This window comes from Pseudochaenichthys georgianus, chromosome 22, assembly GCF_902827115.2.
Source record: "Pseudochaenichthys georgianus chromosome 22, fPseGeo1.2, whole genome shotgun sequence".
Lineage (NCBI taxonomy): Eukaryota > Metazoa > Chordata > Actinopteri > Perciformes > Channichthyidae > Pseudochaenichthys > Pseudochaenichthys georgianus.
In genome coordinates this window covers 12,255,724-12,321,138 of record NC_047524.1, presented here as the reverse complement: position 1 = coordinate 12,321,138, position 65,415 = coordinate 12,255,724, and the positions used below count along the sequence as shown (strand labels likewise).

The following is a 65,415-nucleotide window of genomic DNA, read 5'->3' as shown; positions in this document are numbered from 1 at the left end:
CATTCATGCTTGACATCAAGTTTAGCTCTTGAGGGTTTTCTGTGAAAGAATCAATGCTTTGAGCTTCACTTGGGAATTGTTGTTAATAAGTCATAGTATAAATTACACAACAGTCTCCAACTAATCCACAGTTGAATGTTTCCCTACAGGGAAAGGGCAACTCCTGATGAAAAGGCTGTATTCATCATAGAACTGCCCTCCGATATCTGGCACCCCCTACTGTTATTCTCTTTGAACAAGGGAAGGGAGAGAGGAAGGGAAAAAGTCAAACATATATGACAGTTGACGAAATGGCTCAGTGTTACCATGCATTTATTCTTTATGACAATTTTTAATTATTAAGACGATATCTGTCGGCCTGGAATATGTCAGGCCTTGCAGAAGAGTGGTTTGTGTGAGAACGTTTCCTAATTTATAGCTGCTTAACATATAGGTGCTTTGACTTTGAATATGATAGAAACGCAGTTTTAAACAGTATGTGCCTAATCATTTTACCATCAGTCATGCATAAGTGAAAATGGGTTTGGGTCTTTGTGAATTCTCCCTGAATAGCTTTTGATTTTCTGTTGCGTCAAGATGTTCTCTGCTGAAAGTAATTGAATGTATCAGATCGCTTCACTGGTCTGGCAAAATTGAGCCTATAGTGGAAAATCAATGGATTGCAAAATCGTGCCCATTTTTTGCTCATGTCTCCAGCACTTCACTGCACTTGGGTCTACAGTTGTTTTTTCTCGGTGATAATATTGTTACAAGTTTTTCTACTCTATTTTTTCCCCTTATTTTCCCACCTTTCCCAAAACCAAAACTTTTGCTCATGTGCATATTGACTTTTAATGTTAGAAACTCTTTACAATGGCCCGGTCCATTCTTCAGTGAAATGCAGTAATACAGTGATGTGTTACTGTTGCTTGTTGGTGCTGAAATCCTCAGAGATTCACAGACGAGGAATCAGTGGTGTAAAGTAACTGAGTAGATTTACTCAAGTACTGTATTTAAGTTCTTGTACTTTACTTGAGTAATTCCATTTTATGCTACTTTGTACTTCTACCCCACTACAATTCAGAGGTTAATATTGTTCTTTTACTCCACGACATTAACAAAGTACCTTTAGTTACTTTGCAGATATATTAATGATAAACAATTGAATCAACCCTTAAATAAGACTTTAGTTTAACTTGCCTTAAACTAAGAAGCTACCCTGCAGTATACAAAGTTATTCAAACTAGCTGCACCTTTAGCAGCTTTGACAACACTTTAATGCATCAATAATTATATCTAAACATACGATATTATTATTCTGAAATGGGCCGATCTGCATGATTATTACTTTAACTGTTGGTACTTTATGTATATTTTGATGCTGATACTTTCTCTACTTTCACTTGAGTAACATTTTGAATAAAGGACTTTTACTGGTAACAGAGTATTCTCTGGTACTTCTACTTCTACTAAGTACAAGATCTGAGTACATATTCCACCTCTGCCAGGAATAAAGAAACGAAGATGGATAATAAACATAGATTAAAAGAACACGTGTTTATGCCGGTGTGAAAATGCTTAATAAAGTAAGATAAAAGGAAGAAATCAGAGAAAGCATCAGCAATAAAAGGACAGATTAATGTCAAGATGCGGTTTCAACAGGCTGCCATCTGGAGTATGCATCCATTTCCATTTTAATAGCACTGTTTACGGCTGTATGTCTCTAGAGAGAAGAGGACGACTACCTATGGTATGAATCATTGTTTGTCCCTCTGCGTTCTTAACATCACTCTGTCTCCTCCACTTTTGTGGTTTCAACAGAAACTGAAAACTGTGTTTATCAGTAGTGTCATCTTTTCAAGTGTTTCCGATTTGCATTTTTATAGCCACACCTTTGTGGCACAATATTGGATAAAGTTTTTTGCTGCTCTCATTTTTTTCCAGATAATGAATAACACAAAATAAACAGTCTGCTTATGTGTGTAGACCTTTTTCATTCTTTACAATAGCTATCTATTCCTCAGTGAAAGACACAGTGCTGCCTTGCTGTAGCTTGTTTTTGCTAAACCTGGCCTCAGATGTGGTTCTCTGTTAGGACCGTGTGCCCTGCCCAAATACCAGAGCTACAAATTCAAGCCTCAACATGCTGTTCCTGTACACCACACCTATCACTACAGTCGTAAGATCATGCAGTCAGTAGACTCTGTTATGCATCTGGAGCTGAAACAAGATCGCACTCCACCACTAAGCAGAGAAAGAGTCAAACTAAAGTGCTTCTCCATTCTTCTTTACCAGTAGGAATGATATTAAAATCCCCCTTCCAGTCCGTTTCTCTGACGAGTGATAATTCTACTAACATTTGAACGCTATTTCTTCATCATCTCTGTACAGCACAGAGACAGTTTTGAATAGCCAGTCAGCAGGGATTGGATAATTACCCCTGCCCCACCGTTGAGCAGCTAATTAATTTGTTCTGTGCTGCACCCCCACGGATGGCGTTGATCCCTGCACTGCAGACATGAGCTCATCAAGCTCAGCTAAGATTGGAATAATTATTATCAAAAGTCTAAAAGCAATGTTGTGGAAACCTGACACTTCCACAGCCTTAGATGTATACTGAAATACTGAGATTGCATTAACTGTAAATACAGTATTGTAGCAGAAAATACCACGTCAATTAGTTTTACCATGCCATATTTACAGTATCTGCACCACAAGGGTTATGATGTAATAATGGATTGTCTTTAAATCAATTCCTGGGGACTGATTTGCATAAACAAATAATCCCTTGGATTAACTAAACGTTTGAAGCACTAACCACTGTAATCTACTTTAGATGCAATTCAGGTTTACTCATCCTTATAATGGAGGTTGGGAAAGGAAAAGTAATGCAGACTAATTATCAGAAAGATTTGTAGCTCTAGGAAAGTAATTCTACCAAACACACAAAAATACACAAAATACACTGTGTCTCCTCTTGAAAATATGGTGCGTACCTCTGAGTTGTTACTATTGAAGGGGCCGAAACACACAGGGAGAATGTGTTTTATGTAAATTAACCTGCTCTCACCAAATTTCAGATTCTGATTTAGTAAATGCAGTCAGTGAGTAAGAAAATAATACTATTACGGTTATGTATCACATTTGAAAAACAGAAACAAATAGTAAAAGAAAATGAGACACATAAATCAAAAGCAATACATAAATACAACAACGAAGATACACAATATGAATTCAGTTTAAAATATACACAAGTCTGGCAGTGGGACTGAATGAAGTAAAAGAAAAGGCATACATCAGAGAAAGCAGCAGTAATAAATGAACAGAATAATTTGAAGAAGCTGTCTCAGAACAGAGTGCCACTTTAGGACCTGAGTATGCATGCATTTCCATTGTAATACTGTTTACGGTTATGTGTCCCTAGAGAGCAGGGAACTACATATGTATTGTTTGTCCCTTTGCATAGTAACATCTCTCTCTGTCTCATCCACCTCTGTGGTTTCAACTCAAACTGAAAATGAGGTTAAACAGCGCTGTCATCTTTACATCAGTGTATCTAATTGCAGTTTGTCACTTTGGGAACGAAATCTATGCCATCTTTTTCGTAACAGCCCAGCACACTTCGCTCCTGCGTTAATGCACTAGCATTTCAGGGTGGAGTTTTGCTCCATTGCACGTGCATGCAAGCAGGACTGAGTCATATTACCCATGATGCTTCTTGTCGATCCAAAGGTGGGGGGAAGGGTATCCCTGGAGTCTCTGTCGCTGGACGGGAGACACCTCTGAGTCACCGCTGTCGCCTACTGTGATGTCACTGATGCATCATGAAGAAGAGATTCCCTGCAGTCAAAATAGCAATGACCCAGCAGCTACAAGGTCAACATGTCAAAGTGGTTCTGATGGGGGTCTGTTTCCTCATGGCCTCATCCTATTCAATGTATTGATTTTTGGAGATCATCAAGAGGGTATACAAGAGATTACCCTCCCATTCCCGGGCCTCAATCCAAAAGAAAACAAGCATGGTCCTCCACACAGCTACACTGAACAACACACAGTAGTATAGCATTATGAGATGCTATGAGGGATCCCTTAGCAGCTGCTTATCCATCATCCAGACAAATCAATGGTTCATGTGAGCTTTGGGAGGGCAGTGACTTTGAATATTACATACAATGTTAGAGTGATGAATAACCCTCCCCCGCCGTGTTGTAATCTTACTTCCCAGCCTGCTTCCAACCCTTTGGTGGTATGGATTTGTCAGGAAATGAATTAGCTGCATGTGAACCTTAACAGCTCTCTCCCTATATATTGACTTTCTTCTCCTTCCATTTTGAAATGGAAATGTATTGAATCATGTACTGTCAGCATGTTATATGTGCAGGAATACTGACATGTCCTATTTAGAAACGGATGCATGGATAGGTGCAAAAGACAAGGTGTTGCATGTTAACAACTTGGAAGCAAAGTCCAAAAGCCACAGGCGTGTCTAGAACATGATATGCAATTATAAAAGATAGTAAAAGGTTTTTTCGTCTCCAGTTCAGAATTGTTTAACCTGTCACAGAGCTCAGACTGGTATTTGTACAGTAGGTCTTAGAATAAATAGGCTTCCTCAATGCAGCTTTATTTTGTGTTTAAAGTCGTTTACCAACAAATCCACCAAAAGACAGGTCCCAGCATCATACTGATTAATTGTTATTTTATGATTCCATGACGTGCAATGCCTACATTAGCCTAATTTGAATGAAAAATGGTGTCCTTCCCATCCACGGTGGTTTGATGCTCTGCAGTTGCCAATAGTAACCGAAGCTAGGCAAAATCCACTCGGCAGTGAATGAAGCAGAGAAGTGTTGGGAGGGTGGAGGGCTCTATTATATCACTGAATACTTCAAGGAGCATTAAAAGAGTTTGTGTCAATGAAAAGTGTGCTTCATCAATGTGATGTCCGAACAGAATAACAGCACTGGTCACGACCCGGATATTAGACATTGTATTTCTTGTGTAATCTATTATGTAATTCTTTGCAACAATGTGTGTTGTTTTTAGACCTAGAGGAAGTGGTGGTGTAGGTCTACACTTACTGTGCACTATTTGTATATTGAAGAAAAGTATTGTAGTTTGGGAAAGGCAAACATCAAAAGTTGCACACTGCAATTATATTGTTTGTGACTACACATTATGCATCCACAGCCTAGTGCTATTTGTCTGCCATTCATTCACATTTATTTGCCGAATTGAGTGACTTCAAGCGAGGAGGATCAATTATGATGCACCTGCAGATCCATCACAAGTAGCCTATGAGAGAAATCAGGCCTTTCATTAATAGCAGGCTCCTGTCTGCATTACGTATTTGCAGTTCATCTCTCCGCCAGATGATGGCACGATCAGACCTGGGCGGATCTAGTAGAAGAGGGGGCTGGCTAAAATCCTGCAGGAGTCTGCCAATCACAGCTCGAGTTGGAGCCTGCTCGTACTACAGAGCCACACTGAGGTCTCTGCGCGCATCGCATCGTACACTGTTGGGACCTGGGAGAAATCACAAGGGGAGGAAGCCGTGAAGATCTGATACGGTGTCGATTTGCCAAGACAGCACGGACTCTGGTTAATTCCTTCAGGTGGCACGAGCCTCCCGCACGGGTCTATCCGGACCGCACTGCAGCCTGGCTTTGCTCTCCCGCCTGTCAAACCAAAGATCCTGAGTCTAGCCAACGCGCGTACCTGAACGGACAAGAGGGTATTTGTTTGGTTCATGGTGTTTTCAACTGGATTATCACTTTCGATAGATATAAACAAGTGGCCAGCGGCCACCGGAGTCAAACCCAGGGATTACAATTGTTTGTAAAGACTTGGTTGCGCGTGCAGCGTCTGCATGCTCGCCTCCTTTTCAAATCAGAGAGCAAAGTGCTGATAAACCCACTCCACCTGGACTTTCGACCTGAGGAAGGAGCTTCTTGGTGAACACTGCAGTTGACAGGAGCGGCGCCGACCGAATTGCTACTGGGAAACTGAGAATCCTGCGAAAATGCCTCTCGCTCAGATCGCGGAGCCATGGCCCACCATGGAACTAGTGCAGCTCGAAACGGAGGTAATGAGAGGTGAAATATGTCGACGCTATTTTTTGCATGCATTGTTTGACCAGTTTATTCGATTGAGTTTGATTGGTTCAGGTAAAATGGCGCACAAGGTGTGAGCACCTTAGCCCTCGATTCAAGGTGTTGCCACTTTCTGGAAAAAGTTATTCAAACTATAGCCTTCATACTTAGCTTGGTGGAAATAGACTCAATTAATAATTCATAATGTATGTTAAGGGTTTTACATTAGAAATGCAAGACATGATCCCATAAATAGTTTGTCCATTACACTTGAATCCCACACTTTGGAGACTTTCCTCTTTTTTACTGGCAGTCCTGACTATTTTAGGGAAAGTTTAATTGTAACCTCTTCATGTAAGAGTTTTCTATTGGCACCCAAAGTAGATGACAGAGTTACATTCTGAAATACTTAAATGTGTGGGCTTTCACTGGAGATTTAGCCCAACTCCATCTTAAAGCTCCATCAGCAGAGAGAAAAACAACGTGTGAACTAAAGGAAATCTCAAAAGTATTCTCACACATGTATCACAAACTTAAAAAAATGGGTACATGCAAGCTCTTCGTTTGCTATGTGTACTTTAAGTGAAAGTAATGTGTTGCAGAATTACTCTTTTTCCTTGTTCTTATGCTAAAGATGTACAGTTTCTTTAACACCCACTCTTGTGCCACCAGTCTCATGCTGTGGCAGTGTGTGTATCCTCTGCAGAGGTAAACACTGCTTTGTGTCTGAATACTAGACAACAGGTAGAGGATGACACTGTTGAGCATGGAAAGATTGAATGTTTTCCAGAGCTTTTAGGGTAAGGGAAGCAATAGAGATGTGTGATGCTTGTGTATCCAGACCCCTTTTATTCTGATGGCATTATTATTCATGAACTCTTCAATTGGCTCTTGAACAGGCTGGTTGCTTAGTGAATATGCATCTATCACATTATGGTTATGATGAGCAGATAGTGGCTGCGCGGATGCAATCTGTTTCACATTTGGCTACACAGGTTTCCAAAAGAATCTGATTTCCTCGTTTCGAATACAATATCCGTAGGGTCATCTAAGGAAATCCTCAATTGAATTAGTCATTAGACTAAGCAGGTGAAGCGAGCTGTCATGGCAATGTTTTGTATGTCTGATCTCACTGATAAACAGCTCGGCACACAATATAACACATTGTCCTCAATCAGCTGTACAAGAGATCAGTCTGATTATAAATTAGGCTTATGTTCCCATCTCTCTGTCTAGATAACCTCTCTGGTTTGATGACGAAGCTGAGGAAATAATTTCCAAGAATGTAATGAACTGAGTTTTCTCATAATATGTGAGGCCTAATTCATGAAAGACAAGTACTCATTACGCTATGTAATTAATCAGTAGAGCACTTCCACTATTGGGGAACTTGCAATATATTATTTATTGTGCTCTTGCAGACACAGTTAATTGAAGATCATTCCGATGTTATTACCTGTGCTTTTATAATGAATGAGTCAACCTTCAAATAGTGCAGAAAGAAGCAGTTTTACAACACTGTTGTTCAGTTTTTTTGTTCACAAACTCTACTATTTACAGAATTCTTCAGCATATGAGTTGGCTGAGTAACGTATAACAGCTGAACAGATGGTGTTGCGGAGCTGTGAAGAGTGCAGGTTTATTACTGTAAGAAATACCCTGCCTTGGGATTGTGTAATGGTCACACATCTTTGGTAGCCAGTGTGTGATCTCATTGCTAAAGATAGAGTATAGTTATCAGTAGGGATGCACGATATTGGTTTTTTCAAACCGATACCGATAACTTCCTGCTTCTCAAGACCGATACCGATAATAATATAATATATATATATATATATATATATATATATATTAAATGTACCTGTAGTTTTTGCACACCTGGTGGTAAAAAAAAAGACTAGTAGTGAGCAAATGACATGAGCATTACTACTATGAACAAAACAAAGTTTTGACTCTTCAAAGTGACCATATTTATTTTCCCAAATAAAGTTCTTGCCTTTTTCAAAAGCCTCGTCGATAGGTAAAAGCCCCGGTGCCTTTGCAGCTGGCTTTGGATTCGCCGCTAGTTTAGCAGCGCAGGCGTCTTCGTACGCTTTTAACACACTATCGTAGCGATGGCGATGTTTCAGGTGACTAATCAGGTTGGAAGTATTATAGCTCGTTGCCTTTTTCCCTCCTCGTGGAACTTCTGCATTGCATTTGTTAATACAGATAGCAAGCGAACTATCTAACTCTGAAACTTTGAAATAGTCCCATACTACCGACGACATGTTTGTTTACTGTCCTGGCTTCACGGCCGCACACCATTTACGTCACAGCCAGGCATGAGTTAGGGAGCGCTGGATTTGTGAAAAACTCCCCTCTTCCTAAACCACTAATACCACAGTACTGGCAAAACGGGAGGAGCCGAGAGAAAAACAAGCGCCCCTCATCCCAATCCACCCACACCGCAGGATTTTTTTCTTTTTTTTTACCCAAAAAATATATTGTATATAATCGGGGCTATTAATACTGATATCGGGTTTATCGGGATGACGTCATAATTCCTAATATCGGACCGATAATTATCGGCCCGATAATTATCGTGCACCACTAGTTATCAGCCTATCTATATCTATATCTATATCTATATCTATATCTATATCTATATCTATATCTATATCTATATATATATATATATATATATATATATATTATAAGGAGGGATTACTTTTGGCTGCCCATGTCCACCAAAATCCAGTATCTGTAATTGATTTGAATGCACCAGTCACAGCCAGTCAATGTGGGATCTGTGCCATTTATCTCTGTCACCAACCTACCAGTCAGCTGCACCCTTGGGTTCCTGATGGCGGAGAGAGACGGCTCAGGGCTCAGATTGATTGAGCAGAGAGAGCGCGACTGAGTCTGGAGGCGTGCCAGCGAACATGTTGGGAGAGTCAAGCGGGTGGCACAGCCGAGGGTCTGCTTGTCATACAGACAGATGGGACAGACACTGAGACAAACTTTTGGCAGATTTGGAAAATAAACAAGATGCATAATCCATCAAAGAAACCATTCTCTTCTGCATTTATTCAAACGGAAAGTGTGTTGTTGTGTTTTGGCAGCTGATGGGAAGTTTGTTTCCCAATCAATCTTTGTGCAAGTGCTTTTGTTTGGAAGGTGTCATGAAGGGAACATTTCATATAGTGGCTTTTGTAGTTGAAGCTGGTGCAAAGCAAGCGTTCAATGAATAGAGCTATTCAAATTAGTTGGATCGAGCCCTTTTATTCATCATCAAACCATATCTGTTATGAATGACCTTCTCAGTGAATCATTTCTGATAAAAGCACTTCAACAAATCATCACCATCCTGTGCCAGTTGAGTCACTACCACCTGCATTGGTCATGCACGTTAGTAAAGTTCCTGCAAAATATCTGAATCATGCTTCTGTCAGTGTTTAGTTGTTTCAGATTTCCTCCAAAATATTAATGGATCCAAATCCTGTGAATGGAAAGTTTAAAAGTGGACCACCTATGTTTATCCATAGTCAGTGTATTACCTACACTAGATGGCGGTTGAGGATGCTGGTCTAGCGCTCCTGATCTGATTTTTTTGTTTTGTTATCGAGGGACTTTTGTGAAACTATAGAAAGCACCAATAACGCACATTGACACAAACTGACTGACCATTGAGGCAGCAGTAGACTAACCACCATTGTTCTGTGAGGTCAAATGATTGTTTCTGTGAAAGGATTCTAGTGGCTTTGATAAGTGCATAGATAAAAAATGGGTAAACAAACAAAGCAAACACTTGAACTTCATCTTTGATTTCTGCTTGTTTTTGTATCTTGATGATACCTTTTTAGCTTGTCTCTGTCCACAACCTGTGTTTTGTTCAATTTGATTTTGTTTGATGGCCACTGATGAATTTGTTCTATTATATTAATTCCTAATGCATTATTTTTCATTACCTTTCAGCCTCTCTTTTTATCGCTTTGAACTGAACTGGCCACTTAGCTTTTCAAATTGATGTGAAATCTCAGCCGTATAACATTTTCAATCAATTGGTATCTAGACCCAAGTCCACCAATTGTGGCTTAAAGTCATATGCATCTATTGTCAGAGGAGAAGACACCTAGCCAACTAAAAGGAAAAAGTTGCCTCAAAGAGAGACGGCACAAGCCCAGACGTTAGGAGCAGGATTGTACAAGCCTTTATGGCGGAGGAGAAAGATTGCTTTTCATTTTTCAGCTATTACTGAACAAGCCATGTAGAGGAGAAAGTAGGGTTGACATGGCGTGGTCAGCAGTGCACACTTTAGTACTTGTGTGAGTGTGTGCAAGCTGTGTAGTTCACATTTGTGCTTTTTGTCTTTTGTGTGCGTGCATGCAGGTAAAGGTTTAGCTGCAGCTAATCTGGGTGTGACGTGTTGAACACCTGAGCAGAGCTGTGGGAGTGGAGCAGGGCTGAGTGGGCATGTGATAGCAAAAACCTTTGTCTGATAGCAGCCCTGATAAAAAAAGTCTTTCTTTTGAACTTCAGAGTTAAAAGTTAACCTGTGAGTGAAGCCAAGACGGTGTGTTTGCCTATGTTGGGAAGGAGCCTTTTTGCAGATATTAAACTAGACTGCTAGAAATACCGCTTTATTTTCTGGCATTGACCTGCTGTCAGTTCTCACTGGCGGGTGAGATTACAAGAAGTGTACACAGATAGTACATGCACAGACAAATGAATGGTTATTGTATTTCTTAGTTGCCTAGTTACAGGGCATTGCTGCTCTAATCACGCTGTTAAAACACAGATTGATCTATCAAACACACACACACAGCATCAGCGCTGTGAGATTGTTTACCTTGCCTAATCATATAGGAGTCCTGTGAGAAATTAAAAGGTTTTCCGTCTGGCTCCGTCAGGTTTAATACGTTGGTCTCAGGGTTTCCGCTAGGATTTTTTCTCGCCGGTCAAATGTCCGGGCAGAATTTATTTTACCGGACTAATTTGAAACTTACCGGTCATATTTCAATAATAATAATAGTTGTGTAGCAGAGTTTCCGTTAGCAGGTAATTACCGGACTATGAGCAGATATGCTTCAGTTTAAAACTCAGTTCACGGGGCTCATTTTTATATTGCTTCAGTTTATATTCGTAACAGATCGAAAAATTCAGATTCATTTTTCAATAAATGATTCCACAAACAACAAACAACATAATTATTACATTCAAACAAACTACTTGTAGTAGATAACGTACATTATTCAGAAGTTTACATCAACTTTGAATAATAACACGGGAGAAACGGATCCTCTCCCTCCCTCTCTCTCTCCACGTCAGTTTCTCATGCAGCTCGCTAAACAGAGGGCGGGGCTTCAGGTGATCCTGCAGAGCTGCGTGTCTCGGTCAGACTCAGCAGCTGATCTGATCTCTCTCTCGCTCCGGTTACACTTCACTTGCGTTTATGTCCATATGGATCAGATCCAGCTCTCCTGATCGGCCTTTATAGAGAGCACCGATCAAACTATTAAGAGTGAATATCGGCCGATAATGACCGGCGGCCGATCGATCGGAGCCTCCCTAATTATTACCAGACATTTTGACCGTCAGGTTTTTAATTTACCGGTTTTTTATAAATTTTACCAGCTAAAAACCGGTAATTACCGGCTAACGGAAACCCTGGTTGGTATATAAATCTTTTTACAGCATGCTTGTGGCCTGAAATGTGTTCCAGTAAATTGTGTGCATATTGTATCGCTTATTTCTATACGTGTATCTGCACAGTATAGTTCATGCACTTCTTGGGGTGTTTTCTAAGTCACGGTTGTTTATTAACTGCTTCGTCTTGATATGTAATGGGGCTGTGCATGCCTGTGCTCTCATTAAGGAAGCCCAGGGGAGCGAAAGCACCATTAACTGGGCCACTTGGGTCAACCATGCACAGCTAATGAGGTTGAAATGTGTTGAGCAGCAACGTCGTGAAGGAATTGTTGACCACACACTCGGACAGTGTCACTTACACATTTAAGATTCACACCATTGGCTTCACAGCACTGAGTAAAAGAACGCCTATCACACACCCCTGACTGATGGCATATAAGTAGAGAGGAAGGGATGAGTAATTATGTGGACTGATTTGGGAAGATTTCGATTTGAGATTGAATTTATCTGCAAGGCCCATTGTTACAACCTGGGCTTCCTCTCCTTTGAAATGACTACACCTAAAACACATCTGTGCATGACTTCGAAATGCACTTAGCCGCTTAATTGTTTCCATTTCTCCTGTCACCTCACATTATAGCTTTTATTGCTGGCACAGTTTTCCCAAATGTAATTACCTCTCTTGAGATCATGATTAAAGTCCAACCAGATTAACTATTGGTTTATAAAACTGCCCGAGGTTTTCCCCTTTTGAGTATACAAGAGCTTATCAAAGCCGCTTCCTTGTCATTGCCTGTGCTTCCTTTATGTCTTGCACTGCTGTATAGCCTTCTGTTTTGTGTTTGATTGTTATGGCCACTGCTTGTCATTGTGTGGACTGCCTGTTATATTTTGTGCAGTCTTGAGGGAAAAGGGCTTGGAGGAAGGAAGTGAATATCACCTCTATAATGGGAAAACAAAGTGAAAACGGAAAAGGGGGTTTGGTAGTTTTTTTACGATGTTCTCACACTTGGCCAGACAATTTCACTTTGATTTCTTTGACAATTGTTAGGGGTCAGTTCTCATCCAATATATTTATGTTCATGTTAAGGCCAATGTACTATTAATAGGGATTAGTCAGACTGTGTGTTTAAGGATATTGTATCGTAGTCTTCTGTAGCTCTGCCGGAGCTTTACCAAATCTGAGAAAAATTACTTGGCTGAACTCTGCTTGGGATTGATGAATACAAAAGTATAAGAGTAAATATGAATTTAAATGTTTTGTATTATTTGTAAATAAGTATTTGGGCTTATATCTTATCATAACAAACAAAATAGGACCCATCAAATACACTCCACATTATTTTTTTAATACTGTAGGTACTATGCTAATGCTGATAATACAAGTCATGATTTGAAACATTCAACCAAAAATTGCATTTGTCTTTTAATAGGTTGTTTGGATGGTTTCAGGGCTGCTTTCCTGGATCCTGTCTTAGTTTAAACAGTTTACACAAAGAAGCAATCTCTTTGGCTAAATGGCCAGGAGTCCAGAGGGAAAACAAACCTCTACTTTGTCCCAAGTGTAAACACGATTACTCCCACCTTACTTATTGTGAATCAAATTGTCATCATGATGGCCCCTACTTTTAAACAATTATATCATATCTAACAAAATCACCACTTTCCTCTGCTTACCATTTTCCTTGTCCTACCTGGCTGTGTGTGCAACAGAATCATATACAGATCTCATTCTGTAACATAAAATCAAAGTTAGCCACCCATTTCTACCATATAATATAACATGTTGGTTTTCTAAAATAGCCTTTAGCCAGCCTTTGTTTTACAAATAACAATGATTACCCTTTATTGTGCAAGCCGTACCTACTGGGGAACGATGTGCATTTGTGTGTCGGCCTTAGATTATTAGGTTTGCCAGCAGAAGAGCAAAGTGCTGGAAACAGTGGACCACCCACACAGTCTTGCAAATATTCTCTTGTATCTCTCTCTCGCTCTTTCTGTTTTGAATTCATTTTTATTTTGAATTTAGGTGCAGCATGTTTTCTGATTGTGTTTGCTAGTTGGTTTCAGTTGTAAGAAGGCTTAGGTTTTTATATATTCATTTTTTTTTTTAAGGGCCATGCATAATGTCGCAGAAATATATAACTACATGGACACACACACACACACACACACACACACACATGATATTGTCTCTGTCACACACTCTGACTGTTTCTCACATTTTCTTTCTCAACAGAATGGGCAGAGCACTGCTGAGGATGGAGTCACGCCTGCTGTCAAGGTACATGGCATCTCTGGAACACACATACTCACAGAAGACACACACTCAGACAGACAAATGTGACTCAATATTCACACGGCGTAACATGCAATACATTACATCAAAGACAAACCCCATAGCATTCTTTGGCTTTTGTGCTTTTCTATGGAGGAAAGCAGCAGAAGGCAACATTCCATTAAAGGGCAAATTCGTGTGTGATCTTCATTTTGAGTCATCACTGCCAAAGGAAGAAAAAGAAAGACGTCATGCACATGTTTGCGCTAATCTGTGCGTATACAGTAGTTATTCATTAAGCAGATGAATCGATAGCCCTCAGAGGGCAATTAGCTGGCTGGAGTTTAATGTGTTGACTCCTGTCTCAGTAAGGCTGATCGAGCCACAGCCACTGTGTGTATAGTAATGTGTCTGGGTCAATATAACGGGGCCAGAGTGTTCTGCATGTCCTCAGCTGTCCTGTTAACATACAGAGGAAAATACAGGCAAGCTTGCAAATACAAAAACACACACTGAAAATCACAGAGTCAGCCCTTTCCTGCCTCCTGGCTGGCCTCTGGGCTTTATTGTCCTGCTCTGAAACGGGATCCTGCTTCCTCCTATAAACCATTACTGTCCCGCCATGTAACAGAGGACAAGGAACTCTACCTTCTCGCTTAGCCTCTTTCTTTTTTTTTTTATCTGCCCTCCCTCTGTAGGGTGATAGAATCTGAAGAGCGAGGTCCTCCTTTCTTCCAGCTCAGAACAATGTGTGGTGACTGAGAGAGAGTTGAGTGCGCTGGATGAGACATAAGTGTTTCAGTAAAAGGAGTCGGCACACTTTGTTGATCAAAGCCATTCATTTCTGATGACTTAGGAGAATCGACAGTATGGTTGAGATCAATATCACAGTATCGATGTCTAAACATATATTAAATGCCTAATGAAAGCAAAAATCAATGTTAAAAATGCAATGTTAAGTACTTCCATTGCTTATATGAGTTTGTATTACTTATTGTTTAACAGCATTAACTCTATACCAATTTTGATATCCTTTTTAATGGTAATTTTTTCAGTACCTTTTTTTTTTTTTTAAACCAATTTTCCCGAAAATGTCCCCTGTGCAATGTGAGGTCTATGGGATCCTTTTTGTGTAGGATAATATAATGCTGGACACTGTCAATAAAAACAGAGTTAGCAGCTTGTCATGATAAATGTGAAAAAGAAAATGTATTTGTTACATCATGGCAGATAACCGATCCGCTCAATAGGTTCAAGGTTCTTTATTTGGCATACGAACATAGCTACAGTGTAGTTATGCCGATGACAATCTTGTGTCACAGGCTTCTCCAACAGAGCAACACAAAACACAGATAAACCGAAAAAATATAGTGCAAGTAATTAGTAATACAAAAAGAAAAATTGTTTAAAGAAAGTGAAATAGTGCAATAAGAGTCTATATGCAAGTTATTGAAATAGGATATATAGATAAATAATTTTAAAATAATTTGTAAGTACTGTAGCAGCCAGATGAATATTAGGGATGTTGTTTCAACAGTTCAGGTGTTTAACAGTCTTATTGCCTGTGGGATGAAACGGTCCCTGAGTCTGGTGGTTTTAGTCCGGATGCTAGGGTCAGTATTGGCGCTGATACAAGAATATTGGATTTGTACATCCCTAATCATATCTTCACAATATGGCTCTGCTAAAAGTCGATTATATTCAATCATCGCACAGGCCTGGTTAGCGCTGTAATGACATGCGTCACATGTTTAGCTAATTGATTGAGGACTATCGCAGCAATCTGATTGGTTGTGTAATCTTGTTAATTAAGATGACCTTCAAAGGGGGTTTAGGGATTTAGTGCCTGTCATTCTACAAGAGAGCTAGCTCATGTTTCACAAACAAAAGGATAGATGGAGCAAGGGAGCATAATATGATGATGCATTTTGACATGCATTCAATGAGAACAAGACTAACAAAAATAAAAAATTCTGGCACAGTGATTCATCGGATCACCAGACCGTTGTGGCACCATGCGGGCGAAGCAGTTGTAACCGGGCGCTATACGGTGATCGATGCCGAGCTGCTGTTTAAATGCTGGGAATTTGATAATGGCGGCTGTTATCTACTCTAGCCATGGGAGTTACCTGGCTCCAGCAGACCTAATGGGGGAACTGAGGGGGAGAGAGGGGGGATAGGTAACGATTGAAGGGAGGGACAGAGTGCCTGCCCTTTCTAACGTTTGAACCTGAAATGGGCTTCAAAACAGTGGTGTGTGTGTGTGTGTGTGTGTGTGTGTGTGTGTGTGTGTGTGTGTGTGTGTGTGTGTGTGTGTGTGTGTGTGTGTGTGTGTGTGTGTGTGTGTGTGTGTGTGTGTGTGTGTGTGTGTGTGTGTGTGTGTGTGTGTGTGTGTGTGTGTGTGTGTGTGTGTGTGTGTGTGTGTGTGTGTGTGTGTGTGTGTGTGTGTGTGTGTGTGTGTGTGTGTGTGTGTGTGTGTGTGTGTGTGTGTGTGTGTGTGTGTGTGTGTGTGTGTGTGTGTGTGTGTGTGTGTGTGTGTGTGTGTGTGTGTGTGTGTGTGTGTGTGTGTGTGTGTGTGTGTACCACTAATGAGCCATCTTCTGGTTTTTGACACTTCTATCTTTCTCTCTGGCTTTTTACATGCTGTAGAAAAAGGTGAACACTCAAAAGCTTATTACTTGGTTTGTAGCACCACCTTTGTCCCTCCCATGGTTTCACTGAGCCATTAACCTGAGGCAGTAGGTTGGCACCATGTCAGACTACTGTTCACATGGTTTCAACTCAGTGACCCTGGGCCCTTCTCACTTCGGTTAAATGGATTCCTTGCGTCCCTCACTTGCGTCGTTTCCCTGCAACTAGTCCCTCCCACCAGGGAAGCATGGAGAGACGCAGGGAAATTAGTTTTAAGAGCAATGGGACATTCTTTCCTCCGGAACGTGACTTGAAGCGACGTCCGTTTGTGATGACGCTGCACAGCTGATCGTCTGACAGCAGCCAGCTCTGTCCCCGTTATTTCCACACCCCCCCCCCCCCCCCCCCGCCTCTGTTAGTACACATTCACTGACACAAACATTTGTATCATCTGTTGTAGACCCAAATACGTTAAAAAAAATAAGAACTCATTCTCAAAAAAGATAAACGCCATTCTTAAATAACGAAAAAAGCGATCATGAAAATGTTTCCAATAAATGAAGAAAATGATTTTTGACCACTTTGTTGTTCAGATATATCACATATTTGTAACTAAATGAAACATGAATTGAAACAAAACACAGTATAAACTGAGGAGTCACTCCCGTGAGGTTCATGTATTTTCTTCACTCCGCTGGGAAACTGCTCTCATGTCAAGAAGCATCAGATCAGTGCATGCACTGCCTCGTCCAATCAGTGAGCGATACACAGTAAGGGGGCGGCGCGATTGTCTGAGGATTTCATGGAAGGATGGTCTGGTGGTTCCTCGATTATAGCTCCTCCGTTATCGCTTCTCGGTCCTCCGGCAAAAATAAGGCCATTGGGACGCTACTCAAGATGGCGCAGACAAATTAACTTCCGGTGAGACCGAGACCGAGGAGCGAGGAAATGAAAAATAAGAGAAGTGAGAAGGGCCCCCTGTCTTTCTTCTTTAGACTCTTTTGTCATCTGCTTTATGATAGACAACACAAAAAAATGGAATGAAACAATGTAGAAAGCTGCCTAGGGCTTTAACTAAGGGTCATCATTCATACAGGAGATTATTATTTTTTGTTTTATGTCATTGAGCCTAATTAGATGATTAATAAACGGAGTTTTGTTAAATGATTATAGTAAGAAGAAATAAGAACAAACTACATTTTCCTGAAGTTTATAAAAATAATATTAAGATACTTACTAGGGCTTTGCAATTAATCGTATTTTAATCGCAATTACGATTTTTGTCTGCCACAATTACGAAAACAACATAATCGAAAAAAATGATTATTTTGCTTGTGACAGTGCACTGTAACATATTTTGGTCTAATTTATTTTTATTTATCACATTAATATATCTTTAGTAGCTTGCGGAAGTGCGCTCCAAAATATTTGTTGATCTTGTTTATTGGTATTTATTATTTTGATATTATTTATTTAAATGTATTATTTATTTTTGTATTGGTTTTTCTGTTGAATTATACGTTCAGGGTAATCAACAGTTAAAAAAAATACTGTTAAAATAAAGTTCAATAAATGGATATTTTCAAAGTCAATGAATAATCGTATTTAATAATCGTGATATCAATCATTAACCAAAATATTCGTGATTATGATTTTTGCCATAATCGCACAGCCCTAATACTTACTCTTCCCATTTGTCAGAAGGTTTAAAGGGAGATATTTATTTATAATCACCACTCAAACATTTTTGAAACCAATGCCTCAGAGCACAATATGTTTGCTACTTTTTTTTGCCCAAGACAAGACATTTAATTCACCTTGGAATAAAACTGAGAAATTGTAAATCCTCAGCACTAGTAAAAGTCCTGTATTAGAAGTTAAATGACTTCATTAACGATTTCTCCATTTTATTACTTATTTCTCTGTTCTCTCTCATCATATCCGTGCAATTTTAAAAGAGATAAAAACTTAGATTTTGCAGTAGCGGTTGGCAGCAAATTGCCTCTTGTTATGTGTATTGAATTGATGTGATCAGCCAGCAGAACACAGTAACCCGAGAGGACAATCATCTGAGCCGTCTCATCACAGTGCAATGATATTACCCAGCAATTTTCTCTCTGGCAATAAGCCTGCCTTGCAGTGGTCTGCTCTCACAAAAGTGTGGAAATGGGCCTATTTCTATCAACAAATCACATCAACCTCCATGCCCTTGAGGATACCAGGGAGACAGATTTGTTCCAAAAAACTAAAACAATGGATAAGACAGTATTCAAGATATATGTGCTACAGTACAGGAAGGCAGAGACATATATCTGAGACAGAGTGAGAGACTCCGGCTGTCTACCATGTGACTGCAGGGAAGTGAAAATGTGTCCGCCAAGGAGGCAAAAGTGACCTTACTTGAGAACATCAATCAGGCCAAAAACATTATTTTGAAATTCTTCGAGTGATATTCAATCAGGGTGCTGATGGCAACAGTTTTTTAAAGTTTATAATGTGTTTCTTAAGCAAAACAGCAATATATATCTTGTTTCAACCTTTCCATTGTTAATATTTGCTGGTTTTCTCAGTTTTTTAACATAATTATCAATGGAATATTGTCTTTTTTGAGATATTTGCGACATTGACTTTGACTCCTCAGGAAGTTTGACATTTACTTTTTACATTAAATACTTGATTTGTTAGTAATCCAATAAGGATGTCTGATTGATTTTTTTAGGATTAGGATGATAAGTGTGGATTTAAGAATCCCTTTTCAACAACATTAGAGAATAATTCATGTGTGGGTAGTGAAAAAACTCAAGACAGCCAACCCCGAAGAAAGGGAAGTAGACGAGTTTAAAAATACACCACCATCAGATAGGAGACAAGTTTCCTCTTTCAAGGAAGCAGATCATTTATGTGTTGTTATATTAGCTGTACAATTTACCACATATGGTGTTCTTGGTTTCCATACCTCCTGTGTTTTATGAGCGACTTATCAAGTCTTAGCAAACGGCGTAAAACATGATTTAAACATGGTAGTATGTAAAACCATGCTCGTACAACCTATAGAAATGCAAAACCGCATCATTTATGAGAAAACATTTCATAACATTAGCGCAACATATTCGAGGTGGTTTTAAATAACGTATCCGTATTTATTTATTTCTCCAAGTTATGTTTTTGTGTGCACTGAGGAGTCTCAAACAGGCGTTTGTTTAATTAAGATTGGCTTTAATCAATGTTTGAAAATGAATTCTTCATATATGATAAATGAGAGGTAACATTTTATTTATGGTATTATTTCCACATATTTATCTCCATTCTTCCTTCTGCCAACGGTGTCGCAGTTTCTCGTCTCTCCCGTTTTTGTGCTTAATGCGTACGCATGGGTTAGAGTTTGCGTGAAGGACCGCATGTTTTCCCGTCAAGTTAGTATTTTATAAATCGCAAACATTGCGTAGAAACTGGCATACGCCATTTTTTTGAGCGTATATCCCTTTATAAATGAGGCCCCTGATGAGGCTCGCAAGAGGCGATTCATTCAGCCCTGTTGTAATTAACCCAGCCAAATACGTGCCTGCCTTCTAAAGGAAGTGACAATAGTCTCTCTTGTTAATTGTGTGTTTGCTTTGTTAGTGAAGCTGAGTGAGTTAGTTGGTCTAAATGAATTACTTGTGACAGAGATGAGAAGAGACTTTTGGGAAGAAAAACATCCTCAGTCATGAATTATTACGAATTTATATAACCCTCTTACAGTAAACTCATTGTATCTTCTTTATCAGCAATGTGTGTAGGTGTGCTTTGTTCTGATTTGATAGAAAATGGGGTGGGAAATTAGCAAACAACCCACTAACTGTCATTACATTTTGATGAAATGTTGCGAAATCCTAATTCTTGCTAGGACTGACCAACTCTATTTTTAACTGAGCCATGCGCACTTCAAACCAATGACAAATTCATACAGACATATCATATGTTAAACTAAGACTGAGAACATTTGGCAGGAATTAAGAAAATATTTATAGGCATTTTTTAAATATGGCAATCAAAACTTGGCAACCACTTTAAGAAGTTCCTGACTGGCCATAGTTACGATTCAGATGATATTGAACTTTTTAGACTTAACCCAATTATGTATCTTTAATTTAAGATAATAACCATAATAATATATATGCTTGGTTAACAATGACAAGAAGAGGTCTTTCAGGTCTGATACTTTAATACATATTGTTACAGATAGTATATTTTGTACTTTTTATTCTATCTTTTAGCTATTATTCTCTGGCCTAAAGTGATTGTAATATTCTCAAAGGTAGATTGGTTGTCATGGTTTCACACCAGAGCAGCTGACAGCCAGCCTGACAAAAGGAAAACAGGATTGTAATTGGATAATCCAAAATGTTCTATGTACCTGTAAATGGAGGACACACTCTGAGAACACGGTTTTTGAAGTTGTTAGGGGGAGCACAAGGCAGCCACTATTCATTATAATCATATATGAAGGAGCAAACCAAAGCCATCTTGACAAAAAGTGTCCCTGGATGTATCAGAGGGACGTCACAGTTTCTGGGCTCAGTGTGGTCGTGCATGAGGATTAGGACGGCTATGGTTTTGGCAAAATGTGAGGCTTTCTCTCTAGGATACTGTTGAGCATTTTTATGTTATCCTTTTCATTGTCTAAAATATCACTGTTTGGAACAACCGGAGCATAATGGACTAATGAGGTTTCAAAGGTTTCTTTGGGTTTTTTACGATTTCCTCTAATTATTAAAATAAATACTACACACTTTTTACTACACGATTACCTTTCTAGACAACATTAGGTGAATTCAAAAAGCATCTCGGGATGAGGTTAACTTAAGGTGGCCTTTTTAATGATGCCTTATAAAGAGTAAAGTATAACTGTATTAAAAATCATTTTAAGTTCCCTGATTATTCAGCAAATTCTCTATGCTGATGAAGGTATGATTGAAAGCTTTATTATAGCTACTTAATGGATCTTGTTGTGAGTAGAGCTGCAAGTTAGGAATATATTCATTATGAATAAATCTGACAATTATTTTCTCCTTAACCGTCAATAGAATGTCTAAATCTCTATTCAAAGTGCTTGTGTCTCGAACACAGTCTTGTAAGATGAGCACATCGTTACATTTGAGAAGCTTTAACCAACATGTCACATTCGCTTGAAAAATGACAGAAACTTGCCAAGTCGTTGCACCTGTTGGAGTGGGATTGCCTTGTCAAACACGAAGGTGAGGGTTGCATATTCAAAACTTCTTAAATTGAATGTCACAAAAACTACTGCGTCATTATGTGGTCAATAATATGCACAGTATGCAGTTTTGCTTTGTGTGTGCTTCTGCTGGTTTGATTCCCACACATAAACATGACCAGCCCAACCAGCCTGCAGGCTGAAGGCGGAGACATAATTTGTTTTCCATTGATGTCACTGACATTTTTTGTACTCCCTAATGTAGATAATGACTTTTTTACTGCAGCAAGGTGCTGAGCGAGCTGTATTCACGCTTTACTGACCGAGTGACGGGAGGGCACAACGGAGGGGGGAGACGAGGGAATTGTAAAGAGCGGGAATGGAGGGGAGGGCAAACTGCATAGGAGGACTGCAGGTTTGGAGTACAGAGAGGAGAGAAAACGATACTAGGATAGTTCTCCCTCCAGTCAGTGCACACACACACAGTCAAACAGTTCAGCGCTCTTTGACTGAAGAAAGGAAACCAAAAAAGAGGACGTTGCAGACACACACACTGTAGCTCTCTGTGAATCTTGATCCATCTTGCCTCTGGCTAATCTCTGTATATCCGTGGATCAAGACACAGGCTTCCACAGGGCAGTGCATCTTTGCCTTCCTGTTCAAGTGTGTGTTAATCAGAAGGAGGGCTAAGCGCTGCCTTGGTGTTGAGTGTTTCCAGGACTGATTAAATATTTACCAGTGGTGAGCGCGTAGGTAAGGATTGCAGTTTATATGACAAGCTGTTTTGACCTCTGGGCTACCGTAGAGCAGAGTAGGGTTGGTGAGTCAGGCTCAAAAGCCTCGCGGCAGGTCTTTGTGCAACCATAAGTCTCTGTGTGCACATGCATGTTGTAGGCATGGCAACTGCTCTTGCTTCTACAAACATGACCTTGCATTTGATTCATGTGGTGTTACCCTCCACCTCCCCCATACTCTGTAAATACACACACACATATACCTATTCCAGAGAGGTAAAGCACTCAGTTCCTTATCTGTCAGTGTTTAACCTAGAAATCCTAAAGGGCTGAATGATTAAACACATTGTTACAATCTGTTGTTGTATCAACCACTTCAGCTTAAAAGCTTTGTGTTTCATTGTCATTTGGCGCACGTGATTACCATCCTATTTTAAGATCAACTTGGAGATGATGCTTTAGAGGTCACATTGGTGAGGTGTTAGCCGTGCACAACACTGCTGTAGCAGCTGCTGCTGGAACATCCAGTTTGTGCTTTTGTGCATGAGGCTTGGATGTATGAGAGGGAAACAAGGCCAATCCGCTGCTTCTTCATGAGTAGTCGTGGTTGCTACGTTACTGCCAATGTAACTAATTAAGACGGTTGAAAGTTGTCTTAGACATAGGCTATAAATGATGGCTGGAAAAGCTAGAAAAGTAATTGGGTGCAAAAAGGACGAGGTCGACTTAAGGCTATTCCAGTCTCTTACCTTTGACAGCCAATCAATTATGGATCAACCAATGGTGGATAAAAGGAAACCCAGTACATTTATTTTGACATTTATTTTAAAGAAATAGTTAGGAAAAACTATGAAATGCACTAATTACTACTGATTAGATGTGTGCGTAAAGCCTGGAAACAGTTACTAACAGCTAGCAGGTCCCGTAGAACGCAAACTTGCTTCTGATTTTGTATGGATTAGGCAAACAAGATATTGCATATTGATTAATTAGCTATTTATTATTATAGGTATCAGTAGGCAGATTGTGTACGCTTTGGACAGAACCAGGCAAGCTACTGTAGTCCCCCTTGTTTTTAGGCTTCGTGCTAAGCTAAGCTCACCTGCATCTAGCTGTAGCTCAACAAATTTACAGAAGAATCCACGAGTCAGCTCTTTGTATCAATGTTCTATTTTTATCACTCAGCAAAAAAGCCTGTACTCTTATTGTGCAGAATGTCTCATGAAAGGGAATTATTCTAATTCAGGGATTACTTCCTGCTTGTCTGCTCTCGTCTCAGAGTTATGGGAAACACCGTCTTTATTTGGCATACTGCATGATATGACTTTGAGGGCTTTTAATCTGCTAAATGTACTGATGTTTACTCCGATGGCCCGAGGGCAGAATGACAAAGAAAGAACATCTGATTTGTTTATTTTCTACCTTCTCAGTTGTTGTCTGTTTCTCTATTCCGCTGTACCTCCTTCAGTCGCTCTCCTCTCTGCTTTCCTCTTGGCTGGCATCCCCGCAGGGGCTACCTCTGAATGACATCCTATCGTTGTGAAGCCGCTTTACTGCGTTGCCCCTTTGGGTTTAGCCGACTAAAAGTACGATTTATGTGAGGACAGAGCATAGGGCAGTTTTGCTGTTGAGGTGTGTGATTGTTTTCCCCAAGCTCCTGCAGTAACTCATATACACACCAGGGACGATGTGTTGAATCAAATGTGTGTGTTTTTGTCAGCCTACATGGAGGGCCAGATAGCTGATGATTGCAAAAAGCAACACATAAATCCATTTTGTTTGTGTTTAATAAATAACCTGACACACTCTGGTACTATACTCCTCAACCATCTGCTGTTCCTGTTTGCCAAGTTCCAGTAAATGCCAGGAATTGTTTGCAAACTCTGCAATGATATCACCAAACCTGTGATTCTCCTATCAGTTTTATTTCAGAGTATCAGTCCTGGGTAAAATAATTGATCAGAAAATGTATCTCTTTCTCTATAATATCGCTTACTCTATCCCATTTCTGCTTCCTCCATACCTTGAAAACATCCATATGCGAGTAACTCTAGTCATTTAAGTTGTCCGATAGGTGATCATGAATGAAAGATTTGGGTGTCTGTCTGATGTGAATCACAGTGTAACAGGATATGGCTCTTAAATGGCATGCATGCCCAGAGGACAAGCATATCAAAGGTTAAATAAACATATATAAAACTTTATTGAAGGAAGGATTACGAGGACAGAGGACGACTATTAAACTGTACTTCAAGCTGAACGCGCTCTCTATTGCTTTTTCCAGCTTGGCACAGCATCATCCCACATTTTCAGATCTCGGATGTATTAAACACTTCTTAGAAAACTCAACCACCATCTTGAAAAAGATCATGAAATCTTGCCCGGGGAGTAATGCATAATTCCGGCATCTGCTTGGCTGCGATCCCCAGTGAGCAGAAGCCTGTATTAACAAGGTTTGGACACGCCTCGGAGCTCCACGGAGCTAAACGCTTCACATTCCTCTGCAGGGGTAGAGGGAGGGGTTGACAGGGGAGACGGGGTTAGATGTAAAGAGAATAGAGCTGTCTGTGATTACATGACCTCCGGGTATAGTCTAACATGCACTTAATGTTTTATTGTGTAGTCGATGCACATGCTTTGGGTGTTTGTGTGTCCTACAGTGTGTGTGAGTCCTAAGCTATACTTCCTGTAGCCAAAATGAACCCCAACATATTGCAGCTGTTTGGATCTGTTTTTTATCAAGCAGTGAGCTGTGTACATCTTTTCGGTGGGCATGTGTGTGTATTCATTCCACAGGAAGACTTTGTACAGGGTGCAGTGGTGTGGGAAATAGAAATGTCAACTTGACATTGTAATAAAACAAATGCAGAGACTGAGATTGTACGCATCACAATGTGGTACAAGTGCACACTGGAACACTCTCTGACAGCCAGTAAGAATAGTAAGCAGCTGGGCGTGAGCTCTAGGGTTTGTGTTTTTATAGCATTGTTTGTTGGCAGCTCTTTCATTAGATCAATCAGAAGGGCATTGTATTCGATCAGGCATTGTGACAGGACACCTAGGACCCAGCTTTCAGCCACACACACATTGTATAAATGTTTCTTTTTGTTGGACTGCTCATAATTTCCTCGCTCCTAGATGCGTTAGTCTTCCTACTTCCCGCTCTAACATGACTCAGATGGTTAGCAGTTCTCTGAAATGACTGGATGTGCAGGAAATGAGAGGATTATGTGCTGCCCTCAAAGTGGTCAGAACATATTGCTCTTTTCTTTGTAACCCTTTCCTCCTTTGGGAGTATGCACTATAACCATCATACCTCAGCATCTACCTTCATTTCCTGGTTGTGTCATTAGCAACCAGCTAATGACCGCAGAGCTGTTCATAAAGGATACACCCAAGGGCTGACATACAGCTACATGTACCATAGCTGCTACATTGTACTGCCATGTGGTAAATGCTTGGATGCTGCTCATGCTCTTTCTGCATGTCATGTATTTATGTTTGCTATGTATATACAGTTGCAAGTAAAAGTATTTGAACCCTTTGGAATGACCTGGATTTCTGCATAAGTTGGTCATAAAATGTGTTCTGATCTTCATCTAAGTCACAACAATAGACAAACAGTCTGCTTAAACTAATACCACACAAACAATTATATGTTTTTATTGAACACACCATGTAAACATTCACAGTGCAGTGTGGAAAAAGTATGTGAACCCCTAGGCTAAAGACTTCTTCAAGAGCTCATTGGAGTCAGGAGTCAGCCAACCTGGAGTCCAACCAATGAGACGAGATTGGAGGTGTTGGTTAAAGCGGCCCTGCTCTATAAAAAATACACACCAGTTTTGAATTTGCTATTCTTAAGAAGCATTGCCAGATGTGAACCATGCCTCGCACAAAAGAGCTCTCAGAAGACCTACCATTAAGAATTGCTGACTTGCATAAAGCTGGAAAGGGTTACACAAGTATCTCAAAGCCTTGATGCTCATCAGTCCACGGTGAGACAAGTTGTCTATAAATGGAGAAAGTTCAGCACTGTTGCTACTCTCCCAGGAGTGGCCGTCCTGTAAAGATGACTGCAAGAGCACAGTGCAGAATGCTCAATGAGGTGAAGAAGAATCCTCGAGTGTCAGCTAGAGACTTAAAGAAATCTCTGGCACATGCTAACATCTCTGTTGACGAATCTACGATACGTAAAACACTGAACAAGAATGGAGTTCATGGGAGGACACCACGGAGGAAGCCACTGCTGTCCAGAAAACACATTGCTGCACGTTTGAAGTTTGCAAAAGAGCACCTGGATGTTCCACAGCACTACTGGCAACATATTCTGTGGACAGATGAAACCAAAGTTGAGTTGTTTGGAAGGAACACACAACGCTATGTGTGGAGAATCCAAAGGGTTCACATACTTTTTCTTGCAACTGTAAATGTCATGTTCTTGTAGTATGTGAGGGGACTGCGGATGGAAATGAGCTTAAAGCTAAAATCCGGCTCATTTGCGCTTGTAAGCATTGTTTTGTTTTAAAGTGTTCAGAATTAGAATCAGAATACCTTTATTAGTCCCACAGAGGGGACATTTGCATCGTTACAGCAGGAAAGAGCCACAGACAGCTTAATGTTACATATGTTAAAAAAAGTACTAAATTATGATATAATAAAGAAATTCAACTTTTCAAAATACAAATCCTGTAACAGTTTTTAGGATTTAGTAGCCAGGTATATATTACACAGTTATTAATGGCATATGTATATAATAATGTATATATTGCACATAGTTTGATGGTATAACAGCAGCAAGTTACACAATTTACAAAATACAAAATCGATGTGCACTGTCCCGGTTCAAATAAACGATTACATTTAAATCACAATTGTTACTAATAACTGTTTAAAGAGTATGGCGTTTGCAGTTTTATCACTATGTATATACTGACTATAAATGTTGGTGTTTGCATAGCAATAAACCCAGTTTACATGGCATGCCTGCTGTTTTCTACTTCCTATATATTTCCCTTGCATGTCCATATAAAACATGGACATAAACTTGGTGCATACGCTAATAATTAACCATACATGCTTGACAACACACCTTTTACTAAACCTGATTTTCACTTATGTATTCATCGAGGCCCATCTATCTAGCAGAGAGAGTAATTGTGCAGATTTGGCACCTACAAATAAGATTGGTCCTATCGGAGTGACCCATGGGGACCCTCTCTCTACTTTTCACCTCTTTGTTGGAAATCTGTCACATTATGAGCAGAGGTCTTGAGGAGATTACAGCTTAATAGACCCCGATGTCATTTGAGGTCACAGGAGTCACCGGGTTGTGTCAGGCTGGATAAAGTGAACACGCAGCAGAGAGAACACCCTCAGGCTTGTCTGTTGAAGGAATAATTCACAGTTGTTGTCACTAGAAAGGGTTAAGATCGCTCGATGCTAACCTCTGCCTCCAAAACAAATTATAGTGATGCTCTTAGGACGGAAATTGCATTGAAATTGGAAACCTCATACTGTGTCCTTCTGTGGGTTTTTTTTTAGGTCAGAAAATCAATACGGTCCCTAGAGATTTATGCTTTCTGTCATCTTGTTGGCAAGGTCTCAGAACTAAGCAGCCAGTGTTTTATTACATACAGTGATTATGCACAGCTATATATTATGAGGCTGAAAAGCAAAATGATACTATGCTGTTTCTGGTATTGTACTATACATACAAATATCTAACATACCCTTACATACCAAATAGAGATTTGTCCTCACTTTACTGTATCACAACAGTATCCAAAAATGACGTATGATATAATTAGGGGTGTCAGGAGGATACCATAAATGTTGTAGTCGATACTATTACAGCAATTCAACAATACCCAACTCATAACCCAGTCAAAAACAAAACAATAAATCCCATGTACTTCAAAACACTATTGTTTAGATTTATTTGCATCCTTATTTAAGTTAAGATGTTAAAATTGTTTAAATTAGGTAGTTTCTTTCAGAGTTGTAAAAAAAAAAGATCTGCTTAAACTAATTAAGGATCTTATGCCACTACGGCAAGAAACCGGCACTAATGAAGAGGGTAATGGCTGTTATAAATGTGATGATAGCAATCCGAGTGAAGTATTAATTACACTTTCATGCTTGAGAACAGACTTAATGCATCTGTTGACATGTTAAATATATATACATCAAGTTATAACAAGAGCACTAGGACTTGACAAACGGGGTGAAAAGTACTGTAAGGATAGACGTGTTTGTTGAAGCTGAGTGCCATCTTTTTGTGAATCGTCAAGCTGTTCTATAGTTCTCCCTGAAGTTCTGCCAACTTTGTAACGCACAAAAGAACCACATCCTGAAATTCAATATTACATTTAAAGAGATAGTCTTTGTGTGTTTTTAAAAGCTGCCAAATGCTTTCGAAAGAAGAGGAGCCAGGATTTAAAGTGTCCTGTCCTTCAAAACAAGTAATGTGTATGAGGAAAGAGAGGTTAAATAGACACGATTATGAATCAAGGATTGGTAAGTCAATGTGCTTTATTTGTTTGAATATTTACTCCTCATTCATACCTAATCCATGGACTAAGTGCTTTATTTGTAAGTTAAGCGCATGAAGATTTTCTCTTTGTGCAGCAACCGGTATAAACGTGTTTAACAGGGTCTATGCAAAATCTATCACCCATGAAATTAAAACCCAACCAAAATGGACGTTTCTCTCTTAAATGATGTTTTGCATAGAGAGGTACTGTTTATCTGAAGTGTACCGCCTCCCCTGAAGTGAATTCCAGTCCTTCCTCACAGCATCTGTGCAGCAGCAGAAGATATTTAAACTGCTGAAAAGCCTCGTAAATGATAGGCAATGATCTGGTCTAAATTGTGATTTAGTAAAAGAATAATTGACAACTCGCTGACTATATTTCCATTCTGTAGGAAAAGCCCTTTTTTTTTAAAACAAGTCTCTTTTTAATTGGAATTCTCTATACTGTAAATACACATTTTATTCTATATTGAATATGTTCATGTTCCTTTGGTCATTTTGTCGCATCACCATTTTTATGACTATTATGTACATTACAATATATCAATCTTTAGACAACAAAAAACACTTCTTTGGTGATCTTTATGAAATGTATATGAACAAGACCTGAAAGTAGGAGTTGATTCAAGTACATTGACAGGAAATTATTGTGCGGGCTATTTTAATAACTATTAAGTCGATACAAAAAATGCCATAACACAAAGTCCATGTTACATTTTGGGCAACTGAATATGTTTTTGTTTCGGCCTGTTTGTCAAAAAAAGAAACAGGAAATCTGAAGACTAATTGACAATCAAGAAAATAATGAACAGATTCATATTAAACTCAGCTACAGCACTTTAGTTGCCACCTTGTTTTTTAGCCTTAGAAAATATACCATTGCTTTAACACATCAACCTGCTACCAAAAATGGCAATGACAACATGTCATTTCAATCATGACGACCTGAAATGTTGAGTCTACCAACGTGTGCGTCGACAGTTGACCTTAATACATCCACTAGGTGTTTCTCAATGTCGAGGACGCTTCATGTCTTCCGAGTCAGGTCCTTCAGAAGTGAGGCAAGAACCCTTCCAAGCCTCAGAAAATGAAGAATGGTGGAACAGGCTAACAGGTGTGCGTCATATGCGAGGCCCCGCCTTAAATGGAGCGCTATGTCCGCTAAAGATTTTGGAAATTGGTCCGTACGCAAAGCATTGTGGGGATTTTAAGACCGCAGAGGATACACATGTGCAGCCTTAACATTTCTTGCAACGAAGGACGCCGGCCTCGGTAGATTTCCAAGGATCCTGGACATTGGAACAGTCCTTCGGCGGGACTCGATGACGTAGCATCCTTGAAATAGTGGCTCTGGAGGAGCCTTCTTCGACATTGAGAAATACCCACTGTGTCTCTTTTTCTTTTCCATTTGGTTTATGGCGTAATTTTTTCCCACCTCTGCCTCTCAATATACTTGCATCACACATGACAATGAGATTGAGTGGGTCTGTTTCGGCAGCAGTGATGGCTGACTAATTGTATTATTTTGCTGACGAGGAACAACCAGACTTGCAATTTATATCCATTAATTCTTGTTTTATCAGATGATTAAACCATAGCGGTTACATGAAGTGGAAACAGCCGCGTGGATTGTGTCAAAGTGCCGCATTGAGAGGACTCTGGTGTCCCAGCAGGACTTACGGTGACGTTGGGGAGGGAACCCTGATGACGTACACACTTACGCACATAGACGTGCGCACACACACCTCCTAAATGAGAAAAGGCACTGAGGCTTGAAGATGCCCTCTTCCATGCTCTCCCTCTCACTGCCCCCCATCATTTTACTCAGTACATTCAAGTGCAGCATCCTCTTCTTCTCTTCCTCTCCCCTCTTATCTTCCATCATACTGCGCCTCCTTAAAGTCTAATACATCATCATGTCTTGTAGTCCAGATAAGCCCGGTTATTTAACGATATATTAAGCATGTGTCCTTGGCCCGTTCTACCCTGTTCGCTTTTGTCCTTTAAAGTTTCTGCACCAAACTTTTCAACTATTTTTCTTGTGAAGTATAGAGACTTAAAAGCGAGGACAGCCTTAAATCAAGCCAGACTGATCGACTCTTGTCACATCCTGAATGTTATTTCTGCAAGGTCATACAATGTCTTGCAAAAAATATGTTTGGCATTGTAATTCCTGACTGAATAGCTTTAGGTGAATAGTCTGAGCCGCATTTGGTTTGCCAGTTATGTATAAACGACTTTTAGTTTTCCTATTTCTGCATGGCAAGTTAGTCAGTTAGTGTCGGATGGAAAATCATATTCATTACCAAAGCTAGATGGACTTTGCTCTGGCACACACACAAACTCACACACTCTCTTATGGTTCAATACAAAATAAACTACCCCATTACTTAGGCTTATCCACATGCGGGCAAATACAAACAAAGTGCAACCACACCATGATTCATGTGTTTTAGGTGTGAGTCATAGAGTTGTGTTTATGCAGCAAGTTAATCTAGCATCTCCGGGAGGTTTACACGCAAATTAAAAAGGCTAATTATTCTTTGCAGTAACTAACAGACCTTATTATGATTGCCTCTGTTGGCCCCGGGGGGGGGGTGTGTGTGTGTGTGTGTGTGTGTGTGTGTGTGTGTGTGTGTGTGTGTGTGTGTGTGTGTGTGTGTGTGTGTGTGTGTGTGTGTGTGTGTGTGTGTGTGTGTGTGTGTGTGTGTGTGTGTGTGTGTGTGTGTGTGTGTGTGTGTGTGTGTGTGTGTGTGTGTGTGTGTGTGTGTGTGTGTGTGTGTGTGTGTGTGTGTGTGTGTGTGTGTGTGTGTGTGTTCTGCTCCTGGAGAGGACTTCTGTACCACTAATGAGCCATCTTCTGGTTTTTGACACTTCTATCTTTCTCTCTGGCTTTTTACATGCTGTAGAAAAAGGTGAACACTCAAAAGCTTATTACTTGGTTTGTAGCACCACCTTTGTCCCTCCCATGGTTTCACTGAGCCATTAACCTGAGGCAGTAGGTTGGCACCATGTCAGACTACTGTTCACATGGTTTCAACTCAGTGACCCTGGGCCCTTCTCACTTCGGTTAAATGGATTCCTTGCGTCCCTCACTTGCGTCGTTTCCCTGCGACTAGTCCCTCCCACCAGGGAAGCATGGAGAGACGCAGGGAAATTAGTTTTAAGAGCAATGGGACATTCTTTCCTCCGGAACGTGACTTGAAGCGACGTCCGTTTGTGATGACGCTGCACAGCTGATCGTCTGACAGCAGCCAGCTCTGTCCCCGTTATTTCCACACCCCCCCCCCCCCCCCGCCTCTGTTAGTACACATTCACTGACACAAACATTTGTATCATCTGTTGTAGACCCAAATACGTTAAAAAAAATAAGAACTCATTCTCAAAAAAGATAAACGCCATTCTTAAATAACGAAAAAAGCGATCATGAAAATGTTTCCAATAAATGAAGAAAATGATTTTTGACCACTTTGTTGTTCAGATATTGTGTGTGTGTGTGTGTGTGTGTGTGTGTGTGTGTGTGTGTGTGTGTGTGTGTGTGTGTGTGTGTGTGTGTGTGTGTGTGTGTGTGTGTGTGTGTGTGTGTGTGTGTGTGTGTGTGTGTGTGTGTGTGTGTGTGTGTGTGTGTGTGTGTGTGTGTGTGTGTGTGTGTGTGTGTGTGTGTGTGTGTGTGTGTGTGTGTGTGTGTGTGTGTGTGTGTGTGTGTGTGTGTGTGTGTGTGTGTGTGTGTGTGTGTGTGTGTGTGTGTGTGTGTGTGTGTGTGTGTGTGTGTGTGTGTGTGTGTGTGTGTGTGTGTGTGTGTGTGTGTGTGTGTGTGTGTGTGTGTGTGTGTGTGGAGAGATATTATCCTCTAATCTGAGTTTGTCATCACCAGAAACTAACATCAATGGCAGTTTAGGTGACCTGATGTACTGGTTGACACACACATACAGTACACACACACACACACACACGGATGGTTTACAGCCCAATTACCCAGCCTGCCTTTGTGCTACAACAGGGCTTTAAATCTTTGGATTCTGCTGTACACAATATAACCTTTGTTGCTCCTTCCTCTTGCCCATCAACCACAGATTCACCTCCGTGTCTCTGTTTGCATGGGATGCTAAACCATCTTTATTTTTGTCCATTAAGAGATTTTTGACTAGCTCAATATCATCTATTGTGCTGCAAGCAATCATTACATGTAGATTCAGGGTTATAAAGGCATATTGTTGGTGCTTTTGGCCAAAATGTATATTTTTCATGATAACTTTGTACTCTGCAAAGTCGAGGCTTGAATCTGGACACACAGCAACTTTGCTCAAACGAAGACCAACATGGAAAGAAAGATGAACAATGAGAAAAGCAAACAGATTGTAAACATTCATTTATACGGGGATCCCAAACATTTCTAAAAGGATGGTTTTTATAATACCACTCTGTGTTTGTGGTCTTGACACTGATGTTTGGATTTTCTAACACATACAGTACGGACCATTGTTTGTCACTATCTGTTCTTCTACGCACAAAATTCTTTATTATTCCGCCTGTTATTTTGGCCCTCTTCTTCTCCTACATTCCACATCGCAGAAACTCCGTTGAAACATCAAAACGTTCAGCTCGGTCGGGAATCGATGGCAATTACTTTTTTCATTCATAACTTTCATAATTCCAGAGATATGGCCCATCATTCATCACATTTTTAACATTTTAACTTTAACATTGTGCAGCTCGTTATGGCAGAGTGCGTGATGTCAGAGTTAGAGTGGAGTACAGTTTGAAATTTGCCTTAATTCCCAAACCCTACATTCCTGAGACATAATTTTTCATGACAAACGTAGGAAAACATCTCGTAGCTTGAAAAATTACTAATAATCAAGCAAAAATAATTAAACAAAATGCCTCTTGACTCTTGAGGGCATGAAGTGACAACAACTTTCAACATGCCTCCATTAAAGCCCATTGTAATTTCAGGCTGATATTTCCTCACGGTAGCAGCCGCACACCTTTAGTTAAACTGCTAAAAAGGCCACATTATTAACCCGAAAGTATTCTTTTGAAAGTAATAAGTTACATTACAATATTACTGTCTCTATAATGTAATGCGTTACATTACTTTAGTTACCTTTGAGTTACTTTCACCAAAATAACCGCAAAAGAATGGCTAGTTATTTTAAATGCTAAAATGTGGTTTAGTGTAGCTCATTATACATCCAGTGAAGGGCAAAGTGGTATAGCATAACAACTGTGTAGGCCCTTGAATACTCAATTCTGATTGTAACTTCTTAACATGTGACACATTGTTAATACAGTACAGACCACTGTCAATGACTATAATGAAGGTTGCTAAGGAGGATCAAGAAAGAGAAAGGAAAATAGGTTAAAAGACGGAGCGCTGGACGTCACATAAATCACCAGAAGAAGGCAGACAGGAAGTAAACAATAACAGGACACGGAATGGGCTCGGTAGTTTGTTTAGTATATGGCCATGTGCAGGCCCGGTTCCAGAACAAAATGACTCCGGGTGCCTCTGAGATTACAGGGGGCGCAGCAGTAGTAGGTTTACATGAGCAATAGTGGCCGGCAACAGCAATGAAAAATAGCATTGATGGTCCCCAATGAACAGATCATGGCATTTGTTATGTTTTGAAACCAAGCAAGTGAGAACATTTTAAGTGTGTGAAAAGTGCAATCCTGAAATATTTCATATAGTCCAAAGTGGACTGTGGCAAAGACTGTTTATGCACAAAAGCTTCAAAACTGTACTGATAAAACAAATGAGAAGATATTGTAAATCAAGGCACATATTATTTAAACCAGCTCATGGTTTGAAATGGCAAACATTGAAAAGCAAAAGTATTATTAAAACCATGTAGCCTACTAAATCATCACCTTGGTCCCATCATATACTCTGGGAAGATAGTAATAGTTACTGTGCTTGAAAACTGGTATCACATCATCATGTGAGGTTGACTTTGTGACCTGGAGAATATTTCAGCTGCAACATTAGCTTGTTGATGAGCTTGGGATATGAGATCTTTTTGTAGCCATTCATGGTGAAGGCATCTGTGCTATTGTATGCATTATTTTTGACCCAACATTTCTACAGGCATGGCAGAATATGGCACTATTTTCACATGAATATTCCTGTGTCTATTTTTATACCACGAGCTGCAAAATGACCGCCTAACCCCAATGTACAGGCGGGTACTTGTTTAGATATACCTGGGCAGGCTCTGTTTTGCCGTGGTATCCTGGCTGGCACCTGTGGGCCGCAGAGGGGCCGTAGTTTTGGGAGACGAAGACTGCTGCTCCGGGGCCAGCGAGTCAGGCGGGAGTAAGCTAGTGTCCACAACGGAGGGTAACGTGATGTCCCCATCTGACCCGTTGCTACTGTCTGCAGTAGATGCAGTGTTGCTGGCGTTTTAGTGATGGTTGCTTTAATCATTTTCGTATAAATGATTATCCACAGTGTGTCACTGCTGTGAAAGCACTTTGGAAATGATGCACGCACAGCGGAGCAGGTCACGCGCACCTGACACAATTTGTTGTTTGTATTTTTCGCTCCGTTCTCTTTTTTGAATAGAGGGTGAATAACATTCAACTGCCCCGAAGATCCTGACGCGAAGCCTGAAGGGTAAACACACTAGCTTTACTAATCTATCCGCACAATTTGTCTGGTGTCGGAATGTCTCGCTATGTTAGTACATTCTTAAAAAACAAAACGCCATTTAATTTCGGGTTGAAATGTGTTGTAACTGCGTTACTGAGCATTGTAACGGGTAATATATTACCCACATTTCATTAGTAGTGCGTTACATTACTTCGTTAAAGCAAAAAGTAATATATTACTGTAACTCCATTACTTTTGTAACGCGTTACACCCAACACTGGTCATAACACACAGGTGTTCGTGTTTAACAGACTGTCTGAGCCTATTATTTTCTGTCTGATGGAGACTGCATACTGACTTCAACATGTTCCACCTATTTTATACATTATTGGTGACACACAGCTGTCGTCGTTAGCTCAAATATAAACACCTGTCATGGAACACGATGATGTCACATTGACAGGTTTGGTAACATGCAGCCATCAACGCATCTAACCGGTCCAGTTTCTTCAAATACCGTTGCCATGGCAACACAATGCTCGCCATGAAACACGGTTTTCTCATAACTTCAGTGAAAATGCTCCAAATGGCCCAAACCTTCACAGGTTTGGTAACGATGCAGCCGTCAAAGCATCTAAGCGTATTATGGGGTGTCATCAAATGCCGTTGCCATGGCGACAGACCACTCGCCATGAAACACGATGTCGCAGTAACTCCAATGGACATGGTCCAATCGTCCCCGAATCTTCACTTGTATATCACTGGTCCATGCCTCAACAGCTCTACGCCAATTATGGGGTTTCATCATATGCCGTTTCCATGGATGGATGGGTATCCCTCGCCATAAAACATGATGTCGCTATAACTCCTATGAATCAAAAAGTGCTCAAACTTCACATGTGTGCCAACAGTCCAGCCATGAAGACATCTACGGGACATGCTGTTGCCATGGCAACACAATGCTCACCATGAAACACAGTTTTCTCATAACTTCAGTAAAAATGCTCCAAACGGCCCAAAACTTCACAGGTTTGGTAACGATGCAGCCATAAACGCATCTAAGCGTATTATGGGATGTCATCAAATGCCGTTGGCATGGCGACAGATCATTTGCCATCAAGTTAGTTCAAAAGTTTGTAGTTAAAATATTCTGCTGCTTGTCCAAGCCTTTTCACTTTCTTTTCTTCTCTCATCACACATTCAAGCCCCCAGTGTTCATGTATCATTTCAATCTAAATTCTTCACTTTCTTCTTACACATTACATTTTAGCATAGCAATTCAGCATAAAGCATTCCCACTAGCAATTTCTTCAGGAATTGCATTCTCTAGTTATGTTATATTCCCTAACTCCTCGAAAAAGTTGTTCACACTCAGCAAATGCAGAATGAGTAGCTAATTGTGTGGATGTACCGATTATCTTGTGACTAACTTGTTGTTAATGGCATGGTGGGGAGTAATGAGGGAAGATGAAGCACAAATATGTTGTAAAGCTTTGTTTTGTTTTAGCTTATTTCACCAAGGAGCATAAGGCATCAGGCTAACCTGAGAAACTGGTTATAACCTGAATGATTGTCCTCTTGTGAAGTTCATCCTGCGTTTGACACTGTTGACCACAACATATTACTCGTCCGACTAGAAAACTGGGTGGGACTTTCGGAGACAGTTCTACATTGGTTTGAATCCTACTTAAAGGACAGAAACAACTTTGTTTCTGTAGGTAAATACACATCTGAGTTGACAAATATGACATGTGGGGTACCTCAAGGCTCCATCTTGGGGCCTCTTCTCTTTAACATCTACATGCTACCACTGGCTCAGATAATGAAAAACAACAAAATAAGTTACCATAGCTATGCGGATGACACACAAATGTACATAACAATTTCACCAGGAGACTATGCTCCAATTCAAACACTGAGTAAGTGCATTGAACAAATCAATGACTGGATGTGTCAGAACTTTCTCCAATTAAACAAAGATAAAACTGAGGTAATGGTTTTTGGAGCCAAGGCAGAACGTATAAAAGTTAGCGCTGAGCTTCAGTCTGCAATGTTCAAAACAACAGATAAAGCCAGAAATCTAGGTGTAGTCATGGACTCTGACCTGAGTTTCAACAGTCACATTAAAACAGTTACTAAATCAGCCTACTATTACCTAAAGAATATATCTAGGATTAAAAGACTAATGTCACAGCAGGATTTGGAAAAACTTGTCCATGCTTTTATCTTCAGTAGACTGGACTACTGTAATGGTGTCTTTACAGGTCTCACTAAAAAATATATTAGAAAGCTGCAGCTAATTCAGAACGCTGCTGCTGGGGTCCTCACTAACACTAAGAAAGTGGATCACATCACTCCTGTTCTGAAGTCTTTACACTGGCTTCCTGTGTGTCAAAGAATAGATTTCAAAATACTGCTGCTGGTTTATAAAGCTTTGAATGGTTTAGGCCCAAAATACATTTCTGACCTACTGCTAAATTATGAACCATCCAGATCTCTCAGGTCTTCAGGGACTGGTCAGCTTTCTGTCCCCAGAGTCAGAACAAAACATGGAAAAGCAGCGTTCAGTTATTATGGTCCAAATATCTGGAACAAACTCCCAGAAACCTGCAGATCCGCTGCAACTCTACTTTTAAATCCAGACTAAAGACTTTTCTTTTTGCCGCTGCTTTTAATTAAACTATTTACATCTTAAACTGCACTGTAACTTTTATCCATGTATTTTTTCTTTTAATGTTTATTTTATTATCTTTTCTTTTTAATGACTAATTTTAAATGCCATTTTCTTAATGTTTTTCGTTTTTTGTAAAGCACTTTGAATTGCCTATATAAATAAACTTGCCTTGCCTTGCCTTCAATGTTTGGCTCACAGTGTATCTGGGTCAAAAGTGTTTGAAAAAAAGAAGAAGAATTAATTGGCTAATATAATGTTATAAGTTGGCATTCAAATATCAAAATTGTGCTAAAGAATCGAGTATTAGTTAATCTCAGCAGTAAACTTGGTGAGCATTGTCGTTATACCAGTATAGATTGATGGTTGAAATGACAAAAAAACTATCTACGTTAGATATCAATATTTTTTCACAGTACCATATAATGTGTGTAATAGTGTGTTATGCCAGTCTGATGTAGATTTATGACTGAAACGCTCATAGGACAAAACCAAAGAGGGATTTTGTGAATGAATGCGGCGGGACTGTGCACTTCCAGTCCAAATATCGGAGTGCTTCATCATGCAGGAACAGACTACAAACCTAGCAGACTTGAACCAGATGCCCCTCCGACTTATGATCCATCCATCTATTCACTTCATGCCCTCCTCCATCCATTCATGGCTGCTATGGGCCTAGTTGTCCTTGCCGTTGCTAAACCCTGATTGTGACTTGTGCCGCCAGGAAGAAAAAGGTTTATGATGGCACATATACAGTACACACAGGGGCAAAACAAACACTCACTCATCAACGGTCCTCTTGTAAGGGATATTCATTCATAATCATATCTTATCACACACACCTACACGGCTTGTAGCTGTACTTCAAAGCATCGTCTCAAACGCTTCCGATCAGAAAATTGCTTTCTGAGTGTATGGCCTTGCTTCTTGTATCATCTCTTTTCTTGCAAAAAGGATGCTTGGAGTTGGAGACAGACACAGTTGCCATAGTTTCCCGCTTCTCCCTCTCAGGGTCGATTTAAGGAAAATGTACCAAGCAGTTACTCATCTTTTAAAGTTTTCATTAATATGGATACTGATGGTGTTATCTCTTATCTGCCCTTTCTTCTTCTCTCTTGATTTAATAAAACCTTTGCCTTCTTTTCTCTCTATCCATCTCCCTAGATCTGTTTCTCGCTCTCAGCAGTTTTTAGCATTGCCCCAGAGCATTTAACCTTTAGCATTGGTTACCATGGCAACAGTGTAATATGCAGAACATGAAATGCAACGTTTCATCAACAACAACATTTTTCATAGTACATTTATTGACAACTGAAAACTACATGGATCTGTTTTCCTCCAAGATGAAGCCATTCCTATTTTGGCATCTCTGTGTATTACTGGCACCTGAATGTTAACAATGAGTTGACCCTTTCTGGGCTTCAGGATGGATTTTATTAACACTTGTTTTAACAGAGTTGGCTATGACCAAAGGCAGGGCTCCAAGTTTTCACCAGCCAAATACTTGTTGTCCCTGCTGGCCGCATCTTTCATATTTCCGGCAGCTTTGGCGAGTGGACAAGTCATTTTTCACTTCTGAACTCCCTTTAGCAGCAGCCGCATTTTAACTCCCTCTGCTCTTCGTTGTAGTTTGACGGCCCCCAACTTCACTTATCAGCTGTCACACCACCTTATTGAAGCCCCAGCAGGCAGTTGTGTGGGGATAACAAGCTTTGAATAACCCTGTTATAGTGACAGACACAGATAATGACTTGCTGGTGAACATAGTTGAGCATTTGGCAGCTAATGAAGCCAGATATTTCCCTCGGGAGATGGTGGAGATCAAACTCGGGGCTTAAAACATGGAGTTAACTTTTACATGTTCATGTTTATCAATTCCAATCTATCGTACACCCTAAAATGCATATTGCATCGGGATCTAGCACCAATAACAAACCAAAACAACTTTTACAGCACTGATTAGACGGTTACATGTTTGCCTTTAATGGTGAAGTGTGAAGAACAGGAGGGGTTAGTTCCTCTCATCTGGCCTCAGTGGAGAATAATGAAAGCTTGGCTGCCTGGTTGGTTAAATATTTGCCACAAATGTCTTCATCTCAAGTGTTGCAGTCAGTGGAGTTAATATATAAAAAAGTCTGGTTGTGTTAGGAACTAGGCACAAGGTTGTGAATAGTGTTAAAGACAACAAGTCAGGAAAAAGGCCTACGCCAGTGTTTTGATTTATGCCCACGTGTGTTTGTGAGTGGGGGCATTTGGCAAGAGCTTTGGTCGATATTTAAGGAAAGCGAAGAACCACGAGAAGGAGGAAGTAGGAAGTATTGACCGAGATATGAAGCTGCTATTATTGGCTGGTGTGAGGAGTTAGAGCTGTGTGAGTGGGAAAGGTTACACGATGATGGAGAAATTAGAGAGGGGTGACGGAAAGAGAATTGCTCATGTGATGTGTTTGTTTTCTGGTTTATGGGTTGTACTCTGTGTACATGCAGGTCTTGCTCTGTATTCCATGCATGGTGATGTAGAGTACTCCACATTTTCACTGCAGTCAGCCAGCTCAGCTTTAACTATGATGACATCATTGTTTATATTACCAGCACCCACTCTTTCTTCTCTTCCTCTCCCTCATCCCTCGTCCCTCTCTCTTTTGTTCCCTTTTACCCCCTCATGCCATTTTTGTCCCTCTTGTACTTATTTATTTATTGACCATCGCTGCTGCTGTGGATATTACAAAAGTCCATTACAGCCTGTGGCCTGGCGCTGAATAGCCTATCATCTTACCGCTATCTTTGCTAGTGATATTAATAGTACAGATACTGTACCAGCAAAGGATTTCCTGTAGCATCCATGCTAATCCTGTCACTTCCTCATAACTTTGTCTATAACATTTGATATCAAATCTTTGTCAAGATTTCCTACTCACTAAACATTTGCTGGTGTCATTCAATGATCAGTGTATTGGTCAGCTTGGTCAGTGTAGTAATATTTTGTGAATCAAGTGTTTTTCTTAAACAAATCATGATGTATTTTGACTTTGTGTGGTTGTAGTGCATCGATGCTATGATTGTAAATAGATACACAGATGGTCTGCTAAACAAGGATGGGTATTAATCACAGCCCTGCCCTCCAATCCACCAAAGGGTCAAATATCAACACATGTTACCTCTAGGCTCAGGCCGTATCAATGTGCTTGGAATACGAGGGTATTTAGAAATACCGAATGTATGGTTTTCAATATTGTCAAAAATGCAGACGCTTTCTTCCTAATAAACTAACAACAACATGCTGGATTAAGGTGATGTAGTGTAGTGTACAGAATGAGCTACCAGAAATCCGTTTCTACTGGTTAAAAGGGCACCTCAGCTGAGATGGATGGTGAGTGTGAGAGGTAGGAATGCCAATATGAGCATGAGTTTAGTCCCTATGAAATTGGCGAGCAGAATTCTTCCAACTACCAAAGCAGTTTATTATCCACATGATTTAATGTAAGTGCATGTCTACCACCACCACCACATCAACTCCACTTCATCCCACTGATGTGTAATTAAAATAACCTTTGACTTAAACCATTTACCAAACTATATACTCTTTAAAAAAATATATTCTGTTGTTGTGATGTAATGTACTAAAAGGAGAACTGATTGCTCATTGTTTAAGTGTCTCTTATACTCAAGTCACACGTGTCATTTTAATACAATGTAATATACATTTAGTTGAAGCTTCTCTCATCTAATCTTTGGCTAATACACAGATAATCACCGTGAGGGATGAGTACTACAGGTCTTAGCCAGCCTGAATCTTGACCTGAACTTTCTTTGTTCTCCATTGGTCTCTTCTTTTATGATGGCCTTTAAATCAGTTCTCATTCTTTCTGCCCCACACTAAGCTACTATTAAGGCACCATGATGTCTTAGGATTGCTCTGGGAATGGTTAAATGTCCATCTGCAGCACTGCTTCTACCCACTCCTTCCTTCCCTCCCTTCATCTCTTGTCTCAGGAACTTGTCATCTGTGGCTGACAGGAAATAAACTATCCGAAGGAGTTAGCTCTGCCCTCTGAAATGTGGCCAGTTTCTTTGGTACCTGCCTTCAGAGTTAATAAAGGGGTAGAGAGGACAGAGTTCCAGACAAAAACAAAGAGACATTCCTGCCTCTCCCTGACAGATGTCCGTGCCTGTCTGCACACATGCGCACAAAGACGCATTTGTATGGACAATCACATACACAAACCCTTTTTTAATAAGCTCAACATTCTTACATCTCTGCATACAGAGCTGGAGACACTCATTTCTCTGTTCAAGCTACCTCTTTCTAAAATGTTCATCATCTCACAACCTAAAAGATCTCAAACGATTCTGTTATTGTCTCTTATACATTACTCTCTAGGGTGTTTAGTGTGAAATGGATAGTAAAACGGTTATAAATGATTGTTGGAGTGCATCCAAGGGTTGGAGATGGATGGAGAGAGAAAAGAAGGTAAAGGGCAACCAGGCCATCCCTTCGAAAAAGGTGCTTTAATCTGCATTTGTTTTTTAAGCAATCTGCGGTTCTAAATGTTAATAAGCATGAGTCAATTAGTGAGGTCTGGTGAGAACAAAGTAAGTGTCATTCTGGAGGAGATAGGACTTCAGAGTTGTGTGTGTGTGTGTGTGTGTGTGTGTGTGTGTGTGTGTGTGTGTGTGTGTGTGTGTGTGTGTGTGTGTGTGTGTGTGTGTGTGTGTGTGTGTGTGTGTGTGTGTGTGTGTGTGTGTGTGTGTGTGTGTGTGTGTGTGTGTGTGTGTGTGTGTGTGTGTGTGTGTGTGTGTGTGTGTGTGTGTGTGTGTGTGTGTGTGTGTGTGTGTGTGTGTGTGTGTGTGTGTGTGTGTGTGTGTGTGTGTGTGTGTGTGTGTGTGTGTGTGTGTGTGTGTGTGTGTGTGTGTGTGTGTGTGTGTGTGTGTGTGTGTGTGTGTGTGTGTGTGTGGAGATAGGATATTTGTTTTCATAGTAATGAGACTGAGACACGGTTGGTTGGTTGGTTGGTTGGATTGTTTAGACTACTGTCTCCTCCATGTTCACTAGTCATCTTTGCTGTCTCCACTCTGGACTTTCTCACTTTCTCCACCTCTAAGCTGTCATGCTCTTGAAAACTTCCAGGTGCTCCTCCGGTCTCATTTCCCAGGAAAAAGTAGAGGCTACAGTGAGACAAGCACTGTAATTGTCTTGTCTTTTTCAGCTGGCTCGCAGTCCGAATGAGATTTTTTTCTTTCTACGCTTCATGCCAATATACAGCGCTTCCTCCCTCCCTCCCTCTTTATGTATGTACTTCACTTTGTTCACATCTAGTCTTCTAAACCTTAGGGTCATAGAAAGCTGGTGAGGGCCATGGTGTACTGCTTTACGTTGACAAAGCATGTTAGTTAAATGTCTAAACCTGTGCAGCCTTTGCTGTGTTTGGACAGGTTTCAAAACCCTGCATGCTCCCCCTCTGTCCCTCTTTTTGTCCATCATGCTGTAATTAATGTCAAACCCAACAGTGTGTTCTGGAGGAGGCGTGGGCTAACATGGTTAACATGCCCTTACTTGGCTATAGCTCCTATCTCGGGGCCTCTTTTTTGGAGTGCTGTCCTGGCTGTAGACCTGTACTACTGGCCCCTGGTGTTTATCAAATACCATTACACCACATCTGTCTGATAATTCTTTGGAGCTGTCAAAAATACCCAAGTTATTGGAGTTGCAACGCAAGCTCTTACTTTAATGACAACCAATGTTTTTATTTAGCCAGAACCGAGTCCCAAGTAATTTTCAATCTTCAAACTGGATTTTCATTCTCTCTGAAGTCTCTGATTCTTGACGAGCATTATTTTAGCATGCAATCAATTTCCTCCCGTTCTCTGGGAACTCCTGTTGTTGCCAACAGAGGATTGTGTCATCAGAAAGAATGCCTAATTATACAAAGTGAAGCTCTCTTTTAGTCAACATCACATACACATGCCTAAAGTAGTTGAGTAGACTTGTCTGGAACTGTTACTGCCACAGTGTCTTTCCCAACCCCCCCCCAGCCAAAGCTGCGTTTGATTCCCAATGAGAATATGCTTTCCAAGAGCCTGCAGCTCTAAGTTCATATCATCCCATATCCATCCAAAACCACTCTGTCTGCTGCTCATATCCATTTTCATAACTTTACTTAACTTCCTATTTCTGTGCGTGCAAATTGTATCAGTCATTGTGGTATTGCATACAGAAGGTGTTGGCTAACTGAGACACAGAGGCTGTTAATTTGTCTAACCGTGTCACACATCTACTGACACTAGTGACATGGACAGATCTGGACATGTGGAGGCTCATATTTCACACCAAAACCCGCACAAGAGAGGCAAGTGGCAGCTTGAGTTCGTGTTTGTTTGTCATTAACCTCTAGTCGATGTGAAGTGAGCGTCTTTGTGAGTGTGGGTGGTGCCGGGGGGGTTGGATGTGTTGAGGATTGGAGACGTGTGTGTGTGTGGCTGTGAAGTGCACGGAAATGCAGGAGGATGTATTTATCCTCCTCTAACCCTAAAACACCTTGTAAATAGTTACGTTTGACGGCACATTTGAACCTAAACTGCTTTCCTTGTATTCTACATGTGCTATCAATTAACAAAGCAGTGCTAATCCATAAAAACACTTTCTGTTTCAGTTAGTGTTTATCCTGTGCGTTGTTGCACTAAATAATCATATAGACCAAATTAAATGCAAACGTCCAAATACAAATCTGTTTAAAGCAGAAAAAGACCTTTTGCACTATGTTAATTACTCTTTAAACTGTAAGATAAGCCTCGAGGGTCTTCACTAGCTCATGTAATCACTTCTACATTTGAGATATTCCCAGTACCTTTTCAATCGTGATCAGTCAGATAACATTGGGGATATTTAAAGCGCATCTGAGCAGCAGTTACTGCTAGCAGATACATGTTTAAATGATCGAGAAGGAAGGAAGCGAGATTCAGTTAAAGAAAAGAGGAAGTGAGAGAACTAGGAGTGGAGAGAAGCTTCCTGTCACTTGTGTGGCAACCATCACCATCTGACCCGTTTCTAACCTCTTGTGTGAATGTTTGTTTTGAATGCGATGCCTTCAAGAATACTTGTGCACTCATGTCAAGTAAATCTGTATTATCTATAGTTTGTTTTTATATTTAAATGTATTTAAAGCACTTATTATTTTTGTAACCTACGTTTTTTAACCTCCAACACAACAATCCTCCCCTCCCAGAAAGATTCTCATATCACCTGGAAAGAGAGGGACTTTGCCAATATTAGAAATCAGGTAAGTTCTGGTCATATCTCCTGTACAGCCGCTTTATATTCGATCTGCAGCTCCTCTTCTGCTAAGCAAGCACACTCAGGCTTAATGTTGCTCACATCTAGTAACATGTTATCCACTGCAGGCTTAAACACTTTTGCCTTTTTTGTCTCTGCCCTCTGAAACTTCAATTCCAAAATGTTCACGCCACCCTCTTCTTAGTTTGCAATGACGTGACGTAGCTCTGCTAACAGCTCGATTATGATACTGTTTGGTTAAGAGAGAGGTTGACGCACTGGATGCACTGTCATTGTTCAAGTGGTATTTGCTGCACAAAGCGCAATAAAGTGAAATATTTGGGGGGGGGAAGTAAATGAGAGGGCACTTAAGGAATAGTGTAAGCTTTTTTTTAAGGGGCAGGATAAGCAGGACTGGACTACATGAGAGGAAAGAGAGGGACATGCCTTTCCACAGACCGGAAAATATCTCATCTGCAGGCAGTGAGTCGTCTGAATCGTCCTAACACATAGAGGTGACAGCTCATAGTCTTTCCTCTAGCTTCTACTCTGTTGAATTGTGGGTAAAAGCATGTAGCTTTGAGTGAAAGGTATTCACCACAAAAAAACAGTTGCGTTCAAATCTATTTACAATGGTGAAGTGTCATGATCACATGGAGCCGGGTTAAATCAACACGGATTCACAGTTAATGCCATTGTAACATGCGAGTACTTTTGATATGTGCAGCAGAAAGACACAACCATATTTCCATATTCTTTATCTTGTTTCTCTATTGTTTCAATTTTAACTCCACTCTCTTCCTCTCTCTCTTTACCTAAAATGCTATCTCTCTCGCTTACCCGCAGATGTGTGTGTGTGTGTGTGTGTGTGTGTGTGTGTGTGTGTGTGTGTGTGTGTGTGTGTGTGTGTGTGTGTGTGTGTGTGTGTGTGTGTGTGTGTGTGTGTGTGTGTGTGTGTGTGTGTGTGTGTGTGTGTGTGTGTGTGTGTGTGTGTGTGTGTGTGTGTGTGTGTGTGTGTGTGTGTGTGTGTGTGTGTGTGTGTGTGTGTGTGTGTGTGTGTGTGTGTGTGTGTGTGTGTGTGTGTGTGTGTGTGTGTGTGTGTGTGTGTGTGTGTGTGTGTGTGTGTGTGTGTGTGTGTGTGTGTGTGTGTGTGTGTGTGTGAGAGACTTTTTGGGTGCAGGACTGTGAGAATAAGAGCAGGCTCTTCCTTCCTGCCCGCTTTGGTTCCAGTTCACTGCAGCTGCAGTCACTCACTGAGGACACACAGGGCTCATCAGACCAGCACAGAGCAATGGAGAGAGGGAGGACAGTGGAGATAATAACAGAGAAGATGAAGAGTTGATTATACTTGAGCAGAAGGCTGCTTCTGAGGAAATAGATAAAGGAAAGAGATTTGTTCATGTGCACTTAATGCACACGGAGCTAATCAAATGTGACAGTTAGTTAGACAGTTAGTGGAAATGGGTAGGAAGATGATGCAGAGGTTTTGGCAATGCTGAGATGGAAAAGGACAAGAGCAAGTTCGCCTACCTGGGCCGCTTTCTGACCTTCCACCTTTCCAAAAAGAACAAAGCCTTGGCTGGCAGCCCTCCGAACTGTAACAGATCAACAGCTGCACCAGGCAACAGCCCTGACACTTTACCTGCAGAGAGGAACCACTGGACGGTAAAGTGATACCTACTGTACGTGTGTTGGCATCTTGATTAACTCTAAGTACTCGTCTCAAGAGAGTTGTTAATGTCATTTTGAAATGAACGAGGGTGGAAGAGATGTATTAAAGCTGCAAAGTGCAAACGAGGATCAGTGCTTGTTGTTCTGTGGTGGTTTAGAAACGAGGTGCAGCTGAGAGCTTGCATGTTCAAAAACCAACTCTGGTTTCCTGTTCTCAAATAAAATCCTATGGTGGCCTGTGGTTTCGCCTGCTTACAGTAAATTGTTAAAACTTTAGAATGTTAGGTTTTGTCAGTCCTTTTTTTATTTGTAGGTACTTCAGTGTGGCAACTTATGACTATTTTCGGTGTTATTTGTATGTCTGGGTGAATTGATCACTCTTTTTATCTATACATATTCAGAAAACTGTAAATAACGCTTTTCCCAGTACCAGAAATTATGTTTTCACATTGCTCATGGGAAACTGGAGAAGGGGAATCAAGCAAATATGTGTTATTTTAACCTGATAAATGATGTTGTACACAACTACAGACTAAAAGGTGTTAATGGTATTTGACATGCATTTCATATGGTGTGCATTGCATGGATAATAAGTGGTGGAACAGGCAAGATGTCCTACTTACGTAACAATTTCACCAGGAGACTATGCTCCAATTCAAACACTGAGTAAGTGCATTGAACAAATCAATGACTGGATGTGTCAGAACTTTCTCCAATTAAACAAAGATAAAACTGAGGTAATGGTTTTTGGAGCCAAGGCAGAACGTATAAAAGTTAGCGCTGAGCTTCAGTCTGCAATGTTCAAAACAACAGATAAAGCCAGAAATCTAGGTGTAGTCATGGACTCTGACCTGAGTTTCAACAGTCACATTAAAACAGTTACTAAATCAGCCTACTATTACCTAAAGAATATATCTAGGATTAAAAAACTAATGTCACAGCAGGATTTGGAAAAACTTGTCCATGCTTTTATCTTCAGTAGACTCGACTACTGCAATGGTGTCTTCACAGGTCTCACTAAAAAATCTATTAGAAAGCTGCAGCTGATTCAGAACGCCGCTGCTCGAGTCCTCACTAACACTAAGAAAGTGGATCACATCACTCCTGTTCTGTGAACAAAACATGATAAAGCAGCGTTCAGTTATTATGCTCCAAATATCTGGAACAAACTCCCAGAAACCTGCAGGTCCGCTGCAACTCTGACGACTTTTAAATCCAGGCTGAAGACTTTTCTTTTTGTCGCTGCTTTTAATTGAACTATTCATATCTTAAACTGCACTGTAACTTTTATCCATGTAATTTTTCTTTTAATGTTTAATTGAACTATTCATATTTTAGACTGCACTGTAACTTTTATCCATGTATTTTTCCTTTTAATGTTTATTTTATTAGCTTTTCTTTTTTAATGCTTAATGTCTTTCATTTTTTGTAAAGCACTTTGAATTACCTTGCGTTGAAAAGTGCTATATAAATAAACTTGCCTTACTTTCTTGTTCCAGATTTTGAAATGTTTCTCTGCAAGTAGCTGTGAGGCTTCAGGAGAAGGAATAGTTACTCCACGACCACTCAGTTACATTTTAATATTCTCCCTGCATGTAACTACAGTGTTGCCTTGTTGTAGTCGCAGTGTGAGAAACCTTTCTCTTCTCTGCTCTCATAACAACACCCAGTCTTTGTTGTTTTTCTGAAGTGAATTGAGGGTGAGGTTGACACCCGGTCAGCGTTATGTGTTTTTGTGTTGGAGTGGCAGCAGTGGCAGTGCTCCACCCTGTAAATACCCGAGAAGGTTCTTGAGGTTATACAACTTGTTTTCAATCCCTGAAACATAAACATGAAGGAAGCATTTTACATTACATTACGTCTGAAATGTATCATTTCCAGAAACTACTTTAAACAGCAATACATTGCTCCGAAACACTGGATGTTATCACTCGTTCGCACACAACACGTACATCTCACTTCTTACCGTGCTTCCTCTTTATGAAGCATTTTATTTTGATAGTGTTATTTACAGTAGAAGAAAATATCCTACGACATAACTTCTCTTTTGGCTCTGCAAACAATCTCTGACATGTTCTTTTCACACAATCCTTACAAACACATTGTTTTAGCCATTGTTTGTGAATACTGACTGGTTTATTAAACGTTTCCCCTCTGCTTTGCACTCTGCAGGAAGATGGAGATATCAAAGAGATCAACATTACCCATGTGGTCAAGGAGGGCTCAGAGAAGGCTGATGCTTCTCAGTTTGAACTGCTCAAAGTGTTGGGACAGGGATCGTTTGGCAAGGTAAATCCTGTCTCTTTCGCTCTCTTCGTCGGACAATTTTAATATGCGCTCAACCTCTTATTTAATATAACCGAGTGTTGTTTTGTTGTTGTTTTGTTGCAGGTGTTCCTGGTGCGAAAGGTCACCGCTCCCGATGCCAACCAGCTCTACGCCATGAAGGTCCTCAAGAAGGCCACGCTGAAAGGTACATTAGCCTTAAAAAGTGTTCAATCACAGAGGATGGTTTAAAAGGCTGACTTGGTTAGTCTAAATGTACTAATAAACACAAAAAGCTTGAAATTCCTGACCCCAGCTTTACCTTTGAAAACCTAAGTTTAGTCTACAACATGCCGTAGAGTTGCTCTGCAGCGGATATGTTCCCCATCATTGCCTGGATTAAAGATGGTGTTAGAGAATGTATCTACAACTAGTTTGATTATTGCTAGTTTCAAATTCTTCTCAAACATTTTTTGCAGATTTCGAGACAGTACTTTAAGATTCAGGACATTGTGATGAGCATATAACTCTATGCTGATATTGATAATGAAAACAATAATGTGTTGCAGCCCTGTATGTAATACCCCTTTATAACATCACCTTGTTTAGTTTATGTATGATTGCTTTCTCTTTAGCTTTCGTGGTAAACTCATTACTTGTTTTGAAGTTGCAGTACCCTGTCTGTTTCTTATAAAAGGGTGTATCTTTTCCTGTCACTCATAGAGAACCACATGCAGTAGAAGTGAGACGGTAGTTGTCTTAGTTTTGTAGTGAGGTTACCGCAGGTTTTACGTTTTTTTTCTACTTATGCACCCAGGTGGTCTCATTATTTTTCATAAACATCAGCTTTATTCACACAGTCCCCTAAAAGTAGTTTCATTTTCCTTGGCATGAGCATTTACCATGTTGTAGCACTAATGACTAATGGTTTCACTTTCCTCATCAATCAGAACCGAGTTGACAGCTTTGACAGAACCTCAAACTAAAACTCTACATGGTCCGACATCCTCTATGATTTTAAATCAGCAAAGAATTGATCCATTATTGGGCAGCCAACTAGAAACCACCAACTTGTTCAACCACACTAGACAGTATAGTACAAATGCTTGAGGGCTTTGTCAGCCAACTTTTTAATAATAAAGTTTATAATCACACTAAACTCTGCACCTCCATGTATCCTTCAGTGAGAGACCGTGTGAGAACTAAGATGGAGAGAGACATCCTAGCTGACGTCAACCACCCATTTGTTGTCAAACTGCACTATGGTGAGTCTGCCTGGAGATTTCATTACCAAAATGTTTTAAGGAATCTGGACACTGTTTTCTTACTATCTTATTGTTTAAAATTCCAGTAATGTTCTTGTTACTGTAGCTTGCTGATTTCCCAGTAAATGTTGTATCTTTTATTTGTAGCATTCCAGACTGAAGGCAAGTTGTACCTGATCCTGGACTTTCTCAGAGGAGGAGATCTCTTCACCAGACTCTCCAAAGAGGTGAGAGGGATTCATTGGATTGTGGTTGTTTGCTGGCTCTGGCTCTGTCAGTCATTTATCTTATTTGATGACAAATGTTTATCTTTTTTTTCCCTCCATTATCTTGCTCTATTAAATCATTGTTTAATTCTCTCTTTCTCTGTGTCTCATGCCTCTCAGGTGATGTTCACAGAGGAGGATGTGAAGTTTTATCTAGCGGAGCTGGCGTTGGGACTGGACCACCTCCATAGCCTGGGCATCATTTACAGGGACCTCAAACCCGAAAAGTAAGAGAACAAATTGACATACTAGACACACAAAAAGTGCGACAAATGCATGTGTGCAGAAGTGGACAAAGTACTCAGATCATCATTGTTATTAAAAGTTGTTAGGCCACGATGCAGACATTCTCTGTTAAAAGTCTGAGGTCTTTGAAAATGTTGCTAAGTAAAAGTTATAAAGTATTGGCATCAAAATATATCTCTAAATTGCATAGGAGTATAGTATTTCAGTAAATGTACTTACTGTCTACCATTTAAGACTTCAGCTGCAGCGTCATTGAGCCTTCATTTCAATACTACTATTGTCTGCCATCAGTAAGAACATTCTTGAAAATTGGCACAGTTTTACATTTTCCAAGCAAAATCTTGTCCTAAAAAACCTTTATGACAATTTATGTATACAGAGATGTAAGCCTATGGTCTCGTAGAAAAAGCTGTCATCACTGCTAGAGTGCTCCCTGAAGATACTTTTATTCTAAGAGTTATCTATTCGGTTCTTGGAAATAAATCAGAGCCTTTCTTTTGCATGATAAGTTATTTTGCTATATTTCTATAAAAAGGTACCCAGTGGAGTTTTTCACTCTAAACATTTTAAATGACCATTCCTCTCCAAAATGCTGCGTTTGTTTCCTTTAGGCCTATGAGTGCAAACTCATTAAACATTTGCAAAGCTTTGTTAAGTTTTGAACCCTGCATTGTATTTCAGCGTGCGGTCCTCTCTTTATTGTTGCATGGCCACTGTTTATGTTTACTGCCATTGGTTGTAGATATGCATTCCCCAACCTCAGCAATTTCCCTCACACTAGTGATCAAAGAGTCAATAAGGTGCCTTTAAGCTGATTATTGTGTTACATACTCATTACAGCAGAATGTGCAACGTGTTTTTTAAATGAGTAAAATATTTAAATGTTCACACTCTTCCGATACATTCATGATTCTAACAATTGATATTATTTTTTAGCATTCTCCTGGATGAGGAGGGACATATCAAACTCACAGGTGAGTCTCCTGCTCCTTTCTGCCGATACACTCACAGACACACCTCTACCTTGTTGACCCTCATTACTCACACTGGGGTGACAGCCTTATCTTACCGACTCCAGATATCTGCATATGGGCGTGTACATGTTCCCGAAGTTAATTATTACACTTTATCTGCTTTATCTATCTCTATAATTGTCCATAATCAACGCCATTTATTGACTTCCGGGTCCTCCCACCACTGAACCGAAGGTTACTGTATCATAGAGAGGCAATGCAGACCAGATAAAGCGTTGTAAAATAGTTTTTATTATATTTTAACCAACTAGTTGAAAGTGCTGTAAAACAAGTGGCAAAAGATACACTTTGGTCATGTTTGATTATATGGAAATCATTCATGATAACAGAAAGCACTCTACGGTAGGGTGCTACACTGATGCAGCGCGGTGACGTGCTGACTGTATCTTGTGGTGTGTTTTCCAGATTTCGGCTTGTGTAAAGAAGCCATTGATCATGAGAAGAAAGCGTATTCCTTCTGTGGTACTGTGGAGTACATGGCACCTGAGGTTGTGAACAGGCAGGGACACGACCAGAGCGCCGACTGGTGGTCATTTGGAGTACTTATGGTAAGCAGGAAACACTATTTCAAATGATATTAATTGTATTTCTATATCATACATACTCCTTTAATACATCTTCTACTTCACATATATGTACATGTACATGATCACAGTTTATTGTTCTCTCTCCCAGTTTGAGATGTTGACTGGATCGCTGCCATTTCAAGGAAAGGACCGCAAAGAAACTATGAGCCTGATTCTGAAGTGAGTATCCTCATGGGGGAGGAGCATTTCAACACAGAAGCCAGTTGTCATATCTTGTTGCGATTTACGAAAAAAAACCTCTTGATATAAGGTGAATAAATGGAGCTACCTGCCGTCTGTCTGTCCCTGCAGGGCGCGCCTGGGAATGCCTCAGTTCCTCAGTGCAGAGGCTCAGTCTCTGCTCAGGGCTTTGTTCAAGAGGAACCCTTCCAACAGAATGGGTTAGTTCCAACTACTGAACAGTTATTTCACAAATGGCAAAATAAGCACTCCAGCTCTGTTTCCTCATATATGCGTCATTGGTGTTTCTTGACAGGATCTTGTGCTGATGGTGCAGAGGAGATCAAACGGCATGGTTTCTTCTCCACCATCGACTGGAACGTAAGTGAGAGAAGGTCAACAATATCATTTATTGTGCAGAGTAAAAAGTGCGGGACTTGTGGATTATCTGTCGCCACTTTTTAAAAGAATTTTCAACTTTTGCACAAATACAGATCATGTCCCCATTTTCATGAAAATATACTATCTCTAACCCTCTCTAAAAAAATTGCGTATTTAGAGAGTCTGAAAAAAACAGTGGCGACAGATAATCCACAAGTACCAAAAGAACAATTAGATGGTTTTCATTTAGGAAAAACAACTTTTGTGGGTGGAATTTAAAGTATATTGTGTGATTGAAAGTATTTTATTCCTTTTTAGAAACTCTTCAGGCGAGAATTAAAACCCCCGTTCAGACCAGCAGTGGCGCGTCCCGACGACACCTTCTACTTTGACTCTGAGTTCACCTCCCGTACCCCTAAAGGTCAGAAATCCAAGCTGCATGTTAACCTGGTTTTTTTTTCACCCTGAAAGAAGTTAATTGAAAATGTAATATTTTTCCTGTCAATGCAAGATGCTTATTGTGGTTACAGCTCCATTAAGATGCGATCACACTTTATTATAGGAGTGTTTGTAAAGAAATGCACAAGCTAGGAAGTATGCTCTTCTTGAAATAACATATTAAAACATGGCATTTCTTAAAAGGCACATATTTCTCTTTTCCATCCTTGACATTCCTTATAATCTTCCAGACTCCCCCGGTGTGCCCCCCAGTGCCGGAGCTCACCAGCTTTTCAGAGGCTTTAGCTTCATTGCGTCGCCTTTGTTGGACGAGGAAGGGTCTGCGGAGCCAGTCAAGCCTCACCCAGTGGTCCAGGTCAGAATAAATACATTCTACATTCTGAACTACGAGATCCAGTTTAAACAAGAGATGTCCTTTCTTTTACTGTGTTGGATTTATCACTGAATACACAAACTACAGCTATCTAAAGAAAGAGGGGAAACAGACAAAAGTACAAGGTCTATGTAAGACAGACAGGGGAAGGAAATGTCAGGTACCTATAAACAGGTACAGATCCTGTTTCATGCGTGAATGGAACAGCTGTTAACTCTGTGTGCTAGAACATTTTGAAAAAATATAGATGTACGACTTCGGCCTCATAAACTCTCTCAGCACAACACGCTTTTTTTAACATCACCCTTCTTCCTCTGCAGCAATTACACGGAAAGAACCTGCTGTTCAGCGACGGCTACGTGTTGAAGGAAGACATCGGCATGGGGTCCTTCTCTGTCTGTAAACGCTGTATCCACAAAGCCACCAACACAGAATACGCCGTTAAGGTAGGGTGGTGTATATTTAGAAAAAGATTCCTGTGACATACAACCAAGATGACGGTTACAATTACACGCATAACCATCATGGCTGTATTTTATATTATACTGTATAAAACTGTAATATTAAGAATATATTGTGATTGACAGATGATTGAAAAGACCAGTACAGACCCCTCTGAGGAGATTGAGATTCTGCTTCGATATGGGCAGCACCCTAACATCATAACACTGAAGGATGTAAGTATGAAGAAATGCACTTATATTAAACATGTTGGTGTAAAATCTGATATGACCTGTGATTCAGTGTCAGGCTTGGTTTTCTAAAGCCTAAAAACGGAGCCAAAGGAAGGTTCAGGTGATTAGTTTCCTGAATGGTTATTATGGACATTTCTATCAATGAAAGCCAAAAACGATGCCCAATGTCACAGATGGTGATATGATAATGTGTGTGTCTCAGGTGTACGACAACGGTAAGCAGGTGTTCATGGTGACAGAGCTGATGCGTGGAGGAGAGCTGCTGGATCGCATCCTCAAACAGAAGTTCTTCTCCGAGAGAGAGGCCAGCTCTGTGCTTCACACCATCACCAAGACTGTGGAGTACTTACACTCCCAGGGGGTAAGGAGGACAACCAGAAAATACTCATAATATAAATAATTTCACTGTATTCCGTTTTTTCTATACTTGGCTTGCTCTTGTTATCTGTTTTACTACTGAACTATTCACTTAATTTACTTCCTATTTTGTTCCTCCAGGTGGTGCACAGAGACCTGAAGCCTAGCAATATCCTCTATGTTGATGAGTCGGGGAATCCAGATTCTATCAGGATCTGTGACTTTGGCTTCGCTAAGCAACTGCGTGCCAACAACGGCCTGCTCATGACCCCGTGCTACACTGCTAACTTTGTAGCTCCTGAGGTAAGTTGAGTGCTCCTTTTTTCTCTGGGTCAGAATAGGCAAATGCTGCACAGCTTTTGCCTACATTTGCTCAGACCTGGATAAAACTAAAGACCTTGAACTGTGTTGAATTGAAAGGCAATGTGTGTCATTCCAGGTGTTGAAACGTCAGGGCTATGATGAAGGGTGTGACATCTGGAGTCTAGGAGTCTTACTGTACACCATGCTGGCCGGGTGAATACCAACACTCAAAGCTCTTTTTATTTGAACTCATTTTTCTATATCACTACCCTTAATACTCACTTTGTCATTTTTATCCTTTTCTTGTGACAGCTTTACTCCATTTGCCAACGGACCTGAGGACACCCCAAATGAGATCCTGAACAGAATAGGAAACGGCCACTTCAGTCTAGTTGGAGGCAACTGGGACACAGTGTCTGAAGCTGCCAAGGTGAAACTCCAAACCTGACAGATGGGCTGCTTGCTCAAGTTCCTCAGAGGAATCCAGTCTCCTTCTGTCAACATGTTTTAAATGTATTCTGTGCTGCTTCTAGGATCTTGTGTCGAAGATGCTTCATGTGGACCCGCATCAGAGACTGACTGCTCAGCAGGTCCTCAAACATCCCTGGATTATCCAGAGAGACAAACTGCCCAACAGCCAGCTCCCTCATCACGACCCCAAACTGGTCAAGGTAACAAGATGTTTTATATCAAAAACATATCAGTTACAGAGAACTGATTGGATATTTTCTTTTCCTACATGATACAGTATAACAATGTTTCACAGTTAAATATTTCAGAATTAAAGATACCCCATAGAGTTTTGTTGTTACTACTAAGAGCCCAATAAATAAATAAAGAGCCTTAAAATAGATCCCGATCAGGTTAATATAGTTTATTCAACTGATCGACAATGTGTGGCAGTAACTATGAAGTAATATAGATATGCTTTTTGCTGAGGAATATTTTAATTAATGTTGACTTTTAGTTTAGAGTTGGGTTCACAGGTTTACATTGAATATTGGTAAATAATAAATAATGTAAAACATTTATTGTTTCCTAAAAATGCTGTACAAAATACAAAGTGATCTAAATATTGTATAACAATGGACACAGATTTTGAGCTACTAGTGCTATTTTGCAATACCACTGTCATTTCTGTTGTCTGTCTTCACAAAAAATGTAAATCCATCATAGAAATTATATTGTGGTTTTTCCCTTTTTTAAATGTTTTCATAAAATGACTGTAATTGTCGCCAAACGGCTTTCTTCTTCATGCACACATTTTGGTTTGTTGCCTGTTGAATTACCATGCTGCTGTTATTCTACAGGGTGCGATGGCGGCCACCTACTCTGCCCTGAAGAAGTCTCAACCAACTCCAGAGCTGAAGCCCATCGAGAGCTCCTTCCTAGCTCAGAGGCGCGTCAAGAAGCTTCCCTCCACCTCCCTGTAGAGACTCTAAACATCCAATCGGCTCATTGGAGACTGACCAAACTGCACCTCCTGGCTACAACCACCCAGTCAATTTGCACGGGGACTCAAGTGTCCACCCACCTCTAGCAGCCAAGGAACACTTGCGATCATCCTCCTTGTTCTGATGGGGGCGATGAGGGTTAAAAAAAAAAAAAACCTGGCTGCAGGTTTTTGGCAGATGTATAAGTGATGAGTGTGTGTATGTGCGAGTGAGTGTCTTTGTGCATGACTAGAGATGACAATGAAAGTTTTCTCTCCTCATCATTGCTCTGATTGGTTGACATCCAGCTTGCTGCACGCCTGTCTGCCTGTTTTGTTGTCTGTCTTCCTGTTCTTTTTGTAAAGTTAATGAGCTTTATATTACCGGGTGTGCTGCCAAATCAACCTGTGCCGACAGCACAAAACCACAGTACTGTCCAACTGCTGTTAAATGTTTTTGAAAGAGCATTATTTCCATGAATATTAAACATTTCCGCCATAAATGCCTCTTTGGCTTTGGTACAGCCAGAATATGTGGATTCTGAGAAATGTCAAATGCTGATGTTTTGGTTAGTGTCAATGTATGCTTGTATTTTGTTTTACAGAGAGCGTGCGTGTGTGTCAGTTGCATGACTTGCAGTGTGTGTGTGGGAGCGTGTGTGTGTGTGTATTCTGTGAGATGCTGCAGGGTCATGTGCATGGTCCGGTGACGTGATATGTGACTTTCTTGTTTTCTCTGCTCGGTCAACCCGCTGGCAACCATTTGAGATGTCTATTCATTTTATTACTACAAAAACTAGTACAATTGGTGGCTTTCTGTGAAAGAAAACTTGCCCAAGGAACAATGTGGCATGTTCAAATTCTATATTTGCTTTTTTTCCTGTCTTTTTGTTTTCACTGTTTCTTGGATCAAGCATATTGAATGTTGTTTCCTGTATTGGCTGCTTTTGTTGTTGTTTCTTTTGTTTTTTGTCCATAGAAAGAGGTTATTAAAAATAGTGATAGACATGCTGAGCACATCAGTCTGTGCACTTAATGCCATACAGGTCTTTCCTTCTATTTTGCAATGTGAAAGGGTAGAAAGGCTGACTTTTTCTTTATTTGAGCACTCCAACACAGCCTCCCTCTTATACAAAGTCAAATCACTGGTTGCTCATACCACACAGACCTTCAGCAGTCGTGTGTCTTTCATGCACGTTTCTGTACATTATATAACTTGTTTTCATTGTGTTGATGCTCATTTTGAGACATCCTAAAGAAGGGTTAATGTGTCTCATTGTAAGTGGCATCACAGGACAGGTACCGCTTTCAGCTCTGTGCCTGGACCTACAGGTGAGGCAGAATGTCTTACATGATAAACACATGAAGAACAAACCCAACAGCCTGTGGGCTACATGTGTAGAAGGGAAGACGTGTGTGGCTTAATCTACGAACCAGCTGTCTTACCTCAAAAGGGATCAAAGTTATATTATAATTCTTGTTTGGTGGCAAATTTATCCCATTTTTGATTACATTTATGGTAAGATGTTATTGTATGATAAAGATGAAGATTTTTATATCTTACAAATATTAAAAATTCAGTTGCTACAACAAACTGTCTCTATTCTGTTTTAGTAGTGCCTTATTATAATAATACATGAGACTTGTATAGTGCTTTTCAGGAAACTCAAAGACGCTTTGACAGAGAATTTATGAGAAACAAAACAGAAAAGGGGGGGGGGTGGTCAGTGGTTGAATGCAGTGTTGAACAGGTGGGTTTTGAATGCTGTGAGGGAGGAAGAATCACTGATGGATTGGGGCAATGAGTTCCAGAGGGTGGGTGCAGCAACGGAGAAGGCTCTGCCGCCCCAGGACTTGAGGTTGGTCCGGGTGGGGAGGGACAAGAGGTTGGTAGTAGCAGAGCGAGTGGGAGTGGAGGAGGTCAGTTAGGTAGGATGGGGCCAGGTTATGGAGGGCTTTGTATGTCATTAGGAGGATGGGGAGCTAGTAGAGCTTGATCTGGTCACGGATTCAGGTGTGGGTAAGTAGACGGGCGGCGGAGTTCTGAATGTATTGAAGTTTGTTGAGGATTTTTGCAGATGAACCATAGAGGAGGCTGTTGCAATAGTCCAGACGGGAGGTGATGAAGGCGTGGGTGAGGGTTTCTGCAGCTGTGGGGGAGAGGGATGGACGTAGACGGGCGATGTTTTTGAGGTGGAAGAAGGCGGTCTTGGTGATCTGTTTGATGTATTTGTTGTAGGAGAGGGTTTGGTCAAATATGATGCGGTTCTGGATGTGAGGGGGAGATTTGAACTGGGAAGCAGTCTATGTTGAGGGTGAAGTTATGGATAGGTGTGGTGAGCTTTTTTGGTCCAATGATTATTATCTCAGATTTATCGCAGTTGAGTTTCAGGAAATTGAGTTGGAGCCAGGATTTTATTTCAGTGATGCAGTTTGTCAGGATGGAGTGGGTAGCAGTGGAGATGGACTTGGTGGAGATGAGAAGCTGGATGTCATCGGCAAAGCACTGAAATTGAAGTCCATGACGGTGGATTAAGTGACCGAGAGGAAGCAGGTAAAGGATGAAGAGGAGGTGGCCGAGAACTGAACCTTGGGGAGGGGAGTTGCAGTTATTGATGTAGTAGATGAACTGGTTTCTGTCAGGTATGATGTGAACCAAGAGAGGGCAGTGTTCGGAGAAAAGAGAGTGCTGCAGGGAGAGCAAAAGTCTGATCATTGAGAAAGAAGAAACAAGAACTGCAAACAAAAACCTATGTTAAAACAAAGAAAAAATACTTATGGTTTACACTTACACAAATGATTTGTTTGCAACTTATAGTTTTATTTTTGGAATTGATTTTATTTTTGCTTGACTCGGTTTTTTTTCTTTTAAACTCATAGTTTTGCTTTATTCTGAGAAAGTGTTGCTTTATCTTTATGATACAAAACTAATAGACAGCACCCGCGGATTATCGTTTAAATCACCAGTTTAAAAAAAAAAGCATCAAGAAAACACGGTAACATCGGGATTGCATGCCTCGCTGACGGCACAGAAAGGGGCAATTGAGCATTATAACAATACGCAGGTATGGGCGCAGTTTCATATCACCTGTTTAATGTCCGGGAAATATTATGCATATACACACAGTTCTCATTCATAACACTCCGTTCGATGTCTCACTATGGGATGCGCCTCATCGCGGAGCAAACGGAAGCATCAATCTCATTACGCCAATCCTGATTTTTCTGGTGATCTTGACGTCAGCGTCAGGGACATCACCCCCTATAAGTAGCTTGCGTCACAACGCATGCGTCATTCAAACACCTCTTCTCGCTTCAGAGCACATCTCTACAGTAGCCGAGCAAGCTTCACTGTCCACAGACTGAACCCAAATACCCATTTCGGTCGACGGGCGCTCGCCGGCTACTCCTTCTGCTTCGCAGGAAGACGGTAGTACTAACGCTGTTAGTATTTAAAATCGACCTCGCCCTTCTCTTACCCGAGAAAGTAAGGTAGGTCCGATTTTTCAAGCTAGCAGCACACCTGTTGCTAGCTCGCTCCCTCTCTACCGACACCACGGTAGTGAGGAAGTTTGTTCTTTTCTCTTCTCCACGGAGGAGGAAAGGATTAAAGGAGCATACTGCCACACCAGTCAGTATTCTCCGGGAATAAAAGACCCACACCGTCCTTTTCTCCGGATTAAGGACAAGGTGGCAACATCTTTTTCTCCCGTCCCACCTGTCGAGAGCGGGCCCTCTCCACGCCATGAGGCGAACATAATGGACGCCCCTCTCCCTCACACCAGAGGAGTCAGGGACTCGGTGGCTCGACTCTGCGGCTGCGGGTTGAAGATCTCGGGCACAGACACACACCAGGTCTGTTCGTCCTGCCTTGGGCTGGAACACGCCCGAGGCGCTATCGACAACCCCGGCTCAAGCGGACATTGTGCCGGCTGGGGTCGTGAAGGCACCACCGTCACACGCATGCGCAGTGCCGGCTGGAGCTGTAAAGGCACCACCGTCAAGCGCAGTGCCGGCTGGAGCCGTAAGCGTGACATCTCAGCTGGCTCTAAGGAGCATACAGCAGGAGATACTCACGACATCTGCCTGGGCTTCTCAAAACAGTTACACATTATCTGTTTTCACAAGCCCAGAGAGAGTCAACCCATATTCTGAAAGAAGGGTTTTATCTATAATGCCCACCGAGCAGAGTCAGATTACGCAGACAAATGTCCTCGTAAAGCACCCGCTCAACATGGGTCTCATAATAAAACTAAACCCCGCGCCCCACGGCGTGCGGAGAGTATTGGTTATTATGTAATGCGTAGTGGCACTACACCCGACTTTTCTAGTACAGGACGCGCCTACGGGTGCTGTCCTTTCACGGAAGGTGGTCACCATGGACGCATGTCAGACAGGCTGATGGGGTATTTACGAAGGTCGCCCGGTGAGAGGTCTCTAGAGCAGAGACCTCCAGCGGGCGCACGTAAATCACCCGGAGCTTTTAGCGGTGGTCCCCACCCTAAAACGCTTCCTGCCTTCTCTCAGAGGACACCATGTCCTCGTGAGGACAGACAACACGATATCGTGTATGAACCGCCAGGGGAGGTTGCGTTGTCTCCAGTCACACACACTGGCACACAAACTGATCCCTTGGAGCGGCAGACGTCTCCTCTCTCTGAGAGCGACACAGGTACCGGGAGTGATGAACCTCGGGACAGAACTACTGTCCAGAGGTGCATCACTCTATGCAGACTGGACTCCACATCCAAGGATCGTGAGTCCGCTGTGGATTGTTAAATCTGTTCGCATAAAGAAAAAATGCTCAATGACAGCTGTTCTCTTTAATGCACGATTTAAACGCACTGTTAGGCGGGGACGCACTCGTACACGATTGACCTCCGGGTCCTCTGTACGCGTTCCCACCCCTGGCTCTGTTACCCCCAACTCTGGCCAGAGTGAAGGAGCAACGCCACACACTTATCCTGATGGTTCCGCCCTAGCCCGCAACGTACGGGCTGGCGGAGATATATCAGCTGTTGTGCGGGCACTATGGGCCTGACCCGTGAGTGGTACAATCTAAATACAGTGGGACTCCCTCAGAAGGTGATAAACACTATTCAGAGTGCGAGAGCTTCCTCCACCGGGTGTCTTTACGACTGTAAGAAGTGGAGTGGTGCCTTCAAGAAGGGCACATCTCTTTTCAATGTCCTGTCGGGGTGATTTTATCATTCCTACAGGACTTGATCGATAAACACAGAGCTTTCTCCAGGATCAAGGTGTACCTGGCTGCTATTGCTGCATGCCATGTGGGCTTTGAGGGTAAAACGGCTAGCCAACATCCTTTGGTCTGCCGTTTTATGAAGGGAGCTCGCAGGCTCCTCCCTGTCTCCAGGTCACTGGTGCCCTTATGAGACCTGGCAGTGGTTTTAAATGGGCTCAGAATGACCCCATTTGAACCCCTGGAAGGAGCTGACATGAAACATCTGTCACTCAAGACAGTGCTGTTACTGGCCCTGGCATCCGCCAAGCGGGTCAGTGATATTCATGCACTGTCTGTACATCCTTCATGCACTCAGTTCGCCCCAGGGCAAACGAGAGTTGAAGCCCAACCCTGCCTTTACACCAAAGGTGGTTGGTTCGTGTACCCCAATTGACATTGAGGCATTTCCTCCGCCGCTGGTTTCCTCCGGGGAGCAGCAGCAGGATCTGTTGTGTCCAGTCCGGGCTTTACACACATATATGGACAGATCAAAAGAGCTTCGTCTTAATGACCAACTCTTCGTGTCCTGGGCTAACCCTCACAAGGGCAAGCCTGTTACTAAGCAACGGCTCTCCCACTGGATTGTGGAGGCAATTGCTTTGGCCTATACGAGTCAGAATTTACAAGCACCTTCGGGTCTGCGGGCTCACTCGACTCGGGGCCTGGCTACATCCTGGGCTTTGTTCAAGGGTGTTTCCATCCAATACATCTGTGCAGCGGCGAGCTGGTCCTCGCCGCTCACTTTTGTCCGCTTTTACAGGCTAGACGTCTCCGCTCCAAGCATGGCCCGAGCAGTGCTGGGCACCTTGTTGAGTCGGGATACCTAAGTTAAATTCTGGTTGATCAGTGATTTTCGAGATAAGCTCGTCTGGCAATACGGGAGCTACAATTTCCCATAGTGAGACATCAAACGGAGTGTTATGAATGAGAACTATAGGTTACTTACGTAACCCCAGTCCTCCTTGCTATGGTGAAGCGAGAAGCTTATTTTGAATGACGCATGCGTTGTGGCGCAAGCTACTTATAGGGGGTGATTTCCCTGACGCTGACATCAAGATCACCAGCCAATCAGGATTGGCGTAATGAGATTGATGCTTCTGTTTGCTCCGCGATGAGGCGCATCCCATAGTGAGACATCTCACTTTATGTTACTCTGACACTAGGGTTACGTAAGTAACCTATAGTTTCTAATTGTGTAGTGTGAAGCGTATTTATTTCCCCACCATTTCCACACCATTACATGTCATATTGTATTATAGGCTACAGGTGGATATAACGGCATAAACTGTATTTAGAGCATGCAAACTGCCTATATCATTTACAGATAGTCTTTTGCACGGGTATTGGGCATAAACTGGCAGAATGTGTCAGTCAGAGGGACGGCTTGTGGAAAGAAACTGCTTTAGTTTCTGCTTTTTTTGTTGTGCCGTTCTCTAGGGCCTACAGAGGGGAATAGTGGGATCAGGTTGTGTTCAGGGTCTGCAGAACCAACATATTTTAAGTGTACAATTTTTAAATGAAGGGCATGTTGTCACCATTTCTCTTGATAACTTTGTTTTATTTTGGCAAAATGGAAAAAAAAGATTAATAAACCTGCAATTGCAATACACTGGGTCTGTATCTGCACTGATACTCAACTTATCAAGAGAATCGGGTATCGGCCATGACATGACTGATCCATATCAAGTATACACGTAAACTATGTTAACCCTTGTGTGTTGTTCGGGTCAAATTGACCCGATTTCCATTTTCAATGAATAAAAAAATATATAAGGAGATTTTCGTTCAACCTGAAACTCAATGGCCGGGGCTTATTTATTGTGAAGGACATGTGGAATTTTTTTTTTTTTTTTTTTTCACTCCTTCATAAGAAGTTCGGGTCAATCTGACCCGGATACAATACCAGGACAGACAGACAGAGAAAAACACACAAAAACACACAAACTAAAGACACACACACACACACACACACAATTGTATGCATAGAGAAGCTGTTTGATCCTGTTTTCCCTTGATCTTTACCCTTCGTAGTGTGTACACAAAACTATCCTAGAACATTCTAAACATTTTAGATCTTCCAGAAATTTATAAACATTTTACATTTTCTCGCACTGTCCCCCTCGCACCTGCACGCCGGAGGAGGGACTAAACAGAGACATAACCTCAGTGTAGTAACAGTGTAGTGCAGAACTACAATTATCTACCAACAAAATGGCCAAAAGATATTCTGCTCAGTGAGCCTTGGAGCTAATAATGGATGAGAGTGAGTGGAATGCATTAGAAGAACACGGTGAAGTGGAACAGGAAGACATTTCTGAAGATGTGGAGGTAAACTCAGAATTTGACTCATAGCCAGCTGCTGGAAGACCCCCACAGCCAGTCGCAAGAAGACCCCCACAGTCAGCTGTGAGGTCTGTGGACCCTCAAAGGACTCCAAGACACAGACTACATGCAGCAACTGCAACAAGTACATCTGTGCTATACACACGAAGAAGTTCTGTACATCATGTGTTTCCTAAACGGACTTGCCCATTGACTCACATGATGTTCTGCAGCGTCACTTCATCAATATAGTTTTCGGATATACTGTATTTTATGAATAGTGCTGTTAATTGTTTTTATTTGCTTTGTGTTTATATCTGTTCTATGTAATTTATATGGATGTTTCATTCCCTCTATATTTCACAGCCAAATACTTTTGGATGTGTGGTTCTTGTGTTCCAATTGCTGATAAATTGCTTTATTTCCTTCAGGGCTTTGATTATTATATGACAGATTAAAAATAATAAACATTAATGAAAAAATGTTTCATTTACATTAGTCCTAGAAAAGCATGAGCAAAATGTAAACCTAGTTTTTATTAGTGTATTTTTTTTTTTAACATAAATTACATTTTTATCACAAAAAACGATGGACACTTCCATTGTTAAATTTGATCTAGCAAAGAGTATTTTCAAAAACGAATCATATATTTCATTTATATTGTTGGGGAATAAGTTAAAGACAATATATATAAGGAATTGTGCGTGTTGAATTTAGTTCTGTATTTTTTTTAAACCCTGAAATAT

General features: G+C 40.9%; 1 protein-coding gene across 3 annotated transcripts; it reads left to right on the top strand.

Moving 5' to 3' along the window:
• The first annotated feature begins 5,447 nt into the window (after positions 1-5,447).
• On the top strand, positions 5,448-58,699 carry rps6ka1 (ribosomal protein S6 kinase a, polypeptide 1). Of its 3 annotated transcripts, none has more exons than XM_034111185.2 (22): positions 5,448-6,064; positions 13,942-13,986; positions 49,456-49,572; positions 49,675-49,756; positions 50,733-50,813; positions 50,961-51,040; positions 51,200-51,306; positions 52,262-52,299; positions 52,765-52,907; positions 53,035-53,105; positions 53,238-53,326; positions 53,422-53,486; positions 53,805-53,907; positions 54,176-54,300; positions 54,639-54,764; positions 54,906-54,995; positions 55,216-55,374; positions 55,512-55,673; positions 55,810-55,886; positions 55,986-56,103; positions 56,207-56,344; positions 56,984-58,699. In XM_034111185.2, exons 1-22 carry the CDS (start codon positions 6,002-6,004, stop codon positions 57,104-57,106), a joined length of 2,202 nt encoding a protein of 733 aa, XP_033967076.1. In that variant the 5' UTR covers positions 5,448-6,001; the 3' UTR covers positions 57,107-58,699. The 3 variants fall into 3 exon arrangements, with proteins under 3 accessions (XP_033967076.1, XP_033967077.1, XP_033967075.1); XM_034111186.2 differs by lacking the exons at positions 5,448-6,064; positions 13,942-13,986 and adding exons at positions 44,555-44,689; positions 45,566-45,619; XM_034111184.2 differs by lacking the exons at positions 5,448-6,064; positions 13,942-13,986 and adding an exon at positions 46,789-47,277.
• Positions 58,700-65,415: the final 6,716 nt, after the last annotated feature.

What these genes read in the sequence shown, in the direction of transcription:
- rps6ka1 (XM_034111184.2), top strand. Translation starts at nt 47,113, where the DNA reads ATGGAAAAGGACAAGAGCAAGTTCGCCTACCTGGGCCGCTTTCTGACC. An exon ending in GGGACATATCAAACTCACAG is followed by an intron (nt 52,300 to 52,764) that starts GTGAGTCTCCTG and finishes TGTGTTTTCCAG; the next exon opens with ATTTCGGCTTGTGTAAAGAA. An exon ending in GAACCCTTCCAACAGAATGG is followed by an intron (nt 53,327 to 53,421) that starts GTTAGTTCCAAC and finishes GTTTCTTGACAG; the next exon opens with GATCTTGTGCTGATGGTGCA.